This window comes from Borostomias antarcticus (genome assembly GCF_949987555.1).
Source record: "Borostomias antarcticus genome assembly, chromosome: 10".
In the NCBI taxonomy this organism is placed as follows: Eukaryota; Metazoa; Chordata; class Actinopteri; order Stomiiformes; family Stomiidae; genus Borostomias; species Borostomias antarcticus.
This window is the reverse complement of record NC_140243.1, coordinates 549,639-621,102: the sequence shown is the minus strand read 5'-3', so window position 1 is coordinate 621,102 and position 71,464 is coordinate 549,639. Positions and strand designations below refer to the sequence as shown.

General features: G+C 44.8%; 3 protein-coding genes across 5 annotated transcripts; all 3 read right to left on the bottom strand.

The window, feature by feature from the left end:
* Nucleotides 1-24,310: 24,310 nt before the first annotated feature.
* Nucleotides 24,311-32,372, bottom strand: uchl5 (ubiquitin carboxyl-terminal hydrolase L5). The gene is made up of 11 exons (XM_084444925.1): nt 32,244-32,372; nt 30,008-30,071; nt 29,763-29,868; nt 29,106-29,231; nt 28,847-28,908; nt 28,536-28,666; nt 28,073-28,136; nt 27,834-27,936; nt 24,947-25,060; nt 24,746-24,844; nt 24,311-24,569 (listed from the first exon to the last, which is right to left on the bottom strand). Exons 1-11 carry the CDS (start codon nt 32,317-32,319, stop codon nt 24,525-24,527), a joined length of 990 nt encoding a protein of 329 aa, XP_084301051.1. The 5' UTR covers nt 32,320-32,372; the 3' UTR covers nt 24,311-24,524.
* A 929-nt stretch (nt 32,373-33,301) lies between these two features.
* Nucleotides 33,302-36,866, bottom strand: glrx2 (glutaredoxin 2). 3 transcript variants are annotated; one of them, XM_084444403.1, is made up of 4 exons: nt 36,659-36,866; nt 35,442-35,508; nt 34,401-34,577; nt 33,302-33,586 (listed from the first exon to the last, which is right to left on the bottom strand). In XM_084444403.1, the coding sequence occupies exons 2-4, from the start codon at nt 35,505-35,507 to the stop codon at nt 33,422-33,424; spliced, it is 408 nt and encodes a 135-aa protein (XP_084300529.1). In that variant the 5' UTR covers nt 35,508; nt 36,659-36,866; the 3' UTR covers nt 33,302-33,421. The 3 variants fall into 3 exon arrangements, with proteins under 3 accessions (XP_084300529.1, XP_084300528.1, XP_084300530.1); XM_084444402.1 differs by lacking the exon at nt 36,659-36,866 and adding an exon at nt 36,423-36,502; XM_084444404.1 differs by lacking the exon at nt 36,659-36,866 and adding an exon at nt 35,993-36,151.
* A 29,806-nt stretch (nt 36,867-66,672) lies between these two features.
* b3galt2 (UDP-Gal:betaGlcNAc beta 1,3-galactosyltransferase, polypeptide 2) lies at nt 66,673-67,974 on the bottom strand (the record flags this gene model as incomplete). Its single annotated transcript, XM_084444053.1, has 1 exon — nt 66,673-67,974. Exon 1 carries the CDS (start codon nt 67,969-67,971, stop codon nt 66,673-66,675), a length of 1,299 nt encoding a protein of 432 aa, XP_084300179.1. The 5' UTR covers nt 67,972-67,974.
* Nucleotides 67,975-71,464: the final 3,490 nt, after the last annotated feature.

Here is a 71,464-nt window from a genome sequence, read left to right as displayed (position 1 = left end):
TGCTCTAAAGCATTCACACTAATAATAAAGAAAGAAAGAAAGAAAGAAATAGTGGGAATATCACAAGTTGGGCTAGCTTCTGCAAGCTAGCCCACCTAATAATAACTAGAAAGTACATTTCCTGGAGAAAATGTGAGGTGGGCTAGCTGCTGTAGTTGTATGTAACAGCTACTGCTAGAACTACTACGGACCAGGCAATCTCCATGCACCCACTGGCGAAGACCCTGCGTCTCTAGCCCAATCAGGGGCTGAGTTGTGGGGTCTGTGGTGTGGACAGTGGCATGGTGGTGAGACTCCGCCCCCTCAGGTCAGAGCTGGTCGAGGACAGTGTACCCCTCTCCGGGCCACCTATCCGCCCGCACCGGTGAAGACCATGTGTCTCTAGCCCACTCGGGCTGAGTTGTGGGGCCGTGGCGTGGATAGTGGCGTGGGGGTGAGACTCCGCCCCCTCAGGTCAGAGCCAGTCAGGGACAGTGTAGCCCTCTCCGGGCCACCTACCTGACTCAACCGGTGCAGACCGTGTGTCTCTAGCCCACTCAGGGGCTGAGTTGTGGGGCCCGTGGCGTGGATAGTGGCGTGCTGGTTAGGCCCCGCCCCCTTGGGTCACAGCTAGTCTGGGACAGTACAGTGACCTCTGGGCAATTTCAATGCATCCACCAATGAAGACTGTGTCTCTAGCCCACTCAAGAGTTGAGTTGTGGGGCCGTGGCGTGGATAGTGGCGTGGTGATGAGACTCCACCCCCTCAGGTCAGAGCCAGTCGGGGACAGTGTACCCCTCTCCGGGCCACCTACCTGACTCCACCATGAAGACCTCCGGGCAGTCTCCTTGCACCCACTGGTGAAGACTGTGTGTCTCTAGCTCAATCAGGGGCTGAGTTGTGGGGACTGTGGCGTGGTGGCGAGACCACCACGCCACCACGAAGAGAAAGAAAGAAAGAAAGAAAGAAAGAAAGAAAGAAAGAAAGAAAGAAAGAAAGAAAGAAAGAAACAAGGAAGGATGGAAGGAAGGATGGAAGGAAGGAAGAAAGGATGGAAGGAAGGAAGGATGGAAGGATGGATGGAAGGATGGAAGGAAGGATGGAAGGAAGGATGGAAGGAAGCAAGGATGGAAGGAAGCAAGGATGGAAGGATGGAAGGAAGGATGGAAGGATGGAAGGAAGGATGCAAGGAAGGAAGGAAGGAGGGAAGGAAGGATGGATGGATGAAAGAAAGATACAAAGTAAGAAAGATGGATGGATGGATGGATGAAAGAAAGAAAGAAAGAAAGAAAGATGGATGGATGGATGAAAGAAAGAAGGATGGATGGAAGAAAGAAAGAAAGAAAGAAAGAAAGAAAGAAAGAAAGAAAGAAAGAAAGAAAGAAAGAAAGAAAGAAAGAAAGAAGGATGGATGGATGGATGGATGGATGGATGGATGAAAAAAAGAAAGAAAGAAAGAAAGATAGAAAGAAGGATGGATGGATGAAAGAAAGAAAGAAAAAGAAGGAAGGAAGGATGGAAGGAAGGATGGAAGGAAGGAAGGAAGGAAGGAAGGAAGGAAGGAAAGAAAGGAAGGAAGGAAGGATGGAAGGAAGGAAGGAAAGGAAGGAAGGAAGGATGGATGGATGGATGGATGGATGGATGGATGGAAGGAAGGAAGGATGGAAGGAAGGAAAGAAGGAAGGATGGAAGGATGGATGGAAAGGATGGAAGGAAGGAAGGAAGGAAGGAAGGAAGGAAGGAAGGAAGGAAGGAAAGAAAGGAAGGAAGGAAGGAAGGATGGAAGGAAAGGAAAGGAAGGAAGGATGGATGGATGGATGGATGGATGGATGGAAGGAAGGAAGGATGGAAGGAAGGAAGGAAAGAAGGAAGGATGGAAGGATGGATGGATGGAAAGGAAGGAAGGAAGGAAGGAAGGAAGGAAGGAAGGAAGGAAGGATGGAAGGAAGGAAGGAAAGAAGGAAGGAAGGAAGGAAGGATGGAAGGAAGGAAGGAAGGATGGAAGGAAGGAAGGATGGAAGGAAGGAAGGAAGGAAGGGAAGAAAGGAAGGATGGATGGAGGGAAGGAAGGAAGGAAAGAAGGATGGAAGGAAGGAAGTGAATGAATGAATATGAATGCTACCACAATAGTCATAAAAGGGTGCCTGTACAGAGAGCCTGCACGTGTCCCCAAATTCAAATCCCAACTGACACTGTGAGCATCCTCTCATTCACTTCAATGGAAAGGCATGTCCGATTCAGACAGCTCTCTCTCAAAAAGTATAAAGGTCACAGCCTAGATATTGACACCGTAGGAATCCTGAGAAAATGCTGAACATTTTAGGATATGATATGTCCGTGTAGCTTAAAAACTGTAGGCATGGCGACGAGTTAGAAAAAGGGTAAAAATGCAAAATTAGCAGCTCAAAAGGTAGTGTGTGGGCCCATACGTTTCAATGGAGAGCGCAGTTGCCGAACAAATCGTCATACAGCGAAAACTATAAGTCACACGGCTTAGATACTTACATTGTACGAATCAGCACAGTTATGGGAACGTTTCGATATATAATATGTGTATGAGCTGTTAAAACTGTAGGCATAGCGACAAGTTAGAAAAAGAGTAAAAATGCAAAATTAGCAGCTCAAAAGCTAGAGTGCGTTGCCATACGTTTCAATGAGGAGCGCAGTTGCCGAACAAATCGTCATACAGCGAAAACTATAAGTCACACTGCTTAGATACTTACATTGTACGAATCAGCACAGTTGTGTGAATGTTTTGATGTATAATATGTGTGTGAGCTTTCAAAACTGTAGGAGTGCCAGCAGTTTACAAAATGTGTGAATATTTTCAAAGCAACTGCTGCCACCACTCTAAAAACATAAAGTTTCTGAACATTCCAAAAGCATTTCAAGCAGTTTCAATAGGACAAAAAAATGTTTTAAAAGTTAAATTTCTTAAAAACTATAAAGAATATCAAAAATCTGAATGGATCCGTTCAAGAGCTGAACGTCATGAACATTTTAAAGTTTGAATGAGGTTTCTAGCACAAAGTATGAAGAACTAGTAGAGGTTCAAAAAACGGGGAGAATAATAATAATAATAATAACTAGAAAGTACATTTCCTGGAGAAAATGTGAGGTGGGCTAGCTGCTGCAGCTGTATGTAACAGCTACTGCTAGAAATACTACGGACCAGGCAATCTCCATGCACCCACCGGCGAAGACCGTGCGTCTCTAGCCCACTCAGGGGCTGAGTTGTGGGGTCTGTGGCGTGGACAGTGGCATGGTGGTGAGACTCCGCCCCCTCAGGTCAGATCTGGTCGAGGACAGTGTACCCCTCTCCGGGCCACATACCCGCCCGCACCGGTGAAGACCATGTGTCTCTAGCCCAATCAGGGGCTGAGTTGTGGGGCCCGTGGCGTAGTGGTGAGACTCCGCCCCCTCAGGTCAGAGCTGGTCGAGGACAGTGTACCCCTCTCCGGGCCACCTATCCGCCCGCACCGGTGAAGACCATGTGTCTCTAGCCCACTCAGGGGCTGAGTTGTGGGGCCGTGGCGTGGATAGTGGCGTGGGGGTGAGACTCCGCCCCCTCAGGTCAGAGCCAGTCAGGGACAGTGTAGCCCTCTCCGGGCCACCTACCTGACTCAACCGGTGCAGACCGTGTGTCTCTAGCCCACTCAGGGGCTGAGTTGTGGGGCCCGTGGCGTGGATAGTGGCGTGCTGGTTAGGCCCCGCCCCCTTGGGTCACAGCTAGTCGGGGACAGTACAGTGACCTCTGGGCAATTTCAATGCATACACCAATGAAGACTGTGTCTCTAGCCCACTCAGGGGTTGAGTTGTGGGGCCTGTGGCGTGGATAGTGGCGTGGTGGTGAGACTCCACCCCCTCAGGTCAGAGCCAGTCGGGGACAGTGTACCCCTCTCCGGGCCACCTACCTGACTCCACCATGAAGACCTCCGGGCAGTCTCCTTGCACCCACTGGTGAAGACTGTGTGTCTCTAGCTCAATCAGGGGCTGAGTTGTGGGGACTGTGGCGTGGTGTCGAGACCACCACGCCACCACGAAGAGAAAGAAAGAAAGAAAGAAAGAAAGAAAGAAAGAAAGAAAGAGAGAAAGAAACAAGGAAGGATGGAAGGAAGGATGGAAGGAAGGAAGGAAGGAAGGATGGAAGGATGGAAGGATGGAGGGAAGGAAGGATGGAAGGAAGGAAGGAAGGAAGGAAGGAAGGAAGGATGGAAGGAAGGATGGAAGGAAGGAAGCAAGGATGGAAGGAAGGATGGAAGGATGGATGGAAGGAAGGATGGAAGGATGGAAGGATGGAAGGAAGGAAGGATGCAAGGAAGGAAGGAAGGAGGGAAGGAAGGATGGATGGATGAAAGAAAGAAACAAAGTAAGAAAGATGGATGGATGGATGAAAGAAAGAAAGAAAGAAAGAAAGAAAGAAAGATGGATGAAAGAAAGAAAGATGGATGGAAGAAAGAAAGAAAGAAAGAAAGAAAGAAGGATGGATGGATGGAAGAAAGAAAGAAAGAAAGAAAGAAAGATGGATGGATGGATGGATGGATGGATGGATGGATGGATGAAAGAAAGAAAGAAAGAAAGAAAGATAGAAAGAAGGATGGATGGATGGATGGATGGATGGATGGATGGATGGATGGATGGATGGATGGATGAAAGAAAGAAAGAAAGAAAGAAAGAAAGAAAGAAAGAAAGAAAAAGAAGGAAGGAAGGAAGGAAGGAAGGAAGGAAGGAAGGAAGGAAAGAAGGAAGTAAGTAAGGAAGGAAGGAAAGAAAGGAAGGAAGGAAAGATGGAAGGATGGATGGAAGGAAGGAAAGGAAGGTAGGATGGATGGAAGGAAGGATGGAAGGAAGGAAGGAAGGAAAGATGGATGGAAGGATGGAAGGATGGAAGGATGGATGGAAGGAAGGAAAGGAAAGGAAAGGAAAGGAAAGGAAGGAAAGAAGGAAGGAAGGAAGGATGGAAGGAAGGAAGGATGGATGGAAGGAAGGAAGGATGGAAGGAAGGATGGATGGAAGGAAGGAAGGGAAGAAAGGAAGGATGGATGGAAGGAAGGAAGGAAGGAAGGAAGGAAAGAAGGAAGGAAGGAAGGAAGGAAGGAAGGAAAGGAAGGAAGGAAAGATGGATGGAAGGAAGGAAGGAAGGAATGAATGAATGAATATGAATGCTACCACAATAGTCATAAAAGGGTGCCTGTACAGAGAGCCTGCACGTGTCCCCAAATTCAAATCCCAACTGACACTGTGAGCATCCTCTCATTCACTTCAATGGAAAGGCATGTCCGATTCAGACAGCTCTCTCTCAAAAAGTATAAATGTCACAGCCTAGATATTGACACCGTAGGAATCCTGAGAAAATGCTGAACATTTTAGGATATGATATGTCCGTGTAGCTTAAAAACTGTAGGCATGGCGACGAGTTAGAAAAAGGGTAAAAATACAAAGTTAGCAGCTTAAAAGGTAGAGTGTGTGGGCCCATACATTTCAATGGAGAGCGCAGTTGCCGAACAAATCGTCATACAGCGAAAACTACAAGTCACACGGCTTAGATACTTATATTGTACGGATCAGCACAGTTATGGGAACGTTTCGATATATAATATGTGTATGAGCTGTTAAAACTGTAGGCATAGCGACAAGTTAGAAAAAGAGTAAAATTGCAAAATTAGCAGCTCAAAAGCTAGAGTGTGTTGCCATACGTTTCAATGAGGAGCGCAGTTGCCGAACAAATCGTCATACAGCGAAAACTATAAGTCACACTGCTTAGATACTTACATTGTACGAATCAGCACAGTTGTGTGAATGTTTTGATGTATAATATGTGTGTGAGCTTTCAAAACTGTAGGAGTGCCAGCAGTTTACAAAATGTGTGAATATTTTCAAAGCAACTGCTGCCACCACTCTAAAAACATAAAATTTCTGAACATTCCAAAAGCATTTCAAGCAGTTTCAATAGGACAAAAAATAGTTTTAAAAGTTAAATTTCTAAAAAACTATAACAAATATCAAAAATCTGAATGGATCCGTTCAAGAGCTGAACGTCATGAACATTTTAAAGTTTGAATGAGGTTTCTAGCACAAAGTATGAAGAACTAGTAGAGGTTCAAAAAAGCGGGGAGAATAATAATAACTAGAAAGTACATTTCCTGGAGAAAATGTGAGGTGGGCTAGCTGCTGCAGCTGTATGTAACAGCTACTGCTAGAAATACTACGGACCAGGCAATCTCCATGCACCCACCGGCGAAGACCGTGCGTCTCTAGCCCACTCAGGGGCTGAGTTGTGGGGTCTGTGGCGTGGACAGTGGCATGGTGGTGAGACTCCGCCCCCTCAGGTCAGATCTGGTCGAGGACAGTGTACCCCTCTCCGGGCCACATACCCGCCCGCACCGGTGAAGACCATGTGTCTCTAGCCCAATCAGGGGCTGAGTTGTGGGGCCCGTGGCGTGGTGGTGAGACTCCGCCCCCTCAGGTCAGAGCTGGTCGAGGACAGTGTACCCCTCTCCGGGCCACCTATCTGCCCGCACCGGTGAAGACCATGTGTCTCTAGCCCACTCGGGCTGAGTTGTGGGGCCGTGGCGTGGATAGTGGCGTGGGGGTGAGACTCCGCCCCCTCAGGTCAGAGCCAGTCAGGGACAGTGTACCCCTCTCCGGGCCACCTACCTGACTCAACCGGTGCAGACTGTGTGTCTCTAGCCCACTCAGGGGCTGAGTTGTGGGGCCCGTGGCGTGGATAGTGGCGTGCTGGTTAGGCCCCGCCCCCTTGGGTCACAGCTAGTCGCGGACAGTACAGTGACCTCTGGGCAATTTCAATGCATCCACCAATGAAGACTGTGTCTCTAGCCCACTCAAGAGTTGAGTTGTGGGCCCCGTGGCGTGGATAGTGGCATTGTGATGAGACTCCACCCCCTCAGGTCAGAGCCAGTCGGGGACAGTGTACCCCTCTCCGGGCCACCTACCTGACTCCACCATGAAGACCTCCGGGCAGTCTCCTTGCACCCACTGGTGAAGACTGTGTGTCTCTAGCTCAATCAGGGGCTGAGTTGTGGGGACTGTGGCGTGGTGGCGAGACCACCACGCCACCACGAAGAGAAAGAAAGAAAGAAAGAAAGAAAGAAAGAAAGAAAGAAAGAAAGAAAGAAACAAGGAAGGATGGAAGGAAGGATGGAAGGAAGAAAGGATGGAAGGAAGGAAGGATGGAAGGAAGGAAGGATGGATGGATGGAAGGATGGATGGAAGGATGGAAGGAAGGATGGAAGGAAGGATGGAAGGAAGCAAGGATGGAAGGATGGAAGGAAGGATGGAAGGAAGGATGCAAGGAAGGAAGGAAGGAGGGAAGGAAGGATGGATGGATGAAAGAAAGATACAAAGTAAGAAAGATGGATGGATGGATGAAAGAAAGAAAGAAAGATGGATGGATGGATGGATGGATGGATGGATGAAAGAAAGAAAGAAGGATGGATGGAAGAAAGAAAGAAAGAAAGAAAGAAAGAAGGATGGATGGATGGAAGAAAGAAAGAAAGAAAGAAAGAAAGAAAGAAAGAAAGAAAGATAGAAAGAAAGAGAAAGAAAGAAAGATAGAAAGAAGGATGGATGGATGGATGAAAGAAAGAAAGAAAGAAAGAAAGAAAGAAAAAGAAGGAAGTTAGGAAGGAAAGAAGGAAGGATGGAAGGAAGGATGGAAGGAAGGAAGGAAGGAAGGAAGGAAGGATGGAAGGAAGGAAGGAAGGAAAGGAAGGATGGAAGGATGGAAGGAAGGAAAGGAAGGAAGGAAGGAAGGAAGGAAGGAAGGATGGATGGATGGATGGATGGAAGGAAGGAAGGATGGAAGGAAGGAAAGAAGGAAGGATGGAAGGAAGGATGGATGGAAAGGAAGGAAGGAAGGAAGGATGGAAGGAAGGAAGGATGGAAGGAAGGAAGGAAGGAAGAAAGAAAGAAAGAAAGGAAGGAAGGATGGAAGGAAGGAAGGAAGGAAGGAAGGATGGAAGGAAGGAATATGAATGCTACCACAATAGTCATAAAAGGGTGCCTGTACAGAGAGCCTGCGCGTGTCCCCAAATTCAAATCTCAACTGACACTGAGCATCCTCTCATTCACTTCAATGGAAAGGCATGCCGGATTCAGACAGCTCTCTCTCAAAAAGTATAAAGGCTACAGCTTAGCTATTGACATCGTAGGAATCCTGAGAACTTGCTGAACATTTGTATGTATAACTGTCCGTGTAGCTTAAAAACTGTAGGCATGGCGACGAGTTAGAAAACGTGTAAAAATGCAAAATGAGCAGCTCAAAAGTCAGAGTGTGGGCCAATACGTTTCAATGAAGAGCGCAGTTGCCGAACGAATCGTCATAGAGCGAAAACTATAAGTCACACGGCTTAGAGACTTACATTGTACGAATCAGCACAGTTGTGTGAAAGTTTTGATGTATAATATGTGTGTGAGCTGTTAAAACTGTAGGCATAGCGACAAGTTAGAAAAAGAGTAAAAATGCAAAATTAGCAGCTCAAAAGCTAGAGTGTGTTGCCATACGTTTCAATGAGGAGCGCAGTTGCCGAACAAATCGTCATACAGCGAAAACTATAAGTCACACTGCTTAGATACTTACATTGTACGAATCAGCACAGTTGTGTGAATGTTTTGATGTATAATATGTGTGTGAGCTTTCAAAACTGTAGGAGTGCCAGCAGTTTACAAAATGTGTGAATATTTTCAAAGCAACTGCTGCCACCACTCTAAAAACATAAAATTTCTGAACATTCCAAAAGCATTTCAAGCAGTTTCAATAGGACAAAAAATAGTTTTAAAAGTTAAATTTCTAAAAAACTATAACAAATATCAAAAATCTGAATGGATCCGTTCAAGAGCTGAACGTCATGAACATTTTAAAGTTTGAATGAGGTTTCTAGCACAAAGTATGAAGAACTAGTAGAGGTTCAAAAAAGCGGGGAGAATAATAATAATAATAATAACTAGAAAATTGCATTTCCTGCAGAAAATGCGTGTGAATGCTGAGCAGCTGAATGGAATAGCACAAGCATTGCTGAAAATGCATGAATGTGAAATATCTGAAATGTCAAATGCATCACACCTGAATGGTTGAAAATCCTGGAAGCTGAAAAGCCTGGAAGCTGAAAAACCTTGAAGCTTAGCTGAACTGTGAAACTGGCAGAATTGGAAGCTGAAGTGCATTACATAAAGAAGCTAAGAACTTATACACATTGCTACAAAAGCTGGAAGATAAACTGTTACACTGTAATGATGGAATGTATTGCTAAAAAGATTGGAAGCTGAAAAACCTGGAAGCTGAAATGTGAAACTTGCAGAATTGGAAGCTGAATTGCATTGCCTAAAAAAGCTAAAAACTTAAATACATTGCTACAAAAGCTGGAAGATAAACTGTAATACTGTCAAAGCTGGAACATGGAATAAATTATGGAATATATTGCTAAAAAGCTTGTAGGCTGGAAAACCTGGAAGCTTAGCTGAAATGTGAAACTGGCAGAATTGGAACTGCATTACCTGTAGAAGCTAAGAACTTAAATACTTTTAAACTTTTCAACCTGAGTAGTTTAAGCCTTGAACTGAGCCTTTAACTTGAAAGATGAGCTATAGAGTAATACTGTCAAAGCTGAAAGATGGAATAAATTATGGAATGTATAGCTTAAACGATTGGAAGCCTGTCGGGGACAGTACAGTGATCTCTGGGCAATCTCTATGCACCAGATATTGAAGAACGTGTCTCTAGCTCACTCAGGGACTGAGTTGTGGGGTCTGTGGCGTGGATAGTGGCAAGGTGGCAAGACTCCTTGGGTCACAACCCGTCGGGGACAGTACAGTGACCTCTTGGCAAATTCCATGCACCCTCCAGCGAAGACAATGTGTCTCTAGCCGCTTTAGAGGCTGTGTTGTGAGGTCCGTGGCGTGATAGTGGTGTGGTGGCAAACTCCGCCCCCTTGGGTCAGAGCCAATCGTGAACAGTGTAGGACGTGCCGGGCTACCCACCTGCCTTCACCAGTGAACACCGTGTGTCTCTAGCCACCTCAGAGGCTGTGTTGTGAGGTCCGTGGCGTGGTAGTGGCATGGTGGTGAGACCCCGCCCCCTTGGGTCAGAGCTGGTCATGGACAGTATAGGCCGCACTGGGCTACCCACCTGCCTTCACCAGTGAAGACCGTGTGTCTCTAGCCACCTCAGAGGCTGTGTTGTGAGGTCTGTGGCGTGGATAGTGGCGTGATTGCGAGACTCCGCCCCCTCGGGTCAGAGCCGGTTGTGGACAGTGTAGGCCGCACCGGACTACCCACCTGCCTTCACCAGTGACGACCGTGTGTCTCTAGCCACCTCAGAGGCTGTGTTGTGAGGTCCGAGGCGTGGTAGTGGCGTGGTGGCGAGACTCCGCCCCCTCGGGTCAGAGCCAGTCGTGGACAGTGTAGACCGCACCGGACTACCCACCTGCCTTCACCAGTGACGACCGTGTGTCTCTAGCCACCTCAGAGGCTGTGTTGTGAGGTCCGAGGCGTTGTAGTGGCGTGGTGGCGAGACTCCGCCCCCTCGGGTCAGAGCCAGTCGTGGACAGTGTAGACCGCACCGGGTTACCCACCTGCCTTCACCAGTGAAGACCGTGTGTCTCTAGCTGCCTCAGAGGCTGTGTTGTGAGGTGCGTGGCGTATTAGTGGCATGATGGCGAGACTCCGCCCCCTTGGGTCCGAGCCGGTCTTGGACAGTGTACGCTGCTCTGGGCCTCCCACCTGCCCCCACCGGCAATGACCCTGTGACCACAGGGGCTGAGATGTGGGGACAGTGGCGTGGATAGTGGCGTGGAGACAAGACTCCGCCCCCTCAGGTCAGAGCTGGTCGAGGAGAGTGTACTGCTCCCCGGGCCACCCACATGCACCCAACCGTGAAAACTGCATCTTTAGCCAACTCAGGGTCTGAGATGTTGGGACGGTGGCGTGGATAGTGGCGTGGTGGCAAGATTCCGCCCCCTCAGGTCAGAGGTTGTGGGGGGCAGGTCAGTGATTGCCAGGCCATCCCCATGCACCCCTCATCCCACCATGTGTCTATAGCCCACTCCGGGGCCGAGCAGTAGATGTGGAGGTGTTGTATGGAAGTTGAGGTTAGAAGCAGTAGTAGTGAAAAGCAGTAGGTGTTTGTTATAAGTACTGCTAGTACTACACTCAAAATTGGATTAGACCACTCATCATAACTCATAGTTTTATTGAGTTCAATAGCTGAAAGAGGAGAAAATATATTAATATGAGTTTACAGCCTGAAAAAGTGTCATTCTGAATATTTCTTTGAATATAAGTAAGGAAGGAAGGAAGGAAAGAAGGATGGATGAAAGGAAGGAAGGATGGAAGGAAGGAAGGATGGAAGGATGGAAGGATGGAAGAAAGGAATATGAATGCTGCCACAGTAGTCATAAAAGGGTGCCTGTACAGAGAGCCTGCGCGTGTCCCCAAATTCAAATCTCAACTGACACTGTGAGCATCCTCTCATTCACTTCAATGGAAAGGCATGCCGGCTTCAGACAGCTCTCCCTCAAAAAGTATGAAGGTCACAGCCTAGATATTGACACCCTATGAATCCTGAGAAAATGCTGAACATTTGTATATATAATTGTCCGTGTAGCTTAAAAACTGTAGCCATGGCGACGAGTTAGAAAAAGTGTAAAAATGCAAAATGAGCAGCTCAAAAGTCAGAGTGTGGGCCAATACGTTTCAATGAGGAGCGCAGTTGCCGAACGAAACGTCATAGAGCAAAAACTATAAGTCACACGGCTTAGAGACTTAGATTGTACGAATCAGCACAGTTGTGTGAACGTTTTAATGTAGAATATGTGTATGAGCTGTTAAAACTGTAGGAGCAACAGCAGTTTACAAAACGTGTAGATGTTTTCAAAATACGAGCTGCTACACTCTAGAAACTGAACATTCCACACATCCACTTCAATGTTAAAAAGGGTCCCAAACAAACTTAAATTACATAAAAACTATAAGGAATTTCAAAAATCTGAATGGTTAGTTTACTCACATAAAGGTCCTGAACATTTTAAACTTTGAAGGAGGTTTCTAGCACAAAAAATGAAGGAGGAGATAGGTTTCAAAGCTGATGAGGGGTTTCAAGGTCTGCCCATAGACTTCCATTATAAAAAAAATGTTGAAAAAAGCTGAATATTTTAAAAAATTATGAAAGTTATTAAAAATCTGAAATATATCCCATAAAGACCTTAACAAGCTGAACATTTTGATAATTGAATGGTTTCTGTAGCTCAAAGTATGAAGGAGTTGAAGGCTGAAGAAGATTTCAAAACTCCCCCATTGACTTCCATTCAAAAAAATTGTTGAAAAAGTTGAATATTTTAAAAAGTATAAAAGGTATAAAAAATCTGAAAATATTCCGCGCATGTCCTTAACAAGCTGAACATTTTGATACTTGAATGGTTTAAGTGGCTCAAAGTATGAAGGAGCTACAGAGAGCCAAAAAACGTACGGAAGAAGAAGTAAAAAAAACTAGAAAATTGCATTTCCTGCAGAAAATGCGTGTGAATGCTGAGCAGCTGAACGGAATAGCAAAAGCATTGCTGAAAATGCATAAATATGAAAAATCTGAAATGTCAAATGCATCCCACCTGAACGGCTGAAAATCCTGAAAGCTAAAAAGCCTGGAAGCTGAAAAACCTTGAAGCTCATTTGAACTGTGAAACTGGCAGAATTGGAAGCTGAAGTGCATTACATAAAGCAGCTAAGAACTTTAATACATTGCTACAAAAGCCGGAAGATACACTGTAATGATGGAATGTATAGCTAAAAAGATTGGAAGCTGAAGAACCTGGAAGCTTAGCTGAAATATGAAACTGGGAGAGTTGGAATCTGAACTGCATTGCCTAAATAAGCTAAAAGCTTAAATACATTGCTACAAAAGCTGGAAGATAAACTGTAATACTGTCAAAGCTGAAACATGGAATAAATGATGGAATGTATTGATAAAAAGCTTGTAGGCTGGAAAACCTGTAAGCTTAGCTGAAATGTGAAACTGGCAGAATTGGAACTGCATTACCTAATGAAGCTAAGAACTTAAATACTTTTTAACTTTTCAACCTGAGTAGTTTAAGCCTTGAACTGAGCCTTTAGCTTGAAAGATGAGCAATAGAGTAATACTGTCAAAGCTGAAAGATGGAATGAATGATGGAATGTATAGCTTAAAAGCCTGTCGGGACATTACAGTGACCACTGGGCAATCTCTATGCACCAGACGGTGAAGAGCGTGTGTCTCTAGTCCACATGGGCTGAGTTCTGTGGTCCATGGCGTGGATAGTGGCGTGGTGGAAAGACTCCGCCCCCTTGGGTCACAACCCATAGGGGACAGTACAGTGACCTCTTGGCAATCTCCATGCACCCACCCGTGAAGATCATGTGTCTCTAGCCCACTCAAGGGCTGAGTTGTGGTGTCCGTGGCGTGGTGGCGAGACTCCACCCCCTTGAGTCAGAGCCAGTCGTGGACACTGTAGGCTGTGCCGGGCTACCCACCTGCCTTCACCAGTGAAGACCGTGTGTCTCTAGCCACCTCAGAGGCTGTGTTGTGAGGTCCGAGGCGTGGTAGTGGCGTGGTGGCGAGACTCCGCCCCCTCGGGTTAGAGCCAGTCGGGGGCAGTGCACTGAAATCCGGGCAATCTCCCTGCACCCACCAGTGTAGACTGTGTGTCTGTAGCTCACTCAGGGTCTTAGTTGTGGTGTCTGTGACGTGGATAGTGGCGTGGTGGCGAGACTCCGCCCACTTGGGTGATAGCCGGTCTTGGACAGTATAGGCCGTGCCGGGCTACCCACCTGCCTTCAGCAGTGAAGACCGTGTGTCTCTAGCCACCTCAGAGGCTGTGTTGTGAGGTCCGTGGCGTGGATTGTGGCGTGATGGCGAGACTCCGCCCCCTCCGGACAGAGCAGGTCGGGGGCAGTGCACTGACATCCGGGCAATCTCCATGCACCCTACAGTGAAGACCGTGTGTCTGTAGCTCACTCAGGGGTTGAGATGTGGGGACAGTGGCGTGAATAGTGGCGTGGTGACGAGACTCTGCCCCATCGGGTCAGAGCCGGTCGAGGACAGTCTACTGCTCCCCGGTCCACACACATGCACCCAACCGTGAAAACTCATAGTTTTATTGAGTTCAATAGCTGAAAGAGGAGAAAAGATATTAATATGAGTTTGCAGCCTGAAAAAGAGTGTCATTCTAAATATTTCTTTGAATATAAGGAAGGAAGGAAGGAAGGAAGGAAGGAAGGAAGGCAGGCAGGCAGGAAGGAAGGAAAGAAGGAAGGAAAGAAGGAAGGAAGGAAGGAAATAAGGAAGGATGGATGGAAGAAAGGAAGGAAGGAAGGAAGGAAGGAAGGAAGGAAAGAAGGAAGGAAGGAAGGAAGGAAGGAAGGAAGGAAGGAAGGAAAGAAAGAAAGAAAGAAAGAAAGAAAGAAAGAAGGAAGGATGGAAGGAAGGAAGGAAGGAAGGAAGGAAGGAAGGAAGGAAGGATGGAAGGAATATGAATGCTACCACAGTAGTCATAAAAGGGTGCCTGTACAGAGAGCCTGCGCGTGTCCCAAAATTCAAATCCTAACTGACACTGAGCTTCCTCTCATTCACTTCAATGGAAAGGCATGCCGGCTTCAGACCGCTCTCTCTCAAAAAGTATAAAGGCTGCAGCCTAGCTATTGACACCCTGGGAATCCTGAGAACTTGCTGAACATTTCTATGTATAATTGTCCGTGCAGGTTAAAAACTGTAGGCATGGCGACGAGTTAGAAAAAGGGTAAACATGCAAAATTAGCAGCTCAAAAGTCAGAGTGTGGGCCAATACGTTTCAATGAAGAGCGCAGTTGCCGAACAAATTGTCATACAGCGAAAACTATAAGTCACACGGCTTAGATACTTACATTGTACGAATCAGCACAGTTGTGTGAACGTTTTAATGTAGAATATGTGTATGAGCTGTTAAAACTGTAGGAGCGACAGCAGTTTACAAAACGTGTAGATGTTTTCAAAATACGAGCTGCTACACTCTAGAAACTGAACATTCCACACATCCACTTCAATGTTAAAAAGGGTCCAAAACAAACTTAAATTACATAAAAACTATAAAGAATTTAAAAAATCTGAATAGATCGTTTACTCAGCTAAAGGTCCTGAATATTTTAAACTTCGAAGGAGGTTTCTAGCACAAAAAATGAAGGAGGAGATAGGTTTCAAAGCTGAAGAGGATTTCAAGGTCCGCCCATAGACTTCTATTGTAAAAAAAAAATTGAAAAAGCTGAATATTTTAAAAAGTATAAAAGATATAAAAAATCTGAAATTAGTCCCATCGTGTCCATAAAAATACAAACATTTTGATATTTGAATGGTTTCTGTAGCTCAAAGTATGAGGGAGTTGAGGAGAGCCAAAGTATGTACGGAAGGAAAAAAGAGAGGTATCAATTCTAATACTAGAAAATTGCATTTCCTGCAGAAAATGCGTGTGAATGCTGAGCAGCTGAATGGAATAGCACAAGCATTGCTGAAAATGCATGAATGTGAAATATCTGAAATGTCAAATGCATCACACCTGAATGGTTGAAAATCCTGGAAGCTGAAAAGCCTGGAAGCTGAAAAACCTTGAAGCTTAGCTGAACTGTGAAACTGGCAGAATTGGAAGCTGAAGTGCATTACATAAAGAAGCTAAGAACTTATACACATTGCTACAAAAGCTGGAAGATAAACTGTTACACTGTAATGATGGAATGTATTGCTAAAAAGATTGGAAGCTGAAAAACCTGGAAGCTGAAATGTGAAACTTGCAGAATTGGAAGCTGAATTGCATTGCCTAAAAAAGCTAAAAACTTAAATACATTGCTACAAAAGCTGGAAGATAAACTGTAATACTGTCAAAGCTGGAACATGGAATAAATTATGGAATATATTGCTAAAAAGCTTGTAGGCTGGAAAACCTGGAAGCTTAGCTGAAATGTGAAACTGGCAGAATTGGAACTGCATTACCTGTAGAAGCTAAGAACTTAAATACTTTTAAACTTTTCAACCTGAGTAGTTTAAGCCTTGAACTGAGCCTTTAACTTGAAAGATGAGCTATAGAGTAATACTGTCAAAGCTGAAAGATGGAATAAATTATGGAATGTATAGCTTAAACGATTGGAAGCCTGTCGGGGACAGTACAGTGATCTCTGGGCAATCTCTATGCACCAGATATTGAAGAACGTGTCTCTAGCTCACTCAGGGACTGAGTTGTGGGGTCTGTGGCGTGGATAGTGGCAAGGTGGCAAGACTCCTTGGGTCACAACCCGTCGGGGACAGTACAGTGACCTCTTGGCAAATTCCATGCACCCTCCAGCGAAGACAATGTGTCTCTAGCCGCTTTAGAGGCTGTGTTGTGAGGTCCGTGGCGTGATAGTGGTGTGGTGGCAAACTCCGCCCCCTTGGGTCAGAGCCAATCGTGAACAGTGTAGGACGTGCCGGGCTACCCACCTGCCTTCACCAGTGAACACCGTGTGTCTCTAGCCACCTCAGAGGCTGTGTTGTGAGGTCCGTGGCGTGGTAGTGGCATGGTGGTGAGACCCCGCCCCCTTGGGTCAGAGCTGGTCATGGACAGTATAGGCCGCACTGGGCTACCCACCTGCCTTCACCAGTGAAGACCGTGTGTCTCTAGCCACCTCAGAGGCTGTGTTGTGAGATCTGTGGCGTGGATAGTGGCGTGATTGCGAGACTCCGCCCCCTCGGGTCAGAGCCGGTTGTGGACAGTGTAGGCCGCACCGGACTACCCACCTGCCTTCACCAGTGACGACCGTGTGTCTCTAGCCACCTCAGAGGCTGTGTTGTGAGGTCCGAGGCGTGGTAGTGGCGTGGTGGCGAGACTCCGCCCCCTCGGGTCAGAGCCAGTCGTGGACAGTGTAGACCGCACCGGACTACCCACCTGCCTTCACCAGTGACGACCGTGTGTCTCTAGCCACCTCAGAGGCTGTGTTGTGAGGTCCGAGGCGTGGTAGTGGCGTGGTGGCGAGACTCCGCCCCCTCGGGTCAGAGCCAGTCGTGGACAGTGTAGACCGCACCGGGTTACCCACCTGCCTTCACCAGTGAAGACCGTGTGTCTCTAGCTGCCTCAGAGGCTGTGTTGTGAGGTGCGTGGCGTATTAGTGGCATGATGGCGAGACTCCGCCCCCTTGGGTCCGAGCCGGTCTTGGACAGTGTACGCTGCTCTGGGCCTCCCACCTGCCCCCACCGGCAATGACCCTGTGACCACAGGGGCTGAGATGTGGGGACAGTGGCGTGGATAGTGGCGTGGAGACGAGACTCCGCCCCCTCAGGTCAGAGCTGGTCGAGGAGAGTGTACTGCTCCCCGGGCCACCCACATGCACCCAACCGTGAAAAACTGCATCTTTAGCCAACTCAGGGTCTGAGATGTTGGGACGGTGGCGTGGATAGTGGCGTGGTGGCAAGATTCCGCCCCCTCAGGTCAGAGGTTGTGGGGGGCAGGTCAGTGATTGCCAGGCCATCCCCATGCACCCCTCATCCCACCATGTGTCTATAGCCCACTCCGGGGCCGAGCAGTAGATGTGGAGGTGTTGTATGGAAGTTGAGGTTAGAAGCAGTAGTAGTGAAAAGCAGTAGGTGTTTGTTATAAGTACTGCTAGTACTACACTCAAAATTGGATTAGACCACTCATCATAACTCATAGTTTTATTGAGTTCAATAGCTGAAAGAGGAGAAAATATATTAATATGAGTTTACAGCCTGAAAAAGTGTCATTCTGAATATTTCTTTGAATATAAGTAAGGAAGGAAGGAAGGAAAGAAGGATGGATGAAAGGAAGGAAGGATGGAAGGAAGGAAGGATGGAAGGATGGAAGGATGGAAGAAAGGAATATGAATGCTGCCACAGTAGTCATAAAAGGGTGCCTGTACAGAGAGCCTGCGCGTGTCCCCAAATTCAAATCTCAACTGACACTGTGAGCATCCTCTCATTCACTTCAATGGAAAGGCATGCCGGCTTCAGACAGCTCTCCCTCAAAAAGTATGAAGGTCACAGCCTAGATATTGACACCCTATTAATCCTGAGAAAATGCTGAACATTTGTATATATAATTGTCCGTGTAGCTTAAAAACTGTAGCCATGGCGACGAGTTAGAAAAAGTGTAAAAATGCAAAATGAGCAGCTCAAAAGTCAGAGTGTGGGCCAATACGTTTCAATGAGGAGCGCAGTTGCCGAACGAAACGTCATAGAGCAAAAACTATAAGTCACACGGCTTAGAGACTTAGATTGTACGAATCAGCACAGTTGTGTGAACGTTTTAATGTAGAATATGTGTATGAGCTGTTAAAACTGTAGGAGCAACAGCAGTTTACAAAACGTGTAGATGTTTTCAAAATACGAGCTGCTACACTCTAGAAACTGAACATTCCACACATCCACTTCAATGTTAAAAAGGGTCCCAAACAAACTTAAATTACATAAAAACTATAAGGAATTTCAAAAATCTGAATGGTTAGTTTACTCACATAAAGGTCCTGAACATTTTAAACTTTGAAGGAGGTTTCTAGCACAAAAAATGAAGGAGGAGATAGGTTTCAAAGCTGATGAGGGGTTTCAAGGTCTGCCCATAGACTTCCATTATAAAAAAATGTTGAAAAAAGCTGAATATTTTAAAAATTATGAAAGTTATTAAAAATCTGAAATATATCCCATAAAGACCTTAACAAGCTGAACATTTTGATAATTGAATGGTTTCTGTAGCTCAAAGTATGAATGAGTTGAAGGCTGAAGAAGGTTTCAAAACTCCCCCATAGACTTCCATTCAAAAAAATTGTTGAAAAAGTTGAATATTTTAAAAAGTATAAAAGGTATAAAAAATCTGAAAATATTCCGCGCATGTCCTTAACAAGCTGAACATTTTAATACTTGAATGGTTTAAGTGGCTCAAAGTATGAAGGAGCTACAGAGAGCCAAAAAACGTACGGAAGAAGAAGTAAAAAAAATAAAGAACTGGATAACAATAGTGTGAATGCTCTAAAGCATTCACACTAATAAAGAACTGGATAACAATAGTGTGAATGCTCTAAAGCATTCACACTAACTAGAAAGTACATTTCCTGGAGAAAATGTGAGGTGGGCTAGCTGCTGCAGCTCTATGTAACAGCTACTGCTAGTACTACTACGGACCAGGCAATCTCCATGCACCCACCAGCGAAGACCGTGCGTCTCTAGCCCACTCGGGCTGAGTTGTGGGGCCTGTGGCGTGGATAGTGGCATGGTGGTGAGACTCCTCCCCCTCAGGTTAGAGCTGGTCGAGGACAGTGTACCCCTCTCCGGGCCACCTACCCGCCCGCACCGGTGAAGACCGTGCGTCTAGCCCAATCAGGGGCTGAGTTGTGGGGTCTGTGGTGTGGACAGTGGCATGGTGGTGAGACTCCGCCCCCTCAGGTCAGAGCTGGTCGAGGACAGTGTACCCCTCTCCGGGCCACCTACCCGCCCGCACCGGTGAAGACCATGTGTCTCTAGCCTACTCAGGGGCTGAGTTGTGGGGCCATGGCGTGGATAGTGGCGTGGGGGTGAGACTCCGCCCCCTCAGGTCAGAGCCAGTCAGGGACAGTGTAGCCCTCTCCGGGCCACCTACCTGACTCAACCGGTGAAGACCGTGTCTCTAGCCCACTCAGGGGCTGAGTTGTGGGGCCCGTGGCGTGGATAGTGGCGTGCTGGTTAGGCCCCACCCCCTTGGGTCACAGCTAGTCGGGGACAGTACAGTGACCTCTGGGCAATTTCAATGCATCCACCAATGAAGACTGTGTCTCTAGCCCACTCAGGGGTTGAGTTGCTGGGCCCGTGGCATGGATAGTGGCGTGGTGATGAGACTCCACCCCCTCAGGTCAGAGCCAGTCAGGGACAGTGTACCCCTCTCCGGGCCACCTACCTGACTCCACCATGAAGACGTCCGGGCAGTCTCCTTGCACCCACTGGTGAAGACTGTGTGTCTCTAGCTCAATCAGGGGCTGAGTTGTGGGGTCTGTGGCGTGGTGGCGAGACCACCACGCCACCACAAAGAGAAAGAAAGAAAGAAAGAAAGAAAGAAGGATGGAAGGAAGGATGGAAGGATGGATGGAAGGAAGGAAGGAAGGAAGGAAGGAAGGAAGGAAGGAAGAAAGGAAGGAAGGAAGGAAGGAAGGAAGGAAGGATGGATGGAAGGATGGAAGGAAGGAAGCAAGGAAGGAAGGAAGGATGGAAGGATGGATGGATGGATGGATGGATGGAAGGAAGGATGCAAGGAAGGAAGGAAGGATGCAAGGAAGGAAGGATGGATGGATGAAAGAAAGCAGGATGGATGGAAGAAAGAAATAAAGAAAGAAGGATGGATGGATGAAAGAAAGAAAGTAAGAAAGAAGGATGGATGGATGAAAGAAAGAAAAAAAGAAAGAAAGAAAGAAAGAAAGAAAGAAGGATGGATGGATGGATGGATGGATGAAAGAAAGAAAGAAAGAGAAAGAAGGAAGGAAGGAAGGAAGGAAGGAAGGAAAGAAGGAAGGATGGAAGGAAGGAAGGAAGGAAGGATGGAAGGAAGGATGGAAGGAAGGAAGGAAGGAAGGAAGGAAGGAAAGATGGAAGGATGGATGGAAGGAAAGGAAAGGAAGGAAGGAAAGAAGGATGGATGGAAGGAAGGAAGGATGGAAGGAAGGAAGGAAGGAAGGAAGGAAAGAAGGAAGGAAGGAAGGAAGGAAGGAAGGAAGGAAGGAAGGAAGGAAGGAAGGAAGGAAGGAAGGAAGGAAGGAAGGATGGAAGGAAGGATGGAAGGAAGGATGGATGGAAGGAAGGAAGGGAAGAAAGGATGGATGGAAGGAAGGAATGAATGAATATGAATGCTACCACAATAGTCATAAAAGGGTGCCTGTACAGAGAGCATGCACGTGTCCCCAAATTCAAATCCCAACTGACACTGTGAGCATCCTCTCATTCACTTCAATGGAAAGGCATGTTGGCTTCAGACAGCTCTCTCTCAAAAAGTATAAATGTCACAGCCTAGATATTGACACCGTAGGAATCCTGAGAAAATGCTGAACATTTAAGGATATGATATGTCTGTGTAGCTTAAAAACTGTAGGCATGGCGACGTGTTAGAAAAAGGGTAAAAATGCAAAATTAGCAGCTCAAAAGGTAGAGTGTGGGCCCATACGTTTCAATGGGGAGCGCAGTTGCTGAACAAATCGTCATACAGCAAAAACTACAAGTCACACGGCTTAGATACTTATATTGTACGAATCAGCACAGTTATGGGAACGTTTCGATATATAATATGTGTATGAGCTGTTAAAACTGTAGGCATAGCGACAAGTTAGAAAAAGAGTAAAAATGCAAAATTAGCAGCTCAAAAGCTAGAGTGTGTTGCCATACGTTTCAATGAGGAGCGCAGTTGCCGAACAAATCGTCATACAGCGAAAACTATAAGTCACACTGCTTAGATACTTACATTGTACGAATCAGCACAGTTGTGTGAATGTTTTGATGTATAATATGTGTGTGAGCTTTCAAAACTGTAGGAGTGCCAGCAGTTTACAAAATGTGTGAATATTTTCAAAGCAACTGCTGCCACCACTCTAAAAACATAAAGTTTCTGAACATTCCAAAAGCATTTCAAGCAGTTTCAATAGGACAAAAAAATGTTTTAAAAGTTAAATTTCTTAAAAACTATAAAAAATATCAAAAATCTGAATGGATCCGTTCAAGAGCTGAACGTCATGAACATTTTAAAGTTTGAATGAGGTTTCTAGCACAAAGTATGAAGAACTAGTAGAGGTTCAAAAAAGCGGGGAGAATAATAATAATAATAATAATAATAATAAAGAAATAGTGGGAATATCACAAGTTGGGCTAGCTTCTGCAAGCTAGCCCACCTAATAATAATAAAGAAATAGTGGGAATATCACAAGTTGGGCTAGCTTCTGCAAGCTAGCCCACCTAATAAAGAAAGAAAGAAAGAAAGAAATAGTGGGAATATCACAAGTTGGGCTAGCTTCTGCAAGCTAGCCCACCTAATAATAAAGAAATAGTGGGAATATCACAAGTTGGGCTAGCTTCTGCAAGCTAGCCCACCTAACTAGAAAATTGCATTTCCTGCAGAAACTGCGTGTGAATGCTGAGCTGCTGGATGGAATAGAGCTGCTGAATGGAATAGAGCTGCTGAATGGAATAGAGCTGCTGAATGGAATAGAGCTGCTGAATGGAATAGAGCTGCTGAATGGAATAGAGCTGCTGAATGGAATAGAGCTGCTGAATGGAATAGCACAAGCATTGCTGAAAATGCATGAATGTGAAAAATCATTCAAAATGCATGTTGAAGAAGCTGAAATGTGAAACTGGCAGAATTGGAAGCTGTACCTCATTGCCTAACTTTCGCTTTCGCCGAAACCCTCGTCACGGCACCCACTCTTATTGATGGTATAGGCGTGGAGACTGTAAGTCAGTATAAGTACTTGGGTACCATTTTAGATGACAAAATGACTTTCGATGCCAACACTGATTACATCTGTAAAAAGGCCAACCAGAGATTATTTTTTGAGGGGCTTCCATGTCGATAGGTCACTGATGAAAATGTTCCCTTCTTCTTTTATCAAGTCTATTTTAACTTTTGCAATGATTTCTTGGTTTGGCAACCTCAGCGTGGCTAATAAAAATAGGCTGGGAGGCATCGTATGCCGGAAGACCATCGGCATTCATTTGAATGATCTTAGTCATGTTTATCCAGTGAGAGCCACTCAGAACGCAGAGGCCATTCTAGCGGACCCTCAGAACCTCTCTATGTAGAGTTTAGACTCTTGCCTTCAGGACGGAGGTGTACTTCCCATAGGAGGGCCACATCAAATAGATATTTGAGATAATTTGTTCCGTCAGCTGTTGGATTTTTAAATAAGCTTTAGGCTTAGCTGCTACTGTATAGACACTTTAACAATATGTACTCTGTGTTCTTATTTATACCTGATTGCAGTCTTTATGATCTATTGTATGTTTAAATGTATTTATGTCTTTATTGTATATTGTCATGTGTACTGGTTGTAAAGTGTAGTATTACTGATGCAAATCAAATTGCCCCTTGGGGATAATAAAGTATATCCAATCCAATAAAGAAGTTAAACTTAAATACATTGCTACAAAAGCTGGAAGATAAACTGTAATACTGTCAAAGCTGAAACATTGAATAAATGATGGAATGTATTGCTAAAAAGCTTGTAAGCTGGAAAACCTGGAAGCTTAGCTGAAATGTGAAACTGGCAGAATTGGAACTGCATTACCTAAAGAAGCTAAGAACTTAAATACTTTTAAACACTTCAACCTGAGTAGTTTAAGATAACTGGCATGTGTCACATTCAACTGATATTCCTTTAAGTATTCCTTGCGTCTGATTTTGAGTCCATGCGTTCACGTGTATTACCCAGAAATCACATGTGGTATGCCTTATTAAAAACATGATCTGCAAAATTTCCTGCTATTAAGGACATTAACTTAAATGAGTAGTAGGTTAAACCAATATCTGTCCTGTATTTACTTTACATTAGTCATTTAGCAGACGCTTTTATCCAAAGCGACTAACAATAATTGCATTTAACGTAGGAAGAGCCAATGTACTACTACTTGCCAGAACTCACAAGTGCATCTTCTTTCTAAAACAAGTGACTAAGAGCATAATCTAGTGCTGAAGGCAAAGTGCAAGAATCGCAATCTAAAGTACAGTGCAATATAATATAATTCAATAAGTGTTTAGGAGGGAGGATTGTTGTAGTACTTCTTGAAGAGATGAGTTTTGAGCCTGTGATGAAAGATGGGCAGCGACTCTGCTGTCCTGACGTCAGTGGGCAGTTCGTTCCACCACTGCGGGGTCAGGACAGAGAAGAGCCGTGACCATGGGGTCAGGACAGAGAAGAGCCGTGACCGTGGGGTCAGGACAGAGAAGAGCCGTGACCGTGGGGTCAGGACAGAGAAGAGCCGTGACCGTGGGGTCAGGACAGAGAAGAGCCGTGACCGTGGGGTCAGGACAGAGAAGAGCCGTGACCGTGGGGTCAGGACAGAGAAGAGCCGTGACCGTGGGGTCAGGACAGAGAAGAGCCGTGACCGTGGGGTCAGGACAGAGAAGAGCCGTGACCGTGGGGTCAGGACAGAGAAGAGCCGTGACCGTGGGGTCAGGACAGAGAAGAGCCGTGAACGTGGGGTCAGGACAGAGAAGAGCCGTGACCGGGGGGTCAGGACAGAGAAGAGCCGTATATCATGAGGACTTGTAAAACACTATCTGAGAATGGATTAAACAAACACAAACCTGATGAAACATGTAGACATTTTATTATGAAAATAAGACAGTTGATTTAACACATTCTGTTCATGCATTACAGCTGATGGAGCACCAGGTGAGCGTAAACACAGTGGCTCTTTATGCTCCATCAACGGTGCTGAAGTCTGGATGGGTCACAGGATACCATGGTGACAAGAAGCTTTAGAACAGTGTCCTTTACCATGATAATGACGACTGATTAAGTGTATGTGGGGCTGTGTGTGTTCACTTTGCCTCCTGAGCTTTTTTGGCAACCTGCTTTTCCTTTGCCTGGGGAGATGAGACAGGGAAGACGTGCATTAGTTTGTGCGGCCGTTAGATTTGTGTTGTGAGATTGATTGTACCCTCTAGTAGATACCATTAACACACAGTGAATTATTAATTATTACAAATGCAGATAGTGTAAACATTAAAGCTAAAATTAAACAGGGTTGCTTTAGACCCACCTTTTCCACCAGCGGTATCAACTGCTGGTACTCCGCCAGCGTCTTCAGTAGTTCCATGATGAACGGTAGGTAGTTGTGCTTCCGTCTGATGTTTTCGATCTATGTAAAAGTTTGAAATAAAATAAAATTGAAAACAACTGTTGATAACTGATAAAACTATACTACTGGTTGATGAAGGACAAATTGACCGGATTGACCCACCTTATATCTTTTCAACTTCTGATTCTCCTCGTCGATGAGAAGCTGATACTTGGCGATCTCTGACTGGATGGAGCTGAGAAGGGTGCTGCTCTGGTCTGTGTCCATCGGTTCTTCCTGGAGAGCATGAAAACTAATGGTAAACAAGTGCCCAGTAAACATGTTTTCCCCCACCATTCCACCAATGATGCATCGCTCGCTCCCGTTGGTCAATGAAGCAGTGCATAGTCAGTAGCTGCGATTAACCACCGTAAGCAAAGCAAAGTCTGCCAACTGAGGGCCTCCACCCAGGCTGCTGTTCGGCTGCCACAGGTGAGGAGAGCAGCCAGCGAAGCTTGTAAGTAGTGGGTGGTAGAGCAATTATCTACTTTCTCGAAAATGCTAGCTTTGTCAACGTTTGGATCTGAACCATTGTATATGATCATAAGTAACCTTAAAACAGGGCTAAACATGCATTTTCCCTTTACTACTCCTTTAACTCCATCGACTTCTCACACTCCAGCCGCAAGGCATGGAGCATCCTTAACAACCTCACTGGTAGGTCTAGACACCACCCTCCCCCCGTCACTGCCCCATCTCTGCAAACAAAATCGCATCACAATTCGTGAAAAGTGTGACATATGAGGGCAAAGACCGCAAATCGTCACGTCTTGTGGCAAAAGTAGTGTTTGACCTCTGGAAGGCAACTCCTAGTGGCAGTAACATCTCCGGTGAATTCACACCGGAGGAGTTCACTGCTGTCCTCCAGCATGTAAAGCCAGGGAAAGCTCCGGGGCCTGATTCTATCTGCCTATACTCCATGCTGCGCCTGCCTTGAAGTCCTGGTTAAGAGCGTTCCTCTCTTCCTGCTTGCGCCAACTCAAGATCCCCAAAATCTGGAGAAGAGCCCTAGTTGTCGCGATCCCTAAGCCAAACAAGCCTGAAGGGGACCCCAAGAGTTACCGCCCCATCTGTTATGTATCCCCTTCATCGTCTCATCTACGCCCGCGTCAAACCAATCATCGACCCGCTGCTCCCATAGGAGCAGGCTGGGTTCTGACGCGGGAGATCAAGTCACTTTGACTTGAGCGGCGTGCGAACTGCAGACCATGTCATCCAGGACTGTCCGATATATCGGACACCCAACGGAATGCGTGGCCTGACGGTTGTGGATGGCGAAACGGTGACGTGGCTTCTGGAGGTGTGCTGGATATATACCCCGGGTCACCCCCTCACCCAGGCTCGGGGTGGTAAAAGGATAGCCCCTCACCCAGGCTCGGGGGGGTAAAAGGATAGCCCCTCACCCAGGCTCGGGGTGGTAAAAGGATAGCCCCTCACCCAGGCTCGGGGTGGTAAAAGGATAGCCCCTCGGCCCAGAGTCTGGGGGGGAGAAGACACAACATCGAAGCCCACATGAAAAAGCAGTGCATGCAAGTGCAAAAATGAAGGAGTAATTTGCATGTTTATTTTGCTGATAATACATAAGATTCAAACTTCAATGGGAGCGCACAAGAAAACAATTATTTATATACATATTTATATACATATGACCTAGAAATACACTATCACTAGTCTACTGTTATCTATCCAACATCACTGTACTACCTAAACAAGAACCATCTAAAATATATTGTGAAATACAATGACTATACTCCTTCTGCTTCCTGGGCAGCATCATCTCCCGGGACCTCAAGTGAGGACGTACTTCCTGAGGCAGCTGAAGATGGTAAATGGACTACACTCATATAGCGCTTTTACACCTTAGCAGCACTCAAAGCGCTTTACAATGGCCTCTCATTCACCCATTCACACACATTCACACACCAATGGCGGTAGCTGCCATGCAAGGGAGCAATTTGGGGTTAGGTGTCTTGCTCAAGGACACTTCGACATGTGGACAGTCAGAGCTGGGATTCGAACCACTGACCCTTCGATCATTGAACGACCCGCTCTACCAACTGAGCTACAGCCGCCCCCTCAACATGCAAAAGGAAATGATGGTACTATTCTAGTCCATCCTCACCTCCATCACCATCTGGCTCTCCGCCGTAACAGACACATACGAGGGCAGAATGCAGCGTATCATCTACTGGCCTCCCTACAGGACCTGTCTGCCCTCAGGATCTTAAACCAGGCCAGACCCCTCCCATCCCTACAGGACCTGCCTGCCCTCAGGACCTTCAAACAGGCCCGACCCCTCCCATCCCTACAGGACCTGCCTGCCCTCAGGACCTTCAAACAGGCCCGACCCCTCCCATCCCGGTCTCTGACCTACTCCCCTCTGGCAGGAGACTGTGGTGCATGGGGTTCACGCACCATAAAAACAGCTTCTTTCCCATGACCCTCAGACTCATTAACAAGGCCCCCCGCCCCACTAACTCTACACCCCTAGCACACGACCTCGGAAAATTCCATATACCCCAACGGCACATTGCATAGACTGTATGCATAAAACCCCGCTCATCCATCACACCACACTCTGCACACACACACACTGTACATACTCACCACATTCTATTCTGTATATATTATATAAATTGCATTTGTTTTAACCCTTTTTAACATAAATAAAACAGATATTGAATCTTGAATAATAAATAACAGTACCCACAATGCACCTCACCTCTATACTGACCTGAGTCCTAACATGTAACAAGTACCAAACAAGCAAGGAAGCTCCTCCAGCTCTAAACCCTGGATTTGGAAAGTAGCCCGAGTAAAACTCAACATACTTTTAAAGTGACAAAGTAAGTTTTTTTCCCCAATGTGAAAAATGGAACATGGCTAGCACCCCTAGAGGTGGGCTTATGATGATGGTAAATAACTAGTGGCTCGCAGCTAGTAATAATGGTGCTTCTCTATCCGCTCAAGTGGCATCTTCATTTGGTTTCTCTCCAGTAACAACACTTACTTCAGTTAGCTGAGTCTGAAGCTCCGTTATCTTCCTCTCATATATCATCTTTCTGTCGGACACGATTGCCATGAGGTTGAACCGGATCTCTCCTTCACTATACCTGACAAAGGGAAGTGGGAAACAAGCTTGAGGAAAATGCTTTCAAATTTCATAAACAATGATCATCTCAACCTGCGACATGAAGTTAAGGTTTGACTATTTTAAATGGTAAGCATTATAGAAAAGAAAGTACATACTTCTGTATTCTTTTCTCTATCACTGGCCGAACAGCACTGATCCAATCATCCTGATTGCAGACACCTGCAGGGCATCAAATGGGAGGGAGAAAGTTAAAGGTGCTACATGTACGTGTAATAGGTGTACATGTACGTGTAATAGGTGTACATGTACGTGTAATAGGTGTACATGTACGTGTAATAGGTGTACATGTACGTGTAATAGGTGTACATGTACGTGTAATAGGTGTACATGTACGTGTAATAGGTGTACATGTACGTGTAATAGGTGTACATGTACGTGTAATAGGTGTACATGTACGTGTAATAGGTGTACATGTACGTGTAATAGGTGTACAAGTGCAGTGGGTGTCAGATAACCATTCTCTCTTCTCAAATATTGGTTATTCTCTTCAATGCATTCAAGTTCTCCTACATAAAAGGCTTTAACTGTGATGGCTGTTAATAACGTAGTGCTGCACACCAAGGTCGATTGGTCCCTCACGGAGTCCGTCCAGCTCATAGAGTCTACCGTTGACAGGGACATAGCTCACAAAGTGAAATGCATCCTCATCCTTTGCTGAAGACTTTGCATCAAACTCAAACATCTGCTGTCTGCAAAACAAAATACACAAACATTGAGATACTCCCTGATGAAGGCTGAAGCTGAAACCTGTGTTGGTTTTTAATAAACACCGTCAAACAAAACTTTCTGCTGTACATATGAGTAAGCCTTGTATCTTGTTCTTGTTGCAGTATAATTTAGTAGCATAGGTAGCACTTATACAATCTTACCTGGCAAAGCTGTTGTGAACTTGCCGAATCACTTCAGAGTTGCTGAGAGCCAGACCTTTCATCTTAATATTAAAGATGAAATGGTTTTCAGGCACAGAAAATACCTACATTTGTTTTAGTGTATGATAAAATCAATGTGCAAACAAAATTGCATTATCTTCTAAATATGCTGAAAAATATCTGCAGCTGTATCATGCAGGAAACAAAAAGTTTCACCACAATCAGTTGTGTTCAATCACCGCAAGGAACGAGAACTTACAGCAGCATCAAAACTGAGCGAAAACTCTCTGAACTCTGTCAGCGTATCTCCCAGGAGCATGTCTGGATGAGTGCAGTTCAGCAACACACTGACAATCGCCTGGGTGGCACACGCATTGTTTATCACCTGAAACAAGATGGGAGAGTCAGCTTGCACACACTAGAGCTCCGCTAACCCAGACCCAACTAGTGATCCCACTAAATGCAGGGAATTGCAAAAAACATCACTTCCATACAGGTTTGATCATTGGATGCACGCAACTAGCCTGGCGTCATCAGCCTGATCCTGTGAGCTCATTCTATTTCACCCTGTAGATCAGTCTGGTCTTCCAACCGTTCAAACCGAGTCCCACCTGACCCCATATTGGTTGTGCCAATCACAACCATTTATCTAATATGGGGCGGGTTTGATACGACTGTACACACTTGATACGATTATACGACTGATAAGACTAACCCACGTTTCGTTGCTCCGATTGATTGTAGGTTTATCCAATTACGTCCAGAGGTATTTTCTCTGCGACCATTGATAAGGCCCCTTGGAAATCGAAAATAAACGCAGGATTTCCATACCCGTTGTATCTTTGCGAATTGGGCCAGGCTAAAGCCAGGCTATGCAACTCCCACAACTCTTCATAGTTAGCTACTGGGATAATACCTGTTTGGCAAAGAAAATGTTGTCTAGCCTCGAATCCTGAACAATTGATCCTGCAGGCTCTTCACCTGGCTGCCATTTGAAGAGGAAAATTAATCCGTGAACTGGTCTGCAAAGGAGACAAATACAGATATAGAAAAATAAACACAAAAAAACATCTACAATTTTAAACAAGACACAAACATCTCACAATTAAAATAGTGTAAATACTAGTATGATATATATATAAGTATGCCAGCTATGCTTACTTTAGGTTTTCAAAGTTCTCTGGCTCCATGCTCCATATTTCTTCCACCTGAGATCCTTTACAACCTGTGTGAAACCGAGATGACCAGAGATGACCAGGGTTAATGACCAGGGTTAATGACCAGGTTGCAGATGACCAGGGTTAATGACCAGGGTTAATGATCAGGCTGCAGATGACCAGGGTTAATGACCAGGGTTAATGATCAGGCTGCAGATGACCAGGGTTAATGACCAGGGTTAATGATCAGGTTGATGACCAGGGTTAATGATCAGGCTGCAGATGACCAGGGTTAATGATCAGGTTGCAGATGACCAGGGTTAATGATCAGGTTGCAGATGACCAGGGTTAATGATCATGTTGCAGATGACCAGGGTTAATGATCAGGTTGAGATGACCAGGGTTAATGATCAGGTTGCAGATGACCAGGGTTAATGACCAGGTTGCAGATGACCAGGGTTAATGATCAGGCTGCAGATGACCAGGGTTAATGACCAGGGTTAATGATCAGGTTGCAGATGACCAGGGTTAATGATCAGGTTGCAGATGACCAGGGTTAATGATCAGGCTGCAGATGACCAGGGTTAATGATCAGGTTGCAGATGACCAGGGTTAATGATCAGGTTGCAGATGACCAGGGTTAATGATCAGGCTGCAGATGACCAGGGTTAATGATCAGGCTGCAGATGACCAGGGTTAATGATCAGGTTGCAGATGACCAGGGTTAATGATCAGGTTGCAGATGACCAGGGTTAATGATCAGGTTGCAGCAACATTGTGCTTCCTTGTGATCTAGCTAAATAACCAATCAGTTTATTTGATCATGTCTGCATGCTTAAGCAAGCAGCGTAAACGAGTAGCATTTGGATGTGGACATAAATAATATAAATATATAAATAAAGCTTTGATTGATTGATTGATTGATTGATTGACATGCTCCATAACATCCATACGTCCCCAGAACGCTTCCATTTCTCAAGCTGTGCAATAACGCTTACTAGCTAGCTAACGAGTATACTAACGAGTGTACTAGCCAGCTAGTTTGTGTGCTCATTTAAAGCTAATGTGATCTGTTAGTGGCCACGGCAGCCAGGTAGCTAGCCTAGCTACTTCACTGATCTAGCACTAGCTAGCTAGCTAATGTGAGGCTAACTACTCATATCTATCGAAAGCCTTCATTAAGGTCATTAAGGTTCATATCTAGACAACTTTAACGTGAACCACCTGGCAAGGATCGAGCTAGCTAGCTAACCTAGCCTGGTACTGCTAGCTCACTTAGCCTGGTACTGCTAGCTCACTTAGCCTGGTACTGCTAGCTCACTTAGCCTGGTACTGCTAGCTCACTTAGCCTGGTACTGCTAGCTCACTTAGCCTGGTACTGCTAGCTCACTTAGCTTGGTACTGCTAGCTCACTTAGCTTGGTACTGCTAGCTCACTTAGCCTGGTACTGCTAGCTCACTTAGCTTGGTACTGCTAGCTCACTTAGCCTGGTACTGCTAGCTCACTTAGCTTGGTACTGCTAGCTCACTTAGCCTGGTACTGCTAGCTCACTTAGCCTGGTACTGCTAGCTCACTTAGCTTGGTACTGCTAGCTCACTTAGCCTGGTACTGCTAGCTAACCTAGCCTGGTACTGCTAGCTCACTTAGCTTGGTACTGCTAGCTAACCTAGCCTGGTACTGCTAGCTCACTTAGCCTGGTACTGCTAGCTCACTTAGCTTGGTACTGCTAGCTCACTCAGCTTGGTACTGCTAGCTCACTTAGCTTGGTACTGCTAGCTCACTTAGCTTGGTACTGCTAGCTCACTCAGCTTGGTACTGCTAGCTCACTTATCTTGGTACTGCTAGCTCACTTAGCTTGGTACTGCTAGCTCACTTATCTTGGTACTGCTAGCTCACTTAGCTTGGTACTGCTAGCTCACTTAGCTTGGTACTGCTAGCTCACTTATCTTGGTACTGCTAGCTCACTTAGCTTGGTACTGCTAGCTCACTTAGCCTGGTACTGCTAGCTCACTTAGCCTGGTACTGCTAGCTCACTTAGCTTGGTACTGCTAGCTCACTTATGCTCCACCATGTTGAATTAACTCTGAAATCCGCCCATTACTCACATCCTGGCCCTCTGTTCAGGTTAGGTACTAGCTAGTGACACTAGGAAGGGTGCTGGCGAGCTAGTGTGCTAGCTATAGAGGCTATAGTAGCTATAGTAGCTATAGTAGTAGTAGCATCTTGCTAGTATGACTCACCAAAGCCTTTGATCAGTTCTGTGAACACTCCTGGGTCGCTTTCCATAAGACACCACTCTCCCGCGCTTCCTGACATGGTTGTGTTATGAGAGTTAAGAGCCTGGATGTGTGAACATGTGAATGTGTGGAGAGCAGCTGTGTGTGAGAGGACGGGTCAGCTCAGCTCAGACAGGGGGTTACTGAGGAGTGCGCATGCGCACCACGCGTCAGCCTGGCCAGAGTTGCCAGGTAGTACTTGTATAGTCCCCTTCTCTAGGAGTCTGTAAACCAGGTAGTTCTTGTATAGTCCCCTTCTCTAGGTGTCTGTAAACCAGGTAGTACTAGTATAGTCCCCTTCTCTAGGTGTCTGTAAACCAGGTAGTACTTGTATAGTCCCCTTCTCTAGGTGTCTGTAAACCAGGTAGTACTAGTATAGTCCCCTTCTCTAGGAGTCTGTATAGTCCCCTTCTCTAGGAGTCTGTAAACCAGGTAGTACTTGTATAGTCCCCTTCTCTAGGGGTCTGTAAACCAGGTAGTACTTGTATAGTCCCCTTCTCTAGGTGTCTGTAAACCAGGTAGTACTTGTATAGTCCCCTTCTCTAGGTGTCTGTAAACCAGGTAGTACTTGTATAGTCCCCTTCTCTAGGAGTCTGTAAACCAGGTAGTACTTGTATAGTCCCCTTCTCTAGGTGTCTGTAAACCAGGTAGTACTAGTATAGTCCCCTTCTCTAGGAGTCTGTAAACCAGGTAGTACTTGTATAGTCCTTCTCTAGGAGTCTAAACCAGGTAGTACTTGTATAGTCCCCTTCTCTAGGAGTCTGTAGACCATAGAAACCTCTCGCCCCTTCACCATGACAAGTAATAAAAACTAAAATAAAACAGTGGTAGTTTTATCAGCTACTTTCTCTGCACAAATAAAGACACCAGTCTAGTTTATTTTGAAATGTTCTAAAACCAAAGGTTGAGTCCCAATTCTCCAAATAAAACCAAGTTAATTACCTTCTTTTAAAGATTGGAGTTTTATTTATTTATTTATTCTATTCTCACCATACTGTACATTTCTAAATGGAGAGGTAGGTTGAAAGGTATCCAATACCTATTTGCTAAAATACAACATAGAACCCACACAATGTTCAATAAATCATAAAGTCAAGCAAACATTCAATACATACAGGTTGAATAAGAATTAGGACGGTTAGTCATTTGCTGGACTCAAACTGGCCACTGCCAGAACCCTCTGACTTGGTATCCGCACAGCAAGGAGCGCACTGTTCAATCAGAGGCACCAGCCTGCCCTGCTGATGAAGCTGCTCGGTGTCGGAGCCTCCCCCAATGCAGTTTCCATTAATGAAGACCCTCGGCACCTGACACCAAAAGTAATAACAACATTACAACAGGCTATAATCAGGGGATCATCAGATAATCAGACGGATCCTGATGTTTTACGTGCACAATGACAGTCATTTACTTAGCAATGAAACCAATAGTGAGTGTCAGGTGTATACCAGTGTTGGGACGCACAACACTGGTATACTGGTATTTGCTTTTGGAAATCCTCTGCCACCGTGTAGAGTAACCAACTCAAGCAGCGCATGCAACTCAAGACTTTCACTTCCATTTGCGAAAGTTCTTTGCAACGTTTGTTTTAGCACCAAACGTTTGCAAAACAAAAGCAAACCATCTGAAAGGTAGGCTAGTTTGGTGAACTGGACACTGGACTGAGGGAAATGTAAATTGTAGCCTATGATTGAATGAATACCAGAGCTTTTTCACTTCATCTGGATCAGTAGGTGGATCAGCGACAAATTAAATTAAAGTGAAATAAAAATGTTGGCCGTGTGGGAATATTTCACCATCTCAAAGATATGCGCTATGCAACTTGAAAAACAAGTGACATTTCAAGGTACTACAGCCAAGGATTTTAACACATCAAATCTAACTGGCCATTTGAAAAGCAGGCATCATTTCTTTGTTTCCCTGGCACAAAAGGGGGAATAAAAATAAAATAAAATAAACATCGTCCGGATTGTTATTTTAAACATCGGCATCGGCCCAGAATTTTGCAATCGGTGCATCCCTAGATATATCCCACACATAATATTATTTTTCCATTCAAAACAACATAATGAATCTGCAGATGGGTGCCCAAAAACAAACTGCTGGTAGATGTTCTCATACCGTTCTGGCACCTGTCATTCGAGCCAAAGCCTCTTGGAGTCTTCTCCCATCATTGTGTTCGTCCAACTCAATCACTTTGTATGTTGTACCTATTTTGTTGAATACATTCTTGGCCATTTTGCAGTATGGACAAGTGGTCTTGGAGAATATGACGACACAGTTATGAGACACCACATCCTGCGACGATAGAAAAACAAAAATCACCACAAACACAATTTCATAGCATAACTTGGAGTTGTCAAAATGAAAACTTTATTCCAGTGTTCTTTCTGCTTCATTTGAACATAAACTGATACTAATAGCCAAGATAATGTACCCCCAGATTCCCTTAATCTGAATTACTCCATGTTTAAAAGAGAGAAAACAAAAGCATGTGTCCCATTTAGACCTGATTCAGGATCAGTGATATTACAGTATACACAGCCTTGTGAGCTGACACCTATAGCAAGCCTTGGACATTGTTACTTGGAGAGTTATGGATTGGTTTGGACATAGTGAGCTTTGCTGATTTGTGCTCCTCTTCAAAGGGGCTTCAATGGGTGCTGTGTATAATGGGGCTTCAATGGGTGCTGTGTATAATATCACTGTGGCATGAATCGGGTCTACTGTCCCATAAGATCTATATCAGTTGTGTTCAGTCCTGTATCTTGAGAACTGACCTTGACAAACCAACTGAGGAATGTTAAAGGACAATGCTCGTTTTTGACAACCTGGACCTTATTTACGACATATAAGACGTTTGACTCAACGAGATCACTTTGGTGTAGTTCGGAGGCCTGTAGAAGAAATGTAAAATCCAGCGCGAGCCAGTATATCCATGTAATGGCGGTGGTCGGGGCACTGAGAATGCAGCTTCTAAAAATCTATTTTCTGCCGCGAAACGGTTGTTTTCATCAATCTGTCTTGATGAATCGCTAGTTGTGCTTACATATAATAAGGTCCAGGTTGTCAAAAACGAGCATTGTCCTTTAAGGGCTGGGCTGAGATACAAGGACCAAGGTCAGGATTAGGCCTAGGATAAGGAAAGAAAAGGTGTCTTACTTGCAGGAATTGTGTACACGCTGAGCTTGACAGATTACTAGAAGAGGTAGAAGTGAAGTTCCCCATCCTGAAAAGGGGGCACAAACAAAACAAAGAGAGGTTTATAAGGACAGATGGTTCAGTTGGCTTGACACACACACACACACACACACACACACACACACACACACACACAAACAGTCTGCCATTAACCTTAGACATCTAAGAGCTTGATGGGTGCAGACGAGTCCTGAGCCAATTACTATTATAGTTAAAAAGAATAGAGAAAGAGAAATGACTGATCTATATTTCCCCAGCATGTTTGGGTCTTTAGTTAATCGAGCTAGTGGACAAGGTCGTGCTTGATCTGGTGAAACGTGAGCTAGGACGAGGCTAGTGGGATTAGGATTACCCAGTAGCAATCATCATGAATTAGACGGAGGCTAGTGGGATTACCTGCTAGCAATCATCATGAATGAATTATAACTAATTAGCTACCTGCCTGATGAACCGCGTAGTAGTTAGTTAGGAGTTAGGAGTAGCTCCACCTGATCATTAGCATTTGAACTGACCTTGGCACTGATTTCAAGGTAATATAGTTAGCCAGTCCAGCAGCGAGCCAGTCCAGCAGCTAGCCAGTCCAGCAGTTAGCCAGTCCAGCAGCTAGCCAGTCCAGCAGTTAGCCAGTCCAGCAGCTAGCCAGTCCAGCAGCTAACCAGTCCAGCAGTTAGCCAGTCCAGCAGCTTTCTAACGTTTACTATCCTAAATTAGCTAGTTAACACAACCCTGTTACGCAATCTAACAAGGCCCACGCCAGCTCAACATGACTGGTTAACATGTTTAGCTCCATGAAATAACGACCTTAGCCTGATTCAGTTGGTTTACACGTTAGCTAACTAGCATTAGCGGTGTATAGTAACGTTAGCTCACTAGCCAGGCTAGCGGTGTATAGTAACAGCTAGCTAGCTTAGCCGTGTATATATAGTAACATAGCAGAACAACCTTGCTAATCTGGACAGGGATCCTCCTCCTCGCGTGAACATAGTTAGAAACAAGCAGATGAATAAAAAACAAGATGGTTGGTTGGAGTGCAACATGCAGTTATGTCTGGGTTTAGCTAGTTAGCTCGTTAGCATGTTAGCTAGTTAGCATGTTAGCTAGTTAGCATGTTAGCATGTTAGCTAGCCATAGCAGACCGCCTCTGTTTACAGTGTGACAGTGCGCCACGTGCTGATTACCTTACGAGAACCCGGAAGTGGGTTGCGATTAATGTGAATGAATGTGACCTGTTGGGTTTAGTCGTTCTCTCTCTCTATATGACGCGGATTCACTCCGTATAGCTCCTCTATCACGGGTACATTACAGCACAGCTGAGGATACACGCGTTAAAACCTTTCTTTCTCATTTTCGTGTCACACACAATTTCTGTTTCCACCAAAAATCACTAATGTCTCAAATAGGCTAGTCTGGTGTCTTTCGTCTTCTTCTGTCTTCCTTGGTTTACTGGCGGATCTTGGAGCAGCATAGGGTGCATATACCGCCCCCTACCATCACAACAACATGGCTGATATATCCCCCGATAGGCTACACTTATTATATATATCAGGCAATATAGACCTACTGAGACACACCGGGTTTGTTGATCTCAACGTTTATTCTCCATGGAGAGTAGTGCTTGTGCTACAATGCCAGCCTACCCTGGCTCACTAGAACTAGGATAAATCCTCCGACCAACCCCTGGATCTGCTAGAAAATTAAACCGCCTTACATTCCCTCACGTGATCACCCATCCCCAGAATCCCGCATAGATCCCACCCCCGTCCCAGCACACTGATCCTAGCCCCGTCCCAGCACACTGATCCTAGCCCCGTCCCAGCACACTGATCCTAGCCCCGTCCCAGCACACTGATCCTACCCCCGTCCCAGCACACTGATCCCCCCCCCGTCCCAGCACACTGATCCCCCCCCCGTCCCGTCCCAGCACACTGATCCCACCCCCGTCCCAGCACACTGATCCCACCCCCGTCCCAGCACACTGATCCTACCCCCGTCCCAGCACACTGATCCCACCCCCGTCCCAGCACACTGATCCCAACCCCGTCCCAGCACACTGATCCTACCCCCGTCCCAGCACACTGATCCTACCCCCGTCCCAGCACACTGATCCTACCCCCGTCCCAGCACACTGATCCTAGCCCCGTCCCAGCACACTGATCCCACCCCCGTCCCAGCACACTGATCCTACCCCCGTCCCAGCACACTGATCCTACCCCCGTCCCAGCACACTGATCCTACCCCCGTCCCAGCACACTGATCTTACCCCCGTCCCAGCACACTGATCCCACCCCCGTCCCAGCACACTGATCCCACCCCCGTCCCAGCACACTGATCCTACCCCCGTCCCAGCACACTGATCCCCCCCCCGTCCCAGCACACTGATCCTACCCCGTACTATAGCCCTCTCAACATTGTAGCCACTACACCGCAGAAGCACATGTTCAAGAGTTTCAGGCACTCCACCAATACATCCATGCACTCCACAAACCTGACAGTCACCCGACTCGCACTTTGCTAAAAGGTGAGTATGGCCGAACCTGGCGAGTATTACTTCCTAACTCCTGCATCTCCCACTAAAAGGCTTTTGGATGCCGTAGCCTAGTGTCTCCCCTTGAACTATCCCACGACCGCTGCCAGGACTCCATCACTGCTGTTTTGATCAGGGACTATGGTCTGCTGTCCGTCCAAGTCCGCTGTTTTACCTACGGTGCATTCTGATGATTCAACACACGAGGGCATAACTGCGCAAACAAAATGGGTCAATGACTCCTGAGCTGTGTTTGGAATCGCTCCCTCGTTCCCTCACTCCCTATTCCCTATATAGGGTTCACCATGTAGTGAACTACCTAGGGAACGGAGAAAATGTAGGGTGCACTGTTCCCTGCAAATCAAGGTGTGGGTAATAAATAGTGGACTATATAGGGAACGGAAATTCCGTGGAGAATTCGGACACTACAAACAAAATGTCGGACGCCCTATACCTCCATGGTCTGGGGCCTGTCCTATACCTCCATGGTCTGGGGCCTGTCCTATACCTCCATGGTCTGGGGCCTGTCCTATACCTCCATGGTCTGGGGCCTGTCCTATACCTCCATGGTCTGGGGCCTGTCTCGTTCGCAGTTGTTTCGCCGGTCTAGAGCGGAAGCGCGATGACGCATTGCATAATCTTCCGGTCTGGACCGGAAGAAGAACAGTTGTTGTAATGTTTTTACTGTAGGCTGTAGAGATGGGATTTATGGCTCTTTGAAGGGAGCCGGATCTTGAGGATCCGTTCCTTTCAAAGAGCCATTCAAAAGACTGGCTCATTTTTATATTTATTTATTTTTAAGAAGCCAGCCTTGGGGTGACCCATTTTATCTGGGAAATAATCACTGGGAGGAATGATAGGGTAATATTTAGATCAGAATCATTCAAACTTAGACCTCCATTATATATTATATTGGTGGGATATTCTCAAATAATGATTAGGCTATCATTTCATTTGGTAATGGCTTGTGTGGACATTTGTGGTAAACATTCCACAGGGTGGCGCCACATGCCTCTGCTTTGACAGCAAGATCAGATTTACCCTTTTTATAAAATGTGTTTGTGTGTAAATAAACCTGACATATGTTATTCACGCAACACCTAAAAAAAAACTAAGCAGGCTACAATGACTGACTGTGCAAAACAGCTTTGGGTGTAACATTGTCCACACAAGAACATTAACAATACATAAAAAACATTTCACACAAGAATGTTTTGATAGAAAAACTAGAAAAAATAACGGCTCCCACAACTGCGAATCGGTTCCCATCGTTCGTTTTAAAGAGCCGTTCAAAAGAATCGGTTCCCATCGTTCGTTTTAAAGAGCCGTTCAAAAGAATCGGATCGTTCGCGAACGTCACATCACTAGTAGGGCTGCACATGGGGAAGTGTCGAGTAGATAACATTCTCGATGGCATCACCAGGCAAAACACAGACGAAAATTGTAAAAGAAGATGCAAGGAGAACTAAGAGATGCGTAAAGTTACCGGTTAAGGAACAATAAAGCAAGCGGAAGTAGGAGGCGGGCTCTACAGGCTCGAGCCAGAAGAAGGGGCGGGCTTAAGGCAGTGAAGTAAATAGAGACCAGGCTCTTCTCCCTGAGGAGAGAGTGAAGTAAATAGACACCAGGCTCTTCTCCCTGAGGAGAGAGTGAAGTAAATAGACACCAGGCTCTTCTCCCTGAGGAGAGAGTGAAGTAAATAGACACCAGGCTCTTCTCCCTGAGGAGAGAGTGAAGTAAATAGAGACCAGGCTCTTCTCCCTGAGGAGAGAGTGAAGTAAATAGACATCAGGCTCTTCTCCCTGAGGAGAGAGTGAAGTAAATAGACATCAGGCTCTTCTCCCTGAGGAGAGAGTGAAGTAAATAGACACCAGGCTCTTCTCCCTGAGGAGAGAGTGAAGTAAATAGACATCAGGCTCTTCTCCCTGAGGAGAGAGTGAAGTAAATAGACACCAGGCTCTACTCCCTGGGGAGAGAGTGAAGTAAATAGACACCAGGCTCTACTCCCTGAGGAGAGAGTGAAGTAAATAGACACCAGGCTCTTCTCCCTGAGGAGAGAGTGAAGTAAATAGACACCAGGCTCTTCTCCCTGAGGAGAGAGTGAAGTAAATAGACACCAGGCTCTTCTCCCTGAGGAGAGAGTGAAGTAAATAGACACCAGGCTCTTCTCCCTGAGGAGAGAGTGAAGTAAATAGACACCAGGCTCTTCTCCCTGAGGAGAGAGTGAAGTAAATAGACATCAGGCTCTTCTCCCTGAGGAGAGAGTGAAGTTAATAGAGACCAGGCTCTTCTCCCTGAGGAGAGAGTGAAGTAAATAGACACCAGGCTCTTCTCCCTGAGGAGAGAGTGAAGTAAATAGATACCAGACTCTTCTCCCTGAGGAGAGAGTGAAGTAAATAGACATCAGGCTCTTCTCCCTGAGGAGAGAGTGAAGTAAATAGACACCAGGCTCTTCTCCCTGAGGAGAGAGTGAAGTAAATAGACACCAGGCTCTTCTCCCTGAGGAGAGAGTGAAGTAAATAGACACCAGGCTCTTCTCCCTGAGGAGAGAGTGAAGTAAATAGACACCAGGCTCTTCTCCCTGAGGAGAGAGTGAAGTAAATAGACATCAGGCTCTTCTCCCTGAGGAGAGAGTGAAGTTAATAGACATCAGGCTCTTCTCCCTGAGGAGAGAGTGAAGTAAATAGAGACCAGGCTCTTCTCCCTGAGGAGAGAGTGAAGTAAATAGACACCAGGCTCTTCTCCCTGAGGAGAGAGTGAAGTAAATAGACATCAGGCTCTTCTCCCTGAGGAGAGAGTGAAGTAAATAGACACCAGGCTCTTCTCCCTGAGGAGAGAGTGAAGTAAATAGACACCAGGCTCTTCTCCCTGAGGAGAGAGTGAAGTAAATAGACACCAGGCTCTTCTCCCTGAGGAGAGAGTGAAGTAAATAGACATCAGGCTCTTCTCCCTGAGGAGAGAGTGAAGTAAATAGATACCAGACTCTTCTCCCTGAGGAGAGAGTGAAGTAAATAGACATCAGGCTCTTCTCCCTGAGGAGAGAGTGAAGTAAATAGATACCAGACTCTTCTCCCTGAGGAGAGAGTGAAGTAAATAGACATCAGGCTCTTCTCCCTGAGGAGAGAGTGAAGTAAATAGATACCAGACTCTTCTCCCTGAGGAGAGAGTGAAGTAAATAGACACCAGACTCTTCTCCCTGAGGAGAGAGTGAAGTAAATAGACATCAGGCTCTTCTCCCTGAGGAGAGAGTGAAGTAAATAGATACCAGACTCTTCTCCCTGAGGAGAGAGTGAAGTAAATAGACACCAGGCTCTTCTCCCTGAGGAGAGAGTGAAGTTAATAGAGACCAGGCTCTTCTCCCTGAGGAGAGAGTGAAGTAAATAGAGACCAGGCTCTTCTCCCTGAGGAGAGAGTGAAGTAAATAGACACCAGGCTCTTCTCCCTGAGGAGAGAGTGAAGTAAATAGACACCAGGCTCTTCTCCCTGAGGAGAGAGTGAAGTAAATAGACACCAGGCTCTTCTCCCTGAGGAGAGAGTGAAGTAAATAGACATCAGGCTCTTCTCCCTGAGGAGAGAGAGTGAAGTAAATAGACACCAGGCTCTTCTCCCTGAGGAGAGAGTGAAGTAAATAGACACCAGGCTCTTCTCCCTGAGGAGAGAGTGAAGTAAATAGACATCAGGCTCTTCTCCCTGAGGAGAGAGTGAAGTAAATAGACACCAGGCTCTTCTCCCTGAGGAGAGAGTGAAGTAAATAGACACCAGGCTCTTCTCCCTGAGGAGAGAGTGAAGTAAATAGACACCAGGCTCTTCTCCCTGAGGAGAGAGTGAAGTAAATAGACACCAGGCTCTTCTCCCTGAGGAGAGAGTGAAGTAAATAGACACCAGGCTCTTCTCCCTGAGGAGAGAGTGAAGTAAATAGACACCAGGCTCTTCTCCCTGAGGAGAGAGTGAAGTAAATAGACACCAGGCTCTTCTCCCTGAGGAGAGAGAGTGAAGTAAATAGACACCAGGCTCTTCTCCCTGAGGCTCTTCTCCCTACCATTAGTCTCAGTAAGACACAGTGTATCATTATATTATATCATTGACATGTACTGTATTCGAATAGGCATCATGCCACTTCTAACTTACTGAATAAAAAATATCAGTTTGATAATCCACCTTTTTAATTGTAGATTTTGGCATGATTAAAAAGCTTTGAGAATGAAAGTTATTTGCAGCCATTATTGAGACTGGAGGCAGTGGGATAAGGTAAGATAAGTCTTTGTCGTCTTATTGTTGTGTAGCCTATATAGCATATGCCATTTAATGTAGATTTTTCATCCAATACGATTAGATGTGTCCTTCTTCGGAATCTATCAGGCCAAGAGGCTGAAACGTCAACATAAAATAACTGCATATGGAGCCAGAGTGTGCAACACTTTTTCTTCTTTCTTATGACCAGTTCATCCAGTGATCAACACTTCACAAGAATACATTGGTGTGCCGTACCTTTTTGTTATCCTTATGTTAGGCTTCCACGATTCGCATGCACTATAGGCCTGTAGATGCCTGGAACTTCACGCGCCACTGTAGCCTCTCACTTTATTTAGGGACCCTGCTACTTTGGTTATGACTGTAGGGTACTTTAAGATGATTATGGCATGAATCGGATTTGAGGATGTAATTGGTCATTTTAAGTAGGCATACTTTAGCCTCTTCTGATGCCTCTTTGAACGGACTGCATCGATCATGCATGAACTCCACATTACGCAATTCTGTTAGTTTCATTGGGATAACGAGCCTATATATCTTTCCAGTTTTACACTTTTCATCAATAAAACAATTTCATTTTTTATAACCACGTACATTGATTGGGAAGGCATTTAGAGCTGCCTGTCAACTAATAGCCTACTTATTGGGACTCGGAGGACATGATTGTTTATTGAGGAACAATTGATAGGCACACTGGGCTGCTGGGCTAAGAAATAGCACAATGCACGTAGTTTAGATTTGATAACATTATGGTTAGGCTATATGTCATGGAAGCCTGCCCTTTCGCTCGCTAATCTGCTGCAATCCCCTAGACATGGGTTCAAATCCAGTCAAATGAGTTTACAGATATCAACTGTATTTATTTGCTGTTTAAGCAAACCTATTTCTATGCATGTAAAACAAAATAATATCTGATTCTCATTCACTATTAGGACAAATTACATTTTCTTAGCCTTGATCCTGTGGTAAGCTTACATATGAACTGAGGTGTGATTTTAACCATTTCAACTGAGTTACACCAACAAGATGCATGAATGCGCGAGGCCTGTGCTCTGAGAACCCTTTCTAGTCCATTGATCAAAACATTCTCAGTCCTTGATCGAGTGCAGTGACCATTCTGCTAACTAGGCACTTGCCAATGTATCATTCATTATTAGTCACTTTTTCAATAAGCTAATGCTAAAATCCATAGGCCTTTTCTTACCATGCAGATAAGCAAATATCACTGGGATCTTTGTCCCATTCTGAGTTTCAGTCAAGTCAAGTCAAGCTCAGGCTAATAATTTAGGAGGCTGTGTTGGCTGACCCTAAGACTGACAGGCCTCCATGTGCAAAACAACAGATATTATAGCAGCAATATATTTCTCAATAGGATTCATGGGACTATCACTATTAATCATTTCCATGCACTGCAAGATTGCCTAACTCATCCAGAACCCTCTGGAAATGTAATTCTCCACCCCCTCAAGTGCTTCTAAGAGTGAGCTGCAGACACATCTCGCCCACGCGCAGGCTTTACCCTATCCTGGCATGGCAATAAGCTGTGTTCATTTAATATCCGTTTGCTGCACGCATTTGCCTGGCCTGCATAATCAGACCACAAGATGATACTGCAATGCCGGAGGCTCTCATGAATCTCACTGCCCAATCATGGTTCACATTGCAGGCACAGCAAGCTTAGCATAGCCCCTGATCATACTCTTTTGTGGCCACAAGCCACTGAAAGCATGGTTTGTTTCACTTGTAAGATTTCCTTTTTGTGAATTTTTTTTTCATTGAAAATCAACAAAACATCACAATATATCACAAGACCTAGCTTTCCATGTTCGCTCCCCTTGATTGGCACCACCTTAGTCCGTTCACGTTAGGGGATTGTACATGGCTTGCTTCTGTTTTAATGGGCCTAGTTGTAAATGGTAAATGGACTGCACTTATATAGCGTTTTCATCCAAAGTGCTTTACAATTGCCTCTCATTCACCCATTCACACACACCAATGGCAGCAGCTGCCGTGCAATGTGCTAGCCTGCTCATTGGGAGCAATTTGGGGTTCAGTGTCTTGCCCAAGGACACTTTGACATGTGGACAGGAGGAGCCGGGATTCGAGCCGCCAACCCTACAATTATTGGACGACCCGCTCTACCTCCTGTGCTACAGTCAATATAGTGACATTGCTTTAGGAAGGTAACCACAATGTGCCAAGTAAGTGAGTTTTTCTCCTGATGGCTGTCAAAACAAATCGTTGTTGTTTTTTGTCAAGGGGTGAGTGGCGCAGTTGACAAAAAATGGATTGGTGAGATATCGACTTGGTGTTTAAAAGTCCAAAATGTATGCATCTTAATTCTTTGGACAGCATGGGGTGCAGGGGGAGTTTGTAACTTGATGCTGTCTGGAGTATGTCCTTGCTATTCAAGGAGAGTAGTGTAGTGGGTATGGGTAGTGTCTATGCAATAGGAAGGGCAGGCACAGGCTGTTTAACAAAAATGCCCCCTGAATGTAATGTAAAATGTACTGTAAGGACTAGCCTGACACACAGCTCCTGAGTGGGTCATATAAAACATATTTTTAAAAGGTCAATGGTGCAATGTTATAATGTTCATGTATACTGAAATTTGTTTATCATACCCTGATACTCCTATCACACTGGGATACACTTGGTTGGAAGTAACTGAATTCTCTTCATCTACAGTATGTCTCCAAATATGATTGTTTGCTGTTCACACTACATTTTGTTGGAAATATGGTAAAGACCCATTTCACCCAATGAACAACTATCTATTTTTACACTTTTCTTCATATTGGACCAGAGTATGTCATTTGGCCAGTTCTTCAGCAGTAATCATTCACTTCTTGTGTAATTTTGAGTTATGTCTGAAGATGGCAGAGTTGTCCTATTGCAGCCTAGTCAATACATTTAATGTTGCCTCCATTTGATTTCACTTTGTGAAATTGTATATAGATTTTTTTGCCGCTCACTTAGTTTCTTTGATTGCTATTTTTTATTGTTCCATATATCCAGAATGGTATATAGATACAGCACTACCTAATACTTCTATTTACAGTACATCTCTCAAGGTGCCTAGCAGCAATCCTGGCCTAGGAATGTGTAAGATTTAAGACTAAAAGTTAATACCTTTTATGTGTTCATAGAAAGCATCTAACAAAGTAGGTGTCTTCAAGCAGTCAAAGATGATGTCTTGCAGGTGATTGTTCTTCTAGCCTCTTATCATTAGTATAGGGGATCCTCTAGGGGATCTTCTAGCCTCTAGGGGATCTTCTAGCCTCTTATCATTAGTATAGGGGATCCTCTAGGGGATCTTCTAGCCTCTTATCATTAGTACAGGGGATCCCCCCCCATGTGCAGTGTTATCTGTTGGCTTCAGAAACCTCAGCAGAGTGCCTAAAGGTCTCTGTTCCTTTATCGCAAACATGAATTCTGTTGACCTTGCATCATCTTAAAACTCTTTATCTGAACCATAACAATCTTCTTCACAAGGAAAATGACTAGCAGGTCTCTATAGGATGTCTTAGTGGTAACCATTGGCCTGCAGTAGACAAGAGGGTAACACTTTCTATGAAGGTCATGTTTATAAAGCATCATAAGCACATTCATAACACATTACAATGCAGTTATAAGGCTTTATATAACTCTTTATGAATGTTTATAGTTATGCATGACACCATATAATTAGATTAATAAATTATAAACTTATACAGTGCTAACACTTTACTTAAAGATCGCAAAGTCATGCTATAGTAGTGGGGCGGCTAAGCTATAAAATCGTTCAAATTTGTGATATAAGCGCCAACTTGACAGATATGCTGACAAATATGTTTAGAACAAATCTGGATATTGGGGCATTTTTAAAAATGTATCTTATGGTGGGATATTTGACATCCTTATTTCCCATTATAAGTGCCCATAGGGGTAAATAGGGTAAAAATTAAACTTCTAGATATCACCATGAAAATCACAGAGATGATCACTTACAGAAAGACAATTAACTTTTGTATTACAAGTTCTCTTAAGTTTGTGGTTAAATATGCAAATGAGGCCTTATTCAGTTACATATATGCTAATTTGCATATATTTCTAGATAGGCCTATCTAGACATTGGAGAGAACTATGAACTGGGCTAATTCACCCCATATTGTTCATTTATAAGATACAAGCACTTAAAGCTTATATGTTGATTGAATCTGGATGTTGGGGCATTATTATTGGCATTCTGATAACAATGGCAGCCATTTTCAAGCAGTTTTCAGCACCATAAATATAATTTAGACACCAGTTAAAGTATAAAAAATGTTTTATTGCAATGTAGGATAAATGTAAATAAAAAATACAACACAATTATGAGATTTATAGTTATTAATTCAGTTAACATACCAAATAACTATTACGCTGTAACAGCTTGAACATATGATCCAGTGTTTTTGGTTTCTTTGGTGTAGTTACAAACTTTGAAGTTCTTCTAGACACCTGCTTGTGATTTTCTGTGTTTTAGGGTCAGGGATTTCTTAAGTCAGCTCTCACATTCTCCTTCCCAGACGCAGAGGCCTGTGCACTGAAGAGCAGTCTTCCTTCCCAGACGCAGAGGCCTGTGCACTGAAGAGCAGTCTTCCTTCACAGACGCAGAGGCCTGTGCACTGAAGAGCAGTCTTCCTTCCCAGACGCAGAGGCCTGTGCACTGAAGAGCAGTCTTCCTTCCCAGACGCAGAGGCCTGTGCACTGAAGAGCAGTCTTCCTTCACATGCAGCGCTTTTTGCAGCCACATCCGCCCGACCAGATGTATTGATTTTCTTCCTTAAACCAGTACCTATGGTGTTCAACATGTTTACGGTTACCACTACTTAACTACTATGCCAAATGTAGTTAACCATGATTTGACTAGCTAGCAAAGTTTGTCCTTATTGAGCTAGCTAGAAAGCTAAGATCGCTCACCTGATTAACTCATTTATCTTCCAGGCCAGATGTATTGATTTTTTCCCCTTAAGCCTTTATCTATAGGGTTCAAAATGTGTAAGGTTACATTCTAAGCTGAAATATATTTCATTAAGTTATTGCAGTTCAAATAAAATGTTCATACCTTGATGGGCAGTTGACTGCACTGGTTGTGGCATGATGCATGTGCTGGCTGGCTTGTTTGTGGTGGGTGGGGGTTGCTATGGGGGTTGCTTCATAGAAACTGTGTTTGAGTGTCTTTTGTTGTATTTCTACTAAGACTTTTTATGGGGGAAAAATCTGCCTTAAAGACAAAGCCAAATTAAAATGAGTACTGTCCCACAATAACATGACCTACGTTCATAAAATTTAACCAATCTACCACACCTGTGGGATTGTTAAAGTAGTGTAAAGAATTATCTAGGTGGTGATCAATTACTCTGCTGTGACCAAGACACAGCAAAAAATTAAGAAAAATTGTCCTTGCCTAAAGAAATGTACAATTAGACAGCCAATAAAGCCTGGACAAGTGAAATGTAGTATGAAAACTTATATTGGATCAGTTATGCAGCATGTCAACATTTACCACACCAAAGTAGAAGATCATATTCCAAAGCATAGAGGCTCTACATAGATTTTTGTGAGGCTAGGGCGAGGTCAGGCCGGATGGGAATCACATCCTAAGGTGTGGTGTTATGGCCACCAGGGGGCGTGTGTCCGATGCCCCAATATCCAGATTTGTTCTAAACATACTTTTCAACATATGTGCCAAGTTTGGCGCTTGTATCACAAAAATGAACGATTCTTGGTATATTCTGAGCTTAGCCGCCCCACTAGTGTTTTAGCGACATTTATAAGACATTATTCCATTTCACTATATAATTAATAATCTGTCATGAAATGCTAGAGCAGTTCTCTATGTGTCCTTTTAACTGGCTAAAGTTTGGTAGTTATAATGTCCTGTATAGCATGGAGGCATGATACATTATACTGTATCTACCAAGTATAATCATTTATAAACCTTGTTATAAGGTGTCATGCATGACTATAAACATTTAGTTTAGAGTTTTATGAAGCCTTATAAGTGCATTATAATGTGCTATGAATGTTCTTATGATGCCTTATAAACATGACCTTCTTAGAAAGTGTTACCGACAAGACTTGTTTTACTGCATTAAGCAGAAGAACTTCTTTATAAATTAATTATAAATTATTACTTTATAAATATATATATATATATATATATATATATATATATATATATATATATATAATACATTGATTCATTTTAATGACACATTGAGTCAATTTATATCAATTTAACTAAGGTTTCTGTTTGTCACTGTTTCTCTAGTTGCTGCAGTAGTACTCAACTCTGCCTGTTACAGTATCTCTCTCCGTATTACGGTACTTCTTTTCTCCATCTCTCTTTTCCTCCGCCATTCCTCCCTGAGTGTTTCTCTCTCTTTTCCTCCCTGTTTCTCACTCACCCTCCCACTGTTTTCTCTTCCTCCATCCCTCCATCTCCACCATGCTGCTCCCCATTTCTGTTTTCTGGGATTATCCCTCTATAGTATCTCTCTCTCTCTCTCTCTCTCTCGGTCTCTCTCTCACACACACACAAACACACACACATACGCGCGCGCACACACACACACACACACACACTTCTTCCTCTCTCTGCTTTACTGTCCCTTCTTTCTGTTATCCACCAGTGCACAACTCCAGAGATCAGAGACTGGTTACCATGGAAATGAAACAACCCCAGTCTGTCCTGTGTGTGTGTGGAGTGCTTATCTGCCTCTCCTCAGTCTACGCAGCGAGGCCTACATGTGTGATGCTGCCTGTTACCAGTCAAAAGCCTCTGCTGTTTCCAACTGTCACACTTCAGACACTTCACCCAGAAATACAAATGCCATTGAAATGGCATGATACTTTAGAGGGGTGTTTGAGTTATAATTTCAAAGAGGTGGTTTGTAAGAAGATGGAGGTGCTGCTGCATGGACATCAAGGTGGTAAACTAATATGTTTGCTTTGTATCTCTCTCTCTCTCTCTCTCCCTCTCTCTCTCTCTCTCTCTCTCTCTCTCTCCAGAGTGGTCCTTCTCTTCCTCTTTCTACGTCACTGCTCTCGGAGGATTGATCCAGTTTATTTATAGGATGACAGATGGGCTAATTATAATAAACCAAGAAGGATGGCTTTCCTTTAGCAAACAGTTGACTTTATTATCTTGTGGAATGGGATTGGCAAACTAGCTTCTACATCACCTCTGAAACCTGACCTTGTGGAACAAAGGTTGCTGTGCATGATAATTAGTGTGTGTGTGTGTGTGTGTGTGTGTGTGTGTGTGTGTGTGTGTGTGTGTGTGTGTGTGTGTGTGTGTGTGTGTGTGTGTGTGTGTGTGTGTATGTGCAGGCAGCGGGGTGGGGGGAGACGGAGGCAAACTGCATCACATTCATCAGACCTCTGGATGAGAGTTCCAAGTAAATTAATACACACTTTTGTAATTGCGTGAGTGTTCCAAGAAGGTCTTGATTATCACACAGTCAGGAAACGTGAGAGAGAGGGAAAGAGAGAGAGAGAGAGAAGAGAGAGAACAGATACACTGTGTGAGTAGGAGAGACCGAGGCTCTTAGGCTGGTAGGTTTGGACAGAGGAAGGGAAACATTTGTCCTTTGAGGGGAAAATTAGGTTATTGAACTTGTTGGTTTAATATGACTTCTTAATCATTCAAAATCCGTCGGTCATCCATCCATCCATCCATCCATCCATCCATCCATCCATCCATCCATCCATCCATCCATCCATCCATCCATCCATCCATCCATCCATCCATCCATCCATCCATCCATCCATCCATCCATCCATCCATCCATCCATCCATCCATCCATCCATCCATCCATCCATCCATCCATCCATCCATCCATCCATCCATCCATCCATCCATCCATCCATCCATCCATCCATCCATCCATCCATCCATCCATCCATCCATCCATCCATCCATCCATCCATCCATCCATCCATCCATCCATCCATCCATCCATCCATCCATCCATCCATCCATCCATCCATCCATCCATCCATCCATCCATCCATCCATCCATCCATCCATCCATCCATCCATCCATCCATCCATCCATCCATCCATCCATCCATCCATCCATCCATCCATCCATCCATCCATCCATCCATCCATCCATCCATCCATCCATCCATCCATCCATCCATCCATCCATCCATCCATCCATCCATCCATCCATCCATCCATCCATCCATCCATCCATCCATCCATCCATCCATCCATCCATCCATCCATCCATCCATCCATCCATCCATCCATCCATCCATCCATCCATCCATCCATCCATCCATCCATCCATCCATCCATCCATCCATCCATCCATCCATCCATCCATCCATCCATCCATCCATCCATCCATCCATCCATCCATCCATCCATCCATCCATCCATCCATCCATCCATCTGCTTATCTGGGGCCGGGTCGCGGAGGCAGCAGTTCCAGCAGGGGGCCCCAGACATCCCTTTCCCTAGCAGCATCAACCAGCTCTGCCTGATGTAATCCCGCCACCTGGTCCTGGGTCTACCCCGCGGCCTCCTCTCAGCTGGACATGCCTGGAACACCTCCCTAGGGAGGCATCCTCACTAGATGCCCGAACTACTTCAACTTGCTTCTCTCAATGCAAAGGAGCAGTGTCTCTAGTTTCTCATGGATCTCACCTGATCTCTGAGGGAGACCCCAGACACCCTCCTGAGAAAACTAATCTCAGCCGCTTGTATCCTTAATCCCATTCTTTCGGTCATGACCCATCCTTCATGACCAAATGTGAGAGTAGGAACGAAGATAGACCAGTAGATTGAGAGCTTTGCCTTTTGGCTCAGCTCCCTTTTCATCACAACAGTGTGGTAAAGCGACTGCAGAACCGCTCCTGCTGCTCCGATTCTCCGGCCAAACTCCCGCTCCATAGTCCCTTCACTTGTGAACAAGACCCCCAGACACTTAAAATCTTCACTTGGAGTAAGGACTCGTTCCCTACTCGGAGAGGACAATCCACCAGTTTCCTGCTGAGAACCATGGCCTCAGATTTGGAGGTGCTGATTTTCATCCCAGCTGCTCTCTCAGCTCTCAGCTGCAAACCGATCCATCAGGGCCACCTTCATCTGCAAAAAGCAGCGACGCAATCCCAGCTCACCAGACTGCAAACCCGCCCCCCCCACGGCTATGCCTCGAAATCCTGTCCATGAAAATCATAAAAAAGATTGGTGACAAAGCGTAGCCCTGACGGAGGACAACCCCTACTGGAAAATAATCTGACTTACTGCCGAGGACGCAGACACAGCTCTTGCGCTGGGTGTTCAGAGATTGGATGGCCATGAGCACGGACCCCCTCAACCCATACTCCCGCAGAACCCTCCACAAAATCTCTTGAGGGATCCGGTCATGAACTCTGAACAAATTAATCGGTTGAGGCATTACGTTGGCAGGCAGACTGAATTTTTAGATAATATTGATCTGGCTCTGGCACCTTTGATAATGAGATGTCTCAATTTTCATATTCAATATCTTTGTGAAATATTTCTTATATTGAGTTTTGGCAATACACACACACACACACAGAATAATAATAACCTGTCCCAATTATAACTAAAGCAGTGTTCTGAAGTGGTTTGGATTCCAATTTCAAAATAAAAATTATAATAATAAATATAACTAGAAAGTACATTTCCTGGAGAAAATGTGAGGTGGGCTAGCTGCCGCAGCTGTAGGTAACAGCTACTGCTAGTACTACTACGGACCGGGCAATCTCCGTGTACCCAACGGCGAAGACTATTTGTCTCTAGCCCACTCAGGGGCTGAGTTGTGGGTTCCGTGGCATGGATAGTGGCGTGGTGGCGAAACTCCGCCCCCTCAGGTCAGAGCCAGTCACGGACTGTGTACCCCTCTCTGGGCCACCCACCTTCCCCGACCGGTGAAGACCGTGTGTCTCTAGCTCATCAGAGGCTGAGTTGAGGGGTCTGTGGCATGGTTAGTGGCGTGATGGCGAGACTCCGCCCCCTCATGTCATAGCAGGTCGGGGACAGTGTAGCCCTCTCTGGGCCACCCACCTGCCTTCATCAGTGAAGACTGTGTCTCTACCACACTCAGGGGAGTGGTGTGGTCTGTGGTGTGATGCTACCACTGTAGTCATAAAAGTGTGCCTGTACCTTTAAGAGAGCCAGCTTGTGTCCCAAAATCCAAATCCCAATTGACACTCTGAACATTGTCATAGAATTTACAATTGGCCTCAAGACCTTTCTATTCCAAACACCTTAAACCTTTGTCCAACCGTTCACATAGCTGTGCTAACCTACAGAATGACCTCCAGGAGGCCTTACACCTAGAATCTGTCTACACCAGAATAACCATCCTTTGTCCCTTTGTCTCCAAGAAATTGCTGCCTTTTCCCATGTCACATGTCTGTATTCTCGGCCACGCCTGCCATTTCATATGACGTACAATGGATTAGCCAATCACATCCTGGAAGCGCCATACCTGTGTTTTGCTTGAATATAAGGCAGCGCAAGATCAGGAGGCTTCACTTCTTTCTGATGAACCACTCTGTGTTTTATCTTGAGGTCCTTTTGCAATCATATTGTTTTCTTAATAAATCTGACTGAACCTTTTTGTGCAAACCTTGGAAAAACCTTTATTTTTGACTTAAGATCTCTCATTCACTTCAATGGGAATGCATGCTGGCTTCAGACAGCTCTCTCTCAAAAAGTATAAATGCTACAGCTTAGATATTGACACCGTAGGAATCATGGGGACATGCTTAAAATTTTAATGTAGAATATGTCTGTGTAGCTTAAAAACTGTAGCCATGGTGACAAGTTAGAAAATGGGTATGAATTCAGAATTAGCAGCACAAAAGCTAGAGTGCAGCGCCATTCGTTTCAATGGAGAGCACAGTTGCCGAACAAATCGTCATACAGCGAAAACTATAAGTCACACAGCTTAGATACTAACATTGTATGAATCAGCACAGTTGTGTACGGAAGCCCTAAGCGGCCATGCATTCATACATTTTTTTCCCACCGTTTTCTCATGATAACGAGATAATTGTATTCGTTTTCTTGTGACGAGATAATTTTCTCAAGATCTCGAGATAACCAAACTTTGTTTTCTCGTGATAACGGGATAATTTTCTCGAGATCTCGAGATAACAAAACACGGGCCTATAAATAGCCTGCAGGACAGCGTGTGACATTTCTATTCAATCAAGGCCGGACGCAGGCTGAAATAGTTGCGTGCCTTGCCGTTACGCGTTACAGATTATGTGCATATTAGTGTGCGTCATCTAAGAAGATTGTTAGCAAGGCTTCAGCTTTATCGGCAGCGCAATCAAAGCGAGCCTGATATCGTCGTAAACTAGCTGACCAGCTACGGGGAACTGGGCGACTCCGTGGGTACCGGATGATGACTGAGAGATGCAGATCAGCAGGATTGCGTAGCGTACGATGAACGTAGCGAACGTACGATGCCTCTGGGAAACTCAGCCCAGGTGTATGAAGTGCTCCTTCTCTATATAAGAAGCTCCTCTTCTCTCTCCCTGTCTCACATGCCTAAATCACCACCCCTGTCACCCTGTATCTCCAGGTTGTTTGGGACCCTTAGTCATGTTGATACTGTGACTTCTTGCCAGCTTCATCAAACCTTCCTCTCTTACAATGTCAAGTTATACAGCTACAGGAGGGTGTGTTTGTACTGCTGTTAAGCCACTGTTCTTTTAGCTCTCTGGTTTGAATGTTCTTTTGTAGCTGATTGAAGTGTGTCCATCTGGGAGTGTTATTGTACTGTATGTCCTATACATTAGGCTACATAGCCTACTGTATTTACCATTATTGTGTTGGAATGTGCTGTGACTAGGCCATTGTAATACTGGTATTAAAAAATAAAATAAGAACTCTCCAACTTGCTTTTGATTTCTTGTTAGGAATAGTGCTTACTGTTTGACAAGAACCTGAACTGAGATTCTCAAGTGAAACTAATAAGCAGCTATTGGGTGTTCCCATTTGTATGAAACTGGAAACTGCAATGACTCTGCTCCAGAAAATGATGTCTGGATTTCGCTCCTCCAGACACTGAAGGTAGTATCCCTCTCCCCTGTTCTCCTTAACCCTAACCCTAGCCCTAACCCTAACCCTAGCCCTAACCCTAACCCTAGCCCTAACCCTAACCCTAACCCTAACCCTAGCCCTAACCCTAACCCTAACCCTAGCCCTAACCCTAACCCTAGCCCTAACCCTAACCCTAACCCTAGCCCTAACTCTAGCCCTAACCCTAGCCCTAGCCCTAACCCTAACCTTAACCCTAACCCTAACCCTAACCCTAACCCTAGCCCTAACCCTAGCCCTAACCCTAACCCTAACCCTAGCCCTAGCCCTAGCCCTAACCCTAACCCTAGCCCTAACCCTAACCCTAACCCTAACCCTAACCCTCTCCCCTGTTCTCCTTAACCCTAACCCTAGCCCTAACCCTAACCCTAACCCTAACCCTAACCCTAGCCCTAACCCTAACCCTAACCCACTGAAGGTAGTATCCCTCTTCCCTGTTCTCCTTAACCCTAACCCTAACCCTAACCCTAACCCTAACCCTAGCCCTAACCCACTGAAGGTGGTATCCCTCTCTCTGTTCTCCTTACTCCTTGCTTGTAATAGTTAGACATTGATAAAAGTGCCGTCTGAACTCATCCTGCATCTACTGCCATCAGCAGTGAAATCTAATGACTATGAATCCACTAAATAGTTTAATATGAATTTCTACTGTCAAGTATGTCAAACATGTGAAGTATGTAGAGACTAATCACTCCCTTATTCAGCTTAGAACATATAGCCTAGGCCTACATGTAAATAAAAGAAAGGCATTTTAGTAAATACAAATAAACATGTTTGCTAACTGCATCATGATGGTCAGCGATGAGAGACAGAACTCCAGCCCGGCTGATAACCCTCCGTCGCGGGAAGGTGAAGGTACATCAATCCTTGTCAGCCTACGTTATGTCTGAATACAATCCAACAGCTCATTCCCAATAAAGAATCCATCCAGTGCACAATCTAAAGTAAGTAGGCTACTCAATTCTAATTATTGTGTACAAGTAAAGACAAACATGTGTGATGAGTAAAGACAAACAGGGCATGTGATGAAGTGAAGACCTCAGAGTGGTCATTGATGTAATGTAACTGCATTGATATTTAGCAATGAACCTGGGCTGCGTTTCCCAGAGGCATCGTACTGCCAGCAGTTTACAAAATGTGTGAATATTTCCAAAGCAACAGCTGCCACCACTCAACATAATGATACTGAACATTCCACCAGCAGTTTCAATGGCACATAAATTACTATTAAAAGTTAAATTACTAAAAAACGATAAAAAATATCAAAAATCTGAATACATCCGCGCAAGAGCTTAACATCATGAACATTTTAAAGTTTGAATGAAGTTTCTAGCACAAAGTATGAAGAAGTTATAAAGCTGCAAAAAACTCAGGAGAATAATAATAAGAAAGAAAGAAATAGTGGGAATATTACAAGTTGAATAATGTCAGTTGAATAATGTCTGTTGAATAGAGTTCAGATAGTTGATTAGAGTTTGACGTCTTTCCCTGGTCTGACAATGCATTGTCCATGCAGCGCTGGACTTTCCCTGCTGAGTTCTTAATAAAAGTTGGAGGCCTTGCATAGGCATAGGCTTTTGTTCTGACAGGCCAGTGAGATTGATACCCCTGCTGTTCAGAGGGTCATATCCAACAAGTCAGGAACCAGTCAACCTTGAATCCTCGCATCAGTTCCCATCCTGGAAGTTGTGTTGGCAGTGTAGTGCACCAGTTCATTAATGTTGCAGTGAGTGGATATCCAGAGCTGAGGGATAGACTAAAGAAAAGTATTTTGACGTGGAGCATGTTTTATCATGTCTAACAAAACTTTAATCCAACTACATCTCCAGATGTAGAACTCCAAGATCATCCTCACCAAAGGGGCGTTGATACAGCTTTGATCGTACTGGACAGGTAGACGAGGGGATGTTGAGTAACTCTTGATTGTACTGGACAGGTAGACAGGTAGACGAGGGGATGTTGAGTAACTCTTGATTGTACTGGACAGGTAGACGAGGGGATGTTGAGTAACTCATGATTGTACTGGACAGGTAGACGAGGGGATGTTGAGTAACTCATGATTGTACTGGACAGGTAGACGAGGGGATGTTGAGTAACTCAGGCCACCTCAGTGTTCAGGGGTTTTACTTGCTATTGTTTGTTCTCCCAGCAAACAAAAGCAGTTCCACAGACAGAACATGACATTTACAATGTGGTGTGGCGCAGTCTGGTCAGGGACAGTCTGGTCAGGGACAGTCTGGTCAGGGACAGGGTTAGGGTTAGGTCTGGTCAGGGACAGTCTGGTCAGGGACAGTGCAGTCTGGTCAGGGACAGTCTGGTCAGGGACAGTCTGGTCAGGGACAGTCTGGTCAGGGTTAGGGTTAGGTCTGGTCAGGGACAGTCTGGTCAGGGTTAGGGTTAGGTCTGGTCAGGGACAGTCTGGTCAGGGACAGTCTGGTCAGGGACAGTGCAGTCTGGTCAGGGACAGTGCAGTCTGGTCAGGGACAGTGCAGTCTGGTCAGGGACAGTGCAGTCTGGTCAGGGACAGTGCAGTCTGGTCAGGGACAGTGCATGAGGCCAGAAATAGCCTGCATCATGTTCATATTCAACTGGGATCTGGACATTAGGCCTGTGGTAGACTTTCATTTAGACACTTTCTCAAGGATAGATTATAATTTCATAATTCCCATTATGTTGGAGGCTGCCGCAATATACTTGTGCTGACTGGTTAGTTAATAGGCCTTAGTAGTATATTAGAGGGTGGTTTAGGCCCCCGGGGATTATGAACATGCATGTGTGTGCATGTGTGTGCATGTGTGTGTGTGTGTGTTTGACTTAACTGCAACACCCAGGCGGTGTCTCCCAAGATTTGGGGTTTTGTTTTGTGTGTAAACGTGTGTGTGTGTGTGTGCTTTGCCCTGTCCAGACAGCCTGTTGCTAGTTTGGTGTGTGTGCTTACATGCGTTTGCAAGGGTTTGTTTTGCGTGTAAACATGTGCTCTGCCGTGTCCAGACAGCCTGTCGCTAGTTTGGTGTGTGTATGTGAGGATTGCGTGGTCCAGCCTATACAGAACTGTCCGGGTTCCTGAATGCATTCCAATCTCTAGCATTCCCAGGCTCCCTTCCTAATCTAGTCATCTCAAACGCCTGTAACTGAGCTCTAACAGTCGCTAACTCGTTAACCGAGAGTGTACCGGACAGGGGGAAATCAGAATATCTCGCCCATAGCAAAAACTGCACACAAGCATCATCCCAAAACCTTCGCGCAACAATCTTATCTGGGCCAGACAGCAAACTAGTATTGGTATTCATAATTAACACAATACAGCCTATAATTCAAAACCAATGATGAACGGAAACTTATAGTTAAAACCCACGGTGGGAAATAAACAAAAGAATAAAATTTTGAAAGAAACACATTAAACACCTACGTAACTCACCCAGCATCCGGTCCTTTGTTCTCCCTCTGGCTCGATGGCGGATCACGGGAGAGCGGAGTGGTGTTGTTGCTTCCTTCGTCTCCCAGACGACCAGCTACCGGAAATCTAGTAGTTACGATTTACGGCAGTCGAAACAGTGTACAAAATGTAAACAATACCTACCTGGATAATAGGCGCGCTTAACAAACAATACAAGACAAGAGCCGAAGCTCAAACAGTAAACAACAAAACGAACAACCCTGTGTAGGGACACAGAACACAAAGGACGAACAAAGGCCCACGTTAAAGACAAATAAAAAAGCACATGCCTGTCTGGAAACACCAGCCCCTTGGGTGGAAGCTTCAGTAACTCCAGTTACACCAACCACCCGGGATAAAAGGGAAAACATTTCTCCCAGAAACGCGGATTGGACATCTAATTTACTGCATTCACTGTTATTAGGCGTAAAGGTTTTTCTTTTTCCTGTGACCTGATTTTTCACTTTCAAGAGGTTTTAATCTTATTCAAGCTGAGCATTACTGTGTAAACTTATTCAAAAGTTATTTAGAGGCAAACAACTGAACAAAACCAAACCAAAGATATATCTTCATTCAATTGGGTCAGGGTGAGTCACTGTCCAGACTGTTGAAAATATGTTAGTGTTTGTTTCCATGGAAAACATAGGCAGGCTGGTCAATAATAGTGTGTTAGTTTGCTCAGGTGTGGCATTGTGCATCAGCTCTTCAACATGTCTGGCAGGTCGGTCTCTAGGCTACATTGTCTCAGGTTGTAAGAAACGGAAAGGTCTATCTCACAGGAGGGAACGTATTAGTTCCAAAGTTTGATGGATTGCACTTTGTAAGGTTCTTGGTGTAGCCCCAAGAGCTTCAGATTTGGTGAGAAATATATATTTTATTCAGTACAAAACCAATCATATATCTTAAAGAGAATGAGAGCATATTGCATGCTGTCCTGAATAAATGAGTTCTTTAGCTTCAAGCTATACCATATGCTAATATCTGTAGCCATCTCTTAGAAGAGAACAGCTAGGCCTACACCTTTAATGCCATATTGCTGTCATAATGTACGTCAATGTTCATCTCCACCTATTACTATCTTCTGTGTTTATCTTGTGTACCTGACAGGCTTAATGATTCACTTTGTGGACATTTCAACATTACAGGAGATTTGGCTTAAATTACTGTGCTAATTTTGACTAATCCGATGGTGATACTCAACACTGTTATGTTTGAAAATGATAAAGCAGGCTGCTGATCCATCGTGCTTTACTCCTTTTACCATCCACCACTGTTAATTGGAGAGGAGACATCATTCAACACGACTGATTTTGAAGTATAAATAAACATCTATGTTGTAGTTTACAGGAATTCAAGGAACTTGAACTTCAATAGTGATATAAGTTGATGATGTTCACATTGTCTCAGTTATATCACTGCCACGCTGTCAGAGACCACTGTGCTCTGTATCTGATGTGCTGGTAGGTGCTGTGACACTGCTAACCAAAGCTGTAGCACATGAACCAAGGTCAGCTTCTGCAGTGCAACAAAGGTTGTTTGTGTAATGCCCTGTGTAATCTCCCATCTGTCTCTGCATATACTGCCAGTGCCAAACTATAAATGTTTGTTCGACTCCACAGATATCTGCCACAGCAATCCTCAGGGGCTGTCCAATCTAACAGCTTGAGCACAGTTCAAACATGCTCACTCATTTTCACCATACACCACTTCCAGAGGCATGGTCAGGAATTCACATTTATTTTCATGCTGAAATCCCATGCTGGGCTGGCAGGATGTCCACTAATTGTTCCTCATAATATGAGTCATACAGTATGGTCAGTATGGCCAGTAAATGTATGTAGCATTGGTAAAAAATAATATGACTTTGATGGGCTGCAGTCAGAGAGATATAATTACACCAAAATATGACTATCATTATTATTATTTTATTAACTGTATTTTGTAATTAAATTATTCCATGTCTATTCATCAGGAAACTGTTATTATAGTCCATCCCCGCTTGTGACCCCATTTCCTGTCCATGTCGCCACTCAAACGCTGGTCTCTCCTCACCTCTGCTGCTTTCCTGCAATGTGTCTCTCTGTGGACAGAGGTCGTACATCCACACGTGTATCCATCTTCTTCAGCTCCATTATTGTGTTTATCGCTATAATTCAATAATTTATACATCCCTAATGTGTATTTCATGTTCTGTTAATATGTGCTACTATTGGTATAACTGTGGGTCTCTAATGTTGGTCCTCCAAACTGTCTTATCCCACCTGGACAAAGGGAAGGGAATTTATGTGAGACTGCTGTTCATACTTATCCAAACCAAACTCAAGGACCTGGAAATAAACACACCCTGTGTAGGTGGATCCTTGACTTCCTGACGGGCATACCTCAGCTGGCGAGAGTGGGTCGCCACCTCTCGTCTTCCCTCACCCTCAATACGGGAGCGCCCCAGGGCTGTGTCTTCTCCCCACTGCAGTATTCTCTGTACACACATGACTGTAGCCACCTCTGATTGCAACACCATTGTCAAGTTCACTGATTATCCAGCTGTGGTGATGTGTGGTGATGTGGTGGTGTGTGATGTAGGTCTAATCACCAACAATGATGAGAAGCCCGACCTGGAGGAGATGGAATGCCTGGCTAAGTCAAGACAACAACCTGAGGAGATTTCTGCTTTCTGAAATCAGAAATCCCCTCAGCCCACTTTCATTAATGGGGAACAGATCCAATCTGTGACAGACTACAAGTACCTGGGTATTGTGCTAGATGCTAAACTGAAATGGGACCTGTGGTCCGACCTTCTGAGTAAGAAGATATAGTTGTAGATATATTTGTTGCTATCTTTAGTCGCAAGACTGTGACATCGGTCATCTTTGAACCTCTCCCACAGTGCGACGTAAGACCACAGTTTTGGAGACATGACCTCAGATTTTGCCACGATTGGTAATCTTTCATCTAGGACAGCCCAAAATCGCACAGTGTATAGAGGTCATGTTTTTGAATGATTTTTCGCGGTGCCCACCCATATCCATTTTATGACCAAAACGGAGGTAGAGCAATTATCAGACTTTCTCAAAAGTGCTAGTTTTGTCAACGTTTTGATCTGAACCATTGTATATGACCATAAGTAACCTTAAAACAAGGCTAAACATGCATTTTCCCTTTACTACTCCTTTAAGACCAAGGAGATGCTAGTGGACTGTGGGAGGGAGCAGGAGAGGACCCACAGAACTATAAACATCTATGGGTCTCCAGTGGAGCGGCTTCTTCTAACCAAGGGAATAAACACCACAGCCAGTCATGTCCAAGTCACTGGCTTGCACTGGTACTGTTGGACATTGAATTTGAACACAATTTAGGGTTCAAGATAGTGAGGTTATATAAACTATAACTGTTTGTTTCATCTTTGTTTAGACCATAGTATGTTTGCCATTTTGGCATATTTTGTCTAGGTTTTCCTCAACAATGGGAAACATATTATTGTTATGATGGAACAACTACAGTACATATTCTGTTTTATCAGTTAGATATTAGTAGCATTGGAAGTGATGGTTTTGAAGCAGTCGTAGATATTCAGTGAAATGGGCCTTATGTCTTACAGTCAAACGTGTGGGCCAGTGATCAGCAGTCCTCTCCTTTTCCTGCCATTGATAATACCAAAGGAATTACAATGAAATCCATGGAAAGCTTCAGGAATATGTGTCTCATCTCAAATTGTCTGTTTCTGGAATTAAGTGAGAAGCAGGGTTTATATCTGCTTCAATTTCAGGGCTGTCACTTTTATTTAGGCTTCCATTCCCTTTATCTTGATTCCTCCATTTTGGTTTAATGAAACTTGGACATAACAAGTTAGTCCACAACATCAATCACTTCAATTAGGCAAGAGAGAGATTGTGTGTGTGTGTGTGTGTGTGTGTGTGTATTGTGTGTTTGTGTGTGTGTATGTGTGTGTGTGTGTGTGTGTGTGTGTGTGTGTGCACGCACATGTGCACATTCAGCACCATTTGAAAACACTGAGATAAAGAGAAAGCTGTAATTTTAACACTAAACTTCCTTTATCCAAAGGAAGTCCAATTAATATATCCCTTGCATCTGACATAAAACATTAGGATCTAATCAACTGTTTCAATTTCCTCACAAGGTTATGATGGTGCTTGCATGTCCTTCTTTTTTCTTGTGAACCAAGGTCAGTTTCAACAGGGAGACTCTCACCTCGTTGTGAGATTGTGAGAGTTTCCTGCCACCTGCAGAGCGCCTTGTCACCATCCCCTCGCTCGGCAATATATCTGGGTTCTTACAGATGGCTGCAACCCTCTCCATCCTGTCCCACATAGTAATCAGTGTCACTAGCAAGGCCTTCAGCAGGGGGGGGGGGCTCTGTGTGTGGGGGGGGTCTGTGTACGACTGGTACAGTAGGAAAGGGAGTGAGAAGAGCGGTGTGCAGATAGAAGGAGTTACACTGTGCCTGTGTGTGTGTGCATGCGCACGCATGTGTGTGTTGCATGTGTGCATGTTCAAAGGAAACGAGGAGCGGATTGCTGCCATGGGATCAGAATTACGACTTGATGTAACTGTTAAAGGCGTTGTTGTTGCCACACACCCGAGCACAGGATGGGTGCATTCATTTGAACTGAGATCTCACACTGTATAAGGAAAGTCCCAGACATGATGTTCACCTTGGGTTCATTCTTTTTATGCCCACTCATGTTGAGTGGCATGTTATCAGAAGCACATTGTTTGATTATGCTGCAGTAATGAACCATAGTAAACGCATGTTCACCTGCTGTTTCACTATTCCCTTTTTGGAAATAGCAACATCTCTTACTGTGTCTATTCCACTTGAATATGCCAGATAGGATGATGACAGGATGATGACAGGATGATGCAGGTCCTCTGTTTTCCACTCAGTCTGGTGACACCTCTGAGATTCTCCAGGATAAGATGGTTTGTCAGGCTGATATTTTACCAACATGTAATACAATAACCCTTCTAATGCACTCTGGGCCTGCAATTTGTTCTTGTTTGTCACTGCTGATGCTGCAAATGGTGAAGAACGCATTGAAACGTGACCCTGGTAGGATGAGCTTCCACGCTGTTACCCTCCTCCACACCTCTCATCTGGGAGGAAGTGGACTCATCTTAGAAGGCCTCATTAAGACCCGTGTTATCGATTTCTGGAGATTAATGTACTTTTGAAAACGCTTTGATTCTATTTTTGCTGACTGCTAGTGTGTTTTTAAATTGTTCACTCACACATGAGCTTGTCCAAATAAACCTTGTTTTATTATCAATACCTTACAGAATTTAACACATTTAGCTGTAATTGTAAAATGCTGTAGTGTTATAACAGTAGGCACCCATAGATTCACCCTTCACGGAGTCCATGTTGTTATTCCATGTTGTTTCCTCTTTCTCTTGGATGGTTATACAAAATACAAAATGGCCCCCATCTCCTTGAATCATGATGGACATCATTAGTCTGTAACCATAAAAGGCGTCTGTCTCTTAATAGGGTAGGATTTGTTTATCCGGGTGCTGGCAGGGCAGTGTCTAACAGTCTTTGTGCATGGCCATTCTAGATTGTCACTGTCAAATTAGATTTATAAATAGATTTTGTCTCAGTGCTGGCAGCACCCCATCGTTGAGTCCTTGAAGCTGCCATCTGTTTGAAGACGTTAGCGAGGTCTATCTCAATAGGCCACTTAAAGGGCATAGCTCACAATATTCCTGGTTCTCAAAACATTTACAGCGGAAAATTATCTCAAATTAGCACCACAAGGTGAATTTAAAAGCACTTCTGCCAAGTGACAAATAATTTCCAATTGTACTTATTGATTTGAAGGTGCCTGATAAAAAAATGAACTTGCCTTGTATCTGACAAACATTTTGTGTGGTTTCAATTGTCTGGGAGGGAAAGATTTCAAGCATGAAATCATGAAAACTGAACCCCAAAAAGTATTTTTAATGGAAAATTTTGATTTATTATGCCTCCTTTTCTACTGGGCATTTTGTATTCAATACTCTAAACATTATTTAAGATGTATCACAGTACATTGAAGCCCACAGATAGACATTACTCATGTTCACTGGAGCAGTGCCACTGAAAGGTCAGGATATTTGTCTCCCTCTCTCAAGTGTATTTGAGCTCTGTGGTGTCGGAGGAGCTGCAGGCTGGTGTGAGTGCAGGCCAGGCCAGAGACCCCACTTTATCATGACAGACATCTCCATCCATTTCCCCAGCTCACTTTTATCAGCTTTACAGCAGCACAGGTTTTCAATACTGATCAGTCACAGCCTCTTTTCTGTTCATTCATCATCAGCTCTTACCTGCTATTGCTCTCCTTCTCTCCCCACTTCCCCTTTCCTTCAATCCATCCTCTTTCATGCTCTGCTTCCCTCCGCTCTCACCTCCAGTCTCTCTCACTCTGTCTCTCTCTCACAGCCCTCTCGTCTCTCTATCTACTCCCAGCTCCCCTGCTGGGCTGTTTCTACCCGCTCTCCACCACATGCCTCTTTTCAGACATGTCCTTGTTCACCCCAACTCCTCCCCCTCTCACCCCTCCCCCCCCCCCGCTGTCTGAGTCTCATCATATTTTCACCGGATGCTGGTAATCTCGCTTCGTGATTACAAAAGGCCATGCATGAATGAAGCCAGTCCTCGTTCCACACATTTTCTTGCTTTGAGTCATGACTTTCATTATTAATAATTGAGGGTGATGAATACTAGCGACCAGTTGAGTATTTAATATTGCATGCTTCTGGAATTACTAGGATTCTAAGACGGAAATGTATTTTCTTGTTTTCCTTTGAGCTTGCGGCTGCTTTTACTTTATGTTGAGACTAAATCATAAATCATACCATGTATGTCTCATACTGTGCTGTGGATAGATGGTATTTTACTAGGCTGTAGGCTACATTGTGTAGGGATTCCAACCCTGGTCTTTCCTAATCCAAGTGTGTACTGTACCTTTTGACCAAGAGATCTCTTTTTCTCTCTTGACATTTCTATTCCAATCTGAGCCCTGCATCAGTTGTTTTGACTGATTAGAATAGCTTTTTTTTTTTTTTACTTAAAGCTACATGAGATAACTCGGCACTTTGGCAGCCCCTCTGGTCGTGATAAAATCGCCACTGCGTTTTAAGAACCACACTTCCCACAATCCCCCACTCACTTGCTGTAACGATGGGATAAAATGATAACAAACGCGTGTGGAGCAGAATGAATTGGGAGATTGTAGCTACTTTCTGGAAGGATGGCTTCAATGCAGGTAAATACCAGTCTTCTTTCTTGTATGTGCATGTAGATTTCGTTTTGCGGGTTTTCGCTGTTTGTTGTCATCCTGATAGCCTATTGTGACACATAAAACGTGTCACTTACGTTTCCACCACAAGATTTCCCGCCAGTGTACTAGCCAGTACACCGAAATACTAAAATAATATATTCACAGGGTCTCATGCAGTCTCATGTCACGAAAATTATTTTTAGGGTCTTGCTATGACCAATTCATAAACTAATAGCAAGTAAAGGTGAATATTGAACTATAAAAAAAGTTATCTCATTGCTTTAAACCCATTTAACCTCTCATCAGCTTTAAACCATTTTAATACACTACTAACAAGATAACCCAAATGTACTACTGTTTAAAATGAGACTGACAGATGTGCAATGCAGTCCGTGGTTTAAATAAACAGCTTGAATCTCCATCAACTTAATTCGATTACCTTGTTCTGATAGAGGCCGTTCCAGTCCTCACCCAATTATGCATGCACTTTTTACAGCTGCCCCTGAGCAGTGAAGTGTATACCCCATCTGCCCCGCAGAATGACTCGCCTTTCAGGTCCATCTGGAGTAAACAGTCCAAACTGCCTTTCAGATAATAAGTGTTCATTTTGAATTAAAATCGATTTAAAATGTAATGATATGACTTCTATAATTTATCCCTAAGTGAAAAACAACATGATGCAGCTCCTTTCATGCACATTAGCACTCTGTATTGTTATGGTGAATGGTTGTTATGGTGAATGGTTGTTATGGTGAATGGTTGTCAGCTTTAGGTGAGATGGCACCTTGTACACCGAGTTACAAACCACAAGTACAAACAAATGAATTCAATACATTTAATTGTTGATTAATCATTGCACATTGCAAGTGCAGACTCATATTCACTCAATGTAAAGCTTTAGAAAATACAATCTTAGTCATTCATGACTTGTGATTCTGAGTGCTTTCGTGTTGGTTGTAAATAAAATACAGTATTTGACAGATAAACCCTCTTGATAATTATTTTTTGATAATTCTGTAAAGTAAACATTGAGAAACTGCCCAGCATTGCTGGTCCACATCATAGATATATTCACTCATTTTAGGTAGTTTACTATTATTTTTAATATTATTATTATTAAAACCCATATGTTTATTCATATGAATACTATTAGTTTCCCTTTTATAATCTTTGCTTTATGACTTGGATAAATATATTTGATTGGAGAATTGGCCCCACTGTTTGCATGAACCATTGCATGAGGATAGACCTCATCACACTATGACAATATAATCCTATTGGCACCTGAGGTGGCCGATTCACCACCTTTTGTTTTTTCTTTTTTTTCTTTGTGTGTGTGTGTGTGTGTGTGCATGCGTCATATTGCACATAGACATGAACTTCACTGCCCTCTTAGAAAGAGTTTAACAGGTTTACAATACATAACATCTCTTTCAAATTAAAAAAATAGTTTGAATCGACTGTACACAATACCAAAAACACTGTGCTCTTTCCCAGATAAGTGTGTTTAGTGCCGAGTTCTCTGGACAGACTCCTCGTCCTGCGTCCTCACTCCCCTCCCCTCCAGAGGTGGGGAAGATCATCACTGAGGCCTCTCTACGTGAAACTTCCTGTGTCTGTACCGCCCATTCTTCTCCTTGGCCAAGTTGATGCATGCGTTGTGCTTGTTGCTCTGCAAGTGGTTCCAGTATTTAAGTAGTTCGTTGGGCTGGAACTGGTGGGAGGTGATGAGATGGCTGTACTTGCAGCTGGAGTAGGACACCCGCCAGTGGTTGAAGAGGAACTCGTTAGGGGGCGGCGTCGGGTCGATGCGTAGCTTGGCCAGGCAGATGCCCACATACACGTCCTCCAGGTGGAGTCTGCGGATGCCGAGCGAAGCCTGATAGATGAGCTCCGCCATGTCCCCAGAGAACACGTACCCCGTCCCTGAACAGAAGATGGGGTAGCGCTCGCTGGGGTAGAGCTCGGTGGGCATGTACCACTTGCTGTCCTTGTTTCGGTTCGGCGCGTAGCCCCTCATCAAATACCCGGTGAAGTACCTCTGCCTCGGGGGCAGCTCAGGTTTCAGCAGCTTCTGGATGAGATACTCAGTGTTGACAAACATGTCGCTGTCCGTCTTCATGATGTAGCGTGCCTGCGGGCAGTGGCTGGCCACCCAGTTCATGCCCATGAGGGTTTTGATGGTGAGGTTGTAGTAGGTGTCCTGGTAGTCCTGCTGGATGATGTCATGGTGCAGGTGGCTCTCCTCCTCTATGGAGCTCTGGGTGTATCGGTCGGAGCTCCTCCCCAGGCCCAGCAGGAAGAGGCGGACGAAGCCCAGGCCCATTGCCACACTCTCATTCCCCCACGTCTGCCGGATGGCGTTCCTGGCGTCGGCCTGTCCGGGCTCGGCGGCGATCAGGAGGATGAGGAACGGGGTGCTGTCTCTGCACTTCAGGGGCTCGTTGAGGATGTAATGGTAGGGCTGCGCGTTGAGCCTCCCTCCCACGCCCATCTCTTGCTGTAAACTATTGTTAGCGCTCATTGAGTTCTCGAGCCCCGTCTCTCCCGCCACGCCTCCCCCACCCGCCCCCTCGGCCTGCTGGGAGCTGAGGTTGAGCTGGGGCTTGGGCAGCAAGTAACCTGTCTCCCTCCAGAGGCTGCGGAGGGAGTTGCTCTGGTTGGCCTCCGCCCTGGGGGTGCGGATGCCCCTCATGGTGTAGGCGAGGGGGTTGTCCCGGGGGCCTGTGCGTCCTGGCAGCCAGTCCTGGTGGCTGAAGAAGAGGAAGAGGGTGAAGAGGAGGGCCAGGGACAGGAGGCCCGCCACGTGCGCGCGGAAGAGCGAGCGCTTCGCGGTCCAGGTCATCTTGATGGGGCAGCAGTGCCGCCGTCTCCACTGCATGATGCAGATTGGGGTAGCAGGAGGCTGCTGCTCGGGAAAGTGTGGCGGCGGCGGTCACATCCGGTCGTGTCAAACATGTGTTTGCCAACAGCCAGAGGGTTATCTGTCCTGGCAGACGTGTGGATGTGAGCCTCCTGGCCCAAGCCGTGAGAATGCTTTCCCCCTGGTTCAGCTAGGAGGGGGGTCGCTTGAGAACCCTGGCAGAGCTAGGATGTGGGTAACTCTCTAGCCATGAACACGGCTCCCAGGATTTTCTCTGGTTCCGCACACAAACAGAGTATCATGCTCCGGGTCCAGCCTCCTTTAGAAGAGCGCAGGGGTCGTGTCCTCAGTGGCTCAGCACTCTTATCTGGGGGGAGAGAACAGAGAAACAGAAACAGGCTTGGCAAATGTTCAGCATGCCACCTCCCACTCGTTGGCGCTGAGTCATATGTCAATTATTTGAGTTGTAGAGATCTTCACCGAGGGAGAGTAAAGGGTATTCAAAATCATTCAAGTTTGTTTTTCTACAGTATATTTTGACAGATGCTCTATCATTAAAATCCTTATAAAGCAACGTTAACCATGGTGCCTCTGCATCCGTTTCTCCTAGCTTGACAACTGCTTTGGGAAAGAGTGCTATTTGAGCTCAAACGAAGAAGGGAGTGCAATTGGTTGCATCTTCAATAACACTTCCTCACATCGACAGCGAAAATAGTTGTGGTGTGACATGTCGATCCAATTCTGAGCCGTGATACTCTAGCATCATTATATACAGTGCATCTCTATGATCATTGAATAGAATATCAATGTGTTACAGTCTCTTTGGCTACACTTCATTTAACACTACCAGCTGGTATTTACAGATATTGCAGGGCAAGATGCTTTCAAATCCATCACTGTAGACAAGCACCACTGTGCACCATTTGATAACAGTAACCAGTTGTTTGAACATGTCATGAAAAACCAGCTAAATACCAGAGTAGGTATGTAAAGTTAAGTATTCATAGACTCCTAGTGATGGGGTTGGTGGGTTGAGGTGGTGGCAGTGATGGAGGCAGAGTGTCTCTTGCATATTACTGTTATAAAATGGTGCACTATGGTGCTTACACTTCCACATACAATTTAGACTTTCACCCTGGGTATCAGTCTGTGATGCCCAGGGTGGAAGTCTAAATTGTAGGTTTGAACTATAAGGCGTCGGCTGACGCTACAGTGAGCTAAACCCGTGCTCCCAGCACCCCCACCGCACCCCTGTGTCTCAGCAGCCAGGGAGGAGATGCATCTGTCAAAATGAATTTTCAGGGTCCAGCAAGCAGTGCTGCCAGAGTCCCAGCCAGCAGCTAGCGATAACAGCCTTCACCCGCCATTCACCTTCCACCTCCAGCTTATCAATGCTGCGCCTGCCTACTCCAGAGACCACCCTGGGAGCTCCACATCCTCATACACACACACACACACACTCACTCTCTCTCCCTTTGTCTCTCTTGGGGGAATAAATGCACACAGGAAAGGTGTGGTCTCACAATGCTGGACATGGGCAGGTTTTATAACGTTCTGCATCATAGTTCTTTCTTCCTCCCCCTTGTTTATTGGTTGCCATTGCTGTTTTTCAACATGGCACAAACGCAGTGTGTTATTCTGTCTTGTGATGCGGCTGTGTGAGAGGAACTGAACTGCTCTCGCACACACTGCCTAATTTTCATTTTCGAGGAGTGTTTGCTCATTCGTCACGACAACTGGCTGGGAGAACGCTAACCTTTTCAGCAGAATGGGCTTACCCTGCGCAGGCAATTACAGGAGAATGAGAGGGGCCAGGGCCAGCTTTGCTTTAAAGGTTAACACACTTTACATCACAACAAATCTAATGCTTGAAAGGTTTCTGTTGTCGTCTATATGAGGGTCTAATTACCAGGCTTCTAATGCAGTACACACACAGACACGTTTTGAGTCTGGGGGAGGGGCTGTTCGAAGTCATGCTATGTGGTGGGACTTCACTGTTGTCTCGTAAAATGACAATTTCACACTGCTTTATCCTTTTTGAAGCATCTCAGTGATTCTGCCAAACGTTTCCATTCATTAATTAATTTCCTTGCCTCCCATCAATGTCACTACCACACCAAACAATTTGTTACAGTAGCACTAATTGAGGCCCCCGCGGTTCTACAGCAGTCAGCCGACACACTGCATTATTACAGAATCCAGCTAGTAACAGGTTACATGTTACTGTAGTTGTATTGTACTTGTACTTTCTATTCGATAATCAAATCAAGATGAACATCGATAACAAAACAGCAGTAAATATTATGTTGTTGTTATATACGACTAACAGTGATAGTCATCATTCTTTTCAGGGTATTTTTTACATGTTTATCAATGGATAGCTTTAGCTACGGCATTTGTTTATCTCCATGGAGCTAGAACCTGGTGAAACAGAGCATGGCAATTTGAAATAATTTAATGTACATCAATTTGAAAAATAGTAAAAACAGTGTGCCTAAAATAGCTGGCTGGTCAACGTCTCCCCACGCCAACATAGTCAGAGACTATCTCACATGTACGATATTACCTGTGTTAACACAACTTAACATTTGATCTAGTTATTTTGAAGAGGCCTACGTTTACAAGTTTGCAGAAAGGCGTCGGGCATGCTTGATCATGCAGTATTACGGAATGGATTCCTTTCCTCGTCATCTGTCCCCCTACACACGTCATCTGTCACACGTCCATCTGTCCCCCTACACACGTCATCTCATATGGGTATTCTTGGATTAGTGGTCGCGTCACTCAACGCACTTGTACTGTAAATGAGGATAACCTCAATGTGTTTTTGAGTATAAATAAAGATTTGAATGAAGGAAAGGAACCAAGGAAAGGAAAGACGCTCAGAGTGTGATGATGCCATCCAAGCCTCCTGCTACCACCCTGTTGTGAGCCGCACAGGACATAGAGGAACACAGCCCTCTTCAAATAGTAGGCTACAGTAGGTCTTTGTTTGACTTATCTAGGGAGAACAATGGAGAACATTGATTTTTCCACAGACGTCTGGCTGCTTGTACAGTACACAAGTACAGATCTGGAACAGCGATTTAAATACAACAAGTAGCCTAATGAAAAGTTGATTATCAGCTAGTCACAGTAAACCTTCTGGATGTTTGTCGCCAGTGATACAAACTCAAGAGACTCAGTCTGGACCAAAACCCAGAGCTGCAAACCCGTCTGTCCAAACAGGCCTTTCTCTCTCAGAATAGCCTGAATGCTCTCTCTCTCTCGCTGGCGTCTGTCTGATAGAACTTGCTACCTCACTTCAAGCCTTGTGTCCTGTTGTGCTCTGAAACTTGTCTGAAGAATTATTCACTGTCATGAAAGCTTATTCTGTCTGTCCTGACACCTAAAATATTTTATTCTGTTAGTGTATGCTTACAGTATACATATAGCCATGCTGCTAGATCCATGTTTTTATGTTTTATTATCTTCCCCAGTAAATCTGAACACAAGGGGCAGTAGCCAGTGG

Excerpts from the sequence above, each read along its gene's own strand:
- glrx2 (XM_084444402.1), bottom strand. The coding sequence starts at position 36,463 with ATGTTCACGCGAGGAGGAGGATCCCTGTCCAGATTAGCAAG. Across the intron at positions 35,509-36,422 it reads TCCCTGTCCAGATTAGCAAG|GATGGGGAACTTCACTTCTA; the intron begins GTTGTTCTGCTA and ends CCCCCTTTTCAG. Across the intron at positions 34,578-35,441 it reads CGTGTACACAATTCCTGCAA|GATGTGGTGTCTCATAACTG; the intron begins GTAAGACACCTT and ends CTATCGTCGCAG.
- uchl5 (XM_084444925.1), bottom strand. The coding sequence starts at position 32,319 with ATGTCAGGAAGCGCGGGAGAGTGGTGTCTTATGGAAAGCGACCCAGGA. Across the intron at positions 27,937-28,072 it reads ATAGAGAAAAGAATACAGAA|GTATAGTGAAGGAGAGATCC; the intron begins GTATGTACTTTC and ends TCCCTTTGTCAG. Across the intron at positions 25,061-27,833 it reads TTCAGACTCAGCTAACTGAA|GAAGAACCGATGGACACAGA; the intron begins GTAAGTGTTGTT and ends CATGCTCTCCAG.